The sequence below is a fragment of the Malus sylvestris genome, chromosome 2, assembly GCF_916048215.2.
Source record: "Malus sylvestris chromosome 2, drMalSylv7.2, whole genome shotgun sequence".
NCBI lineage: Eukaryota > Viridiplantae > Streptophyta > Magnoliopsida > Rosales > Rosaceae > Malus > Malus sylvestris.
Genome location: NC_062261.1, coordinates 25,160,862 through 25,232,950, shown reverse-complemented (window position 1 = coordinate 25,232,950; position 72,089 = coordinate 25,160,862).

Below are 72,089 nucleotides of genomic sequence, written 5' to 3'. Positions count from 1 at the left end.
AAAATAAATTTGAGATTTGCATGCTATTCAATAATAACGACGGGTCACTGTTTCTGGACTGTAAAAATAAACTGTTTCTGGATTTTAAGTAACACTGTTTTTGGAATCTAAGTCACTGTTTCTGAAATCTAAATTACTATTTCTGAAATCTAAGTCATTGTTTCTGGATTCAAATGAAATAGAGACATTGTTTCTTAAATTTAAGCTAGAAAAGAAATAGTGAAATTCACTGTATTTGGATTCAAAGCAAAATAAGCCCCTTGTTTCTTAAATATAATCAACTGATGCATGAAAGAAAAGAAACAGTCAAAGGTTAAAACATAGATTGTTTTTGGAATTTAAGTCACTGTTTCTGGAATCTAAGTCATTGTTTCTAGAATTTAAGTCATTGTTTTTGGATTTTGGTTCTTTCCAGATACAGTGTTTGTTTGTGCACAGACAAAGCAAACACTATATCTGATTTTTTTTTCAAGAAACAGTGTTATGTTTTAGGTTCTCCAGAAACAGTTTTATGCTTTGGTTTTTTTTTTTTGTTCCAGACACTTTTTTCGCAGATTTCTGCCATTAAACTTCTTTGAACTTATTTCGGCGGCTTTGTTCCGATGAATGCTTTCTTTTTCAACTTTGATTTGAACTTTGATTTGGTTGTTTTTGAAATGGGGGAATTCGATTTGATAGGAAGACAAGGAGTTATTATTTGGTTTCGTGCTGGGTTGAGGTTGGTGAAGAGTCAAGACAATATCAAATCATTTAGGGGTATTTACAGAAGTGTAGATTTGTAGCGGGTTGGGCTTGTAAGTTTGACCCGTGGACAATAGTTTTGGATGATTTTTTTATTAAACTTTTAGCCCTTTCGATTAAATAACATTTTGGGATGGTTTTTGGTTAAATATTTGTTGGCCCAAACCCTTTTCATTAAAGCTCCCAATTAAAACACCAATCTGCTCATGGTAACCACTGCACCCATTTCCTTAGTTGCCCTCCAACAAAACGCCTAAGGTAAGTTTCTAGGCACCTATTCATCACCTCAGTCTGTCCATCACTTTGAGCATAATAACCATGAAGGAAATATTTGTGAAAAGAAGTTCATTTGAGCAACATCTACAACACGCAATTAACAATTAAAGAAGGAATCATGCTTGTATGCACTAAAAAACAAAACTTTACCCATGAAATTCAAAGCCTAGTAGTTGGGTGAACCAAGACTCAACTTAAGAACAAATTCCTTACTTCTTAGCTCCACGGATTTCTTGGAAGAGCATGGTAGAATGGATTCTCCAAGTTCCCAAAATAGAGAACCTCTAAGTCTCCACACCAAGGAGAGCATTGATGAGGAGGTAAGTGACCTAGGAAGATTTAGATGCTAGTAAAACCTTCCTAGGGTGGCTGGCCTCTTAGAAAGAGAAAAAGGAGCCTGTGTTTGCATCTTTTCTCCAAAAGAAACCCTAAGGATGAAATGGCTATAAAGTTGCCTTTATACCACCTCACAATGGAGTGGCAAACTTGCAATTAAGCCAAGTTTACTACCCCTCTCTATATGGACGGCCATTAAGGGTTCATTGGGCTTTCAAGCCCTTTGTGTTTTCAAGTTGTCATACAACTTGAGTTAATGGGCTTGACATTCAAATCCCATTGGGCCTTGCAGCCCACAACTAACCCGAGGTCTATAACGAACATATTCATTTGATTAATTAACATATTAATTAATCCTAACCATAAATAATTAAACCATTTAATTATTCAACTTAATATTGGATGTTGGTTGAGGGATTTTAAGGTCTCATCATTTTATTTATTTAATCACATTATAATAAATTGTGTCCTATTACAACTACTAGTCCAAAGTAAATGAAATTAGTAGCATATGATATCTCCACTATTCGTTTTCGCAAAACAAATCAATATCAAAACAATTTTTCAAAATATTGGAGATATATATCACTACTATTGTGTTCATCTTAGTTTAGTAGCGTATGATACTCCCACTATTTGTTTTGAGAAAAACAAATCAATATCAAAAACCAAATTTTCAAATATTGGAAGTAACTACTACTACTAAGGTTTTTGCATTCCTTTAAATTTGGACTTTATAGTTATCTTAGGCTCTTTGGATGACTATGGACTTATTAGGTTGATTCAACAACGAGCCAACATTGTTGAATAAGATCTAGGGAAGAATGTTTCATTTTAATTACATGCTTTCAATCCAATTAAAACATTTTTTTCATTGAGCCATTAGAAACGAAAGACAATCATTCATTGCTAATTAGGGCGTTGAACCCATCAAATCTTTAATCTCATGAAAACCCCTTTTAATATGCCTCTTTACCAATAGTTAAAGAAACTTTAGTCTAGTACTAGAGGGAATCAACTAATTGAAAGAGATAAACAAGTAATAAGAATTACAAACCGATTTGTACAAATTCCTACAAATTACATATACTAAGAGGGAGAGAAAGATTAATGTCTAACATGTTGAGGTCCAATTGAAATAGCAATTAAAACACATTCCCAAGGTTCAAACCATTTGAATTTAGCGGCCTTTCTCATAGCTCAATTATCGTTTAAGGCACAAGTCCATAGTCAACCATTTTTCTAACTACTTAATCACATTAAGTAATTAAATTGGAATGCAACATAATCAATTAGATTTAGTACATATGGGCATAATTATATGATGAGTTTAAGCTACAAACAAAATTAAAATCATAATATTTTAATCTCATAAAGAGGTGGGGCCGAAATGCAATTATGAAAAGTTATGGGTCAAACCGTAAATACTAGAAAGTATAATCAACTTTTAAATTACAAAATAGCCCATAGAGGACCCATCAAATAGGGTGGCCGGTTATGTGATGGGGAGAGGGAGTGTGTCAAACTTGTCCCCTTAATTTCAAAGTAAAGTAAAAGCCCTAGCTTTTCCTTGTCACCACTTGTGCAAGTTGGCTTAAAAGGTATGATGGGTGTAAGGTCTCCTAGTCATGTCTAGGATGGAGTCAATCAATGGAAAGCTATTGATGACAAGTTTACCGTCCAAATTCAAACAACAAAGTATGAACACAAAAACAAAACCTTTTACACCAAAACCAAAACCATGAACACCAAGAACAAAACCATGAAAACAATTTCAAGATTTGTACTTTCTTGGTGATTTTTCAAACCAAAAAACAAAAGTGACAATGCCTCTACTTTTTAGCTTCAAAGTGTGTGTGTGTGACTTAAAAATAAAACACAAACACAAGCCAAAAAATCCCCAAAACCGTGCCCTCCCCTATGGTACATAAGCCCCAAATTTTGTTCAAAAACTCACTCTTCATTCATGCATCCAAAACACTTTTTGCATACATATCTTTTTCAACTCTTGAAACACATTTTTCAACATTTGAAAAACAAAAGATAAACATATTTTGAATGAAGAAATAATATGTCAAACATAAAATTAAAACCCATATGCATAAAATCCAAAAGGACACATCAAATATAAACCTTTGGCTCTGATACCACTTGAAGGGAAATAATGAGATTTATGTGGGATTTCTAGTGACTAGCATGCATATACAATTCAAAATTTATATACATTTGCAACGGAAGCATGTTATCACATAATATCAAAGCTATAGTCATGCAAATCCCCTTCAAGAAGCATAGGTTCATATATGATGCATCTAAGAAAATATTGAAGAACAAAGTGAAGGTATAGTTTTATACCTCTTGATCTAGACTTGAGACCAAGGATGGACCACCTCCAAGCTCTTTGTTCTTGAAACTCCTTGAGTCTAGCCTCCCTCCTAGCTTCCTCCACCTTGAAAGATTTAGAGCTCCTTTCTCCTTTAGTCTCCAAAGTAGAAGACCTCTAAAGATCCACACCCACTAGTGTAGTGAGATGGATAATGGAATAACCAAAGGGAGAGAAGATGATTAGCTAAAATCTCCTTTGGTGGCCGGCTATTTGTGTGTAGAGAGAGAGACTTGTTTTTCTCTTTTGTGAAAAAGAACACACAAAAACCCTAATGAAACTTTTTCACGAAACTTCCTTCATAAATGTCAAAGAAGTGAGTTAACCATTTGACTCCCTCTCTCTCCTATCACTAGTATTGGCCGGCCCTTTAGTGTGGGTTTGGACTTTGGGCTTTTATCATCTCAAGTCATTCTATGCTAGAATAAAAGGACCCAATTCGTTTGGGCCCAATGGGCCCGAATGAACCCCAAACTTTTCTTTAAGTCCTAAATGATCTTTTATCGTTTATATGATTTCTAATTAATCGTAACACTTAATTAATCGAATTAATTAATTCCATCATCCTTTAGTTGTCTCACCACAAGAGTGTTTTGGTGTACAATCATTTTAGGTTCTAATTAGCAAGGCAGTGAGGTGATTGGTATCAATCCAATTGATTATTATTTATCCAATCACTTAGTGAATTAAAACTTACTTTTAATTCTCCTTCTTCTTTGATGAATACTTACTTAATCATCTAGAAGAACTCACAAGCCATTAGTGACATCTAACCATATATCATGGCTACCCAAGCTAATGTAGAATTTGTTCGGAGAACCTATTCAGTTGGAATTACAATGTAATTTGATCATTCTCTAATACAGTACTCACAATCACATTACTAGGGTATGGATATTTAATGTCAAACCCCTAATGTGATTATATCAAGTTATATGATTCTATTGAGTCGTATAGGAACGCTTTCCATCATTACGCTCGATACTTTAGTCGAAGATTCCTGAATCATATCTTAGAGTATTCATCCTCTCATAACGAGGATTAGAGATCCTTTGTTGATCATTCACATGCCTCTAAGAATAAATCACTGACCCCAACAATGCATAGAACACATCCAAGATGAGATGTGGTCACGTCTCATTATCAAATGATCAGCAACGTATCCCCAAGACAACTATGATGTCTCAGGTCAAAGGATTACTTACATTATTCCAACCAGTAGAGTTACTTGCTTGACATGTGAGTAGACCTCCATACAAGTACTCTCGTTTGATTGTATTCAGTGAACTCATTCCTATAATGAGCACCTACATATTTGTCTTAGTGTCACTACACGAATGGCATGAGACTTTCAATCCTTCCCATTGGAAGGGGACATAGTATGTACTGGTCTATGTATTGTCAGTGTCCCTTTGACAATCCTATGACCAGGAACCTTTTTGGACATCATGGTTATGTGAAGAAGGTCTCTGCAGTCTAACATCATTAGATTACTTTTTCCATCGATCCATTGTCCATGGATTCACTCTTTAGGACGTATATCGTTTATTGAGATAGTCCTAATGAGTGACTTTGCCTTTTGATGTATTAGAGTTTTCCATACATATAGACATTGTCCTGAAAGGTTTCTTCCAAAGATTGACTTTCAGGGCATATCTCCAACATGACACCTAGCAGTATATCATGGCTACCCAAGCTAATCAGAAGAGGTGGAGAACCTATTCAATTTAGGATTACAATGCAATACAATCTTTCTCTAATACAATACTCTTGACCACATTGTTTGGTTTGATAATTTATTCATGTCTACTATCCAATGTGATTCTCTTACTTATATGATTACCTTGAATTTGATTTGGAATGACTTCCTAAATCTCATTCATACTCTGGCTAGAGATTCTTAATCATATGATAGAGTATTCTCCCTTAAACGGTTTGAAGGTTAGAGATCCCTTGTTGCGCATGAAGGATGATTTTGTGAAACCATGTTCATTTGAATAACATCTATAGCATGCATTTAACAATTAAAAGGCGGAATCATGCTTGCATGCATTCAAAAACAAAACATTACCCATGAAATTCAAAGCCTAGTAGATTGGTGAACCAAGACTCAACTCAAATCAAAGTGAGTTGAGAAATATATACCTTTGTAGATTCCTCTTTGCATAAGCAAAGGCTAATCACCCAAAGAGAGGGCCTTCATTCCTTGCATCTAAAATCTATGGATTTGGATGGAAGAATAGGTTTCTCCAAGTTCCCAAAATTGAGAACCTCTAAGTGTCTACACCAAGGTTAGATTGGAGAAGAAATGAGTGACCTTAGAGGAGTAGGATTGCTAGATACACCCTCCAACGGGGCCGGCCTCCTAGACAGAAAAGGAGAGACACGTTCTCTCCAATTTTCTCCAAAGAACCCTTAATGAATTTTAGGCTATAAAGTTCTTTATATACCTTAATTCATTGGAGTGACAAACTTGTAAATAAGTCCAAAACCCACTCCTTTAACTAAATGGCCGGCCATAGGGTTTCATTGGGCTTTTAAGGCCTTTGTGAATTATTTGTCATTAAGTTGTCATACAACTTAAGTCAATGGGCTTGACGTTCGAAGCCCATTGGGTCTTGAGGCCCAAAACTAACCCATGGTCTTTTAACGAACTTATTCGTTTGATTAATTAACATATTAATTAATCCTTGCCATAAATAATTAAACCATTTAATTATTCTTACTCATCTCCTTTGTTTCTTCAATCTTTACCTTACACGGTGTACGATCCATTAGGTTCCTTTTAGCGAGGCAGTGGGCGATTAGAACTCTTTCAAATCGATTGTGAATTGAAACTTACTTTCAATTCTCCCTTTAGTGTTTTTACACGTTTAGGGCTTCCACAAACCAAGAGTGAAACCTAGCAGCATATCATGGTTACCCAAGCTAATCAGAAGAGGTAGAGAACCTATTCAGTTTAGGATTACAAATGCAATACGGTCTTTCTCTAATACAATACTCTTGACCACATTGTTTGGTTTGATAGTTTATTCATGTCTACTATCCAATGTGATTCGTGTGCTTATATGATTACCTTGAATGTGATTTGGAATGACTTTCCTAAATCTCATTCATACTCTGGCCAGAGATTCTAAATCATATCATAGAGTATTCTCCCCCAAACGGTTTGAAGGTTAGAGATCCCTTGTTGCGCATTCACTTGCCTCCATAGCTAAGTGGCTTAACCCCAATGATGCCGTGGACACCCGCGGATGGGGTGACTTTGACATAATCAAAGATCAAGGACTTAACCACAAGACAAACGTGATGCCTCAGGTCAAAGGACTACTTTGCATTATCCCAACCATGAGTTCTCATGTGACATGAATATGAGAACTCTTCGTTGATCGTGTTCAGTAAACTCATTCTCTATTGAGCACCTACGTACTTGTCTTGATGTCACACACACCAATGACTCGAGACTAGTCACTTTCCCTGAGAGAATACACAGCACGTACTGATCTTAACAGACTGTCAATGCCCAATTGGCAATCCTATGATCAGGAACGTTTAGGATGTGTCTATAAAAGAATGGTCTCATGAATCTAACTTCTTTAGATCACATTCTCCCAATCACATATTCCTTGGACTTATCGTTTAAGCATATAACATTTATATGAGACTGCTCAAACAATAATCTTTGCCCTTGATATTAAACTAGATTAGTTTAACATGTGAAATGTCCGTAAAGTATCATCATATAATTGGTGTTAGGGCACATTTCCAACAGCGCATTCACTTGCCTCCATGGCTAAGTCGCTTAATCCCAACTATGCCCTGGACACCCTCTGATGGAGTGACTTTGACATAGTCAAGGATCAAGGACCTAACCACAAGACAACTATGATGCCTCAGGTTAAAAGACTACTTTGCATTATCCCAACCATGAGTTCTCATGTGACATGAGTATGAGAACTTCTAGTTGATCGTGTTTAGTGGACTCATTCTCTATTGAGCACCTACATGCTTGTCTTGGTGTCAGTCACACCAATGACTCGAGACCAGTCACTCTCTCAAAGAATAGACATAGCACGTACTGATCTTAACGGACTACAAATGCCCAATTGGAAATCTTATGATCAGGAATGTTTAGGATATGTATAAGAAAAAGAATGGTCTCTTGAATCTAACTTCTTTAGATCACATTCTCCCAATTACATATTCCTTGGACTTATCGTTTAAGCATATAACATTTATATGACACGGCTTAAAACAATAATCTTTGCCCTTTATATTAAACTAGATTAGTTTAACATATGAAGTGTCTGTAAAGTATCATCATATGATTGGTTTTAGGGCCCATTTCCAACAAACTAGAGCTCATACACAACTCATAGCCTTAAAGCTTGAAAAACTCCCTCCATAAAGCACATATAAACATTGGATCCTTATCACTCACAATTGAGCTTGGCATTCTATGTCGTTTAAACACATTCTCAATGAATGATTGAGCAACAATGGTAGCAGTATATGGATGTGAGAGTGGAATGAAATGTGCTTACTTAGAGAGTCTGTCAACTACCACCATAATGATTGGTCTTTCTTTGCAATTGGGTAAACCACTTTCATTTATTCAAGAGATCTCTCTACAGCACTTTCACAAGGAAATTTATAATTTCCATTTAGGGTTATTTTATACTCTGTGGAGAAACAGAAGCTTGAAGCAAGTAATCTCAATTCACAATAGCTGTAGGAATTGTAATACTTATTAGGGATTTGAGGAGATTCTTGTCTAACATCTAGGCCACCACTAGCTAGAGTCTATGATCATCACATTCACTTGCAACAACTTGAGATACAGAAGGTTATCCATGATGTGAAATAATCCAACACGCAAATTAAACCCTATTGAATATGTAATTGTAGTATTAAGCAAGTAGGGATCGTTCTAAACCGGGGATTAACTAGGGCTGCTAATCTACTTAAATTAAACTCTAAAACGCTAAACTAGACTTAAAAACACAAGACTAGACTCTATATACTCTAAATTGACCTAAAACACTCAAAACAGCAAAACTAACGTAAAGAGACTCAAAACAGGTTCTAAGGACTATTTGGATGAAATTAACACAAGTGAGACTCAAAACACTAATTTGGACAGATTAAAACACCTTTTTAACTAATTTAAGACACTTAATTGAAAGGGGGGTTGATTTGGACGAATTTGATTAAACTAAACAGATTGTAAACTAAAGCAAACTAGATATGAAATTGGGTGAATTGAATGGTGAAATATGCTAGTTAGAGGATCATTCTCCACACATAAACATATGCAACATAAATTGATTTCCAGTATTGTTTCTTTAAACCATGAATGACAATGCCCCAAATAAATCATGAATGCACAAATTAACTCTCAAATTTCCCTAAATTCATTGAATTAAATGGACAATGCATCGCAACCAAATTATTCTTCTCAAGTTCCCTATATGAACAGCATGATAGAGATACATTCAGAGATCATTAAGTTCCATGGAAATCATAAGCATTGACAAGGCAATTATAACTATGAACTGCATGATACTCTTGCCAAGAATCTACTTAACACAATTGTGACTAACAATCTCCACTACTTGTAATTATAAGTTCCTAACGATTAGGTGAAAGTCCCTTATAATTTAGCATCAGATTCATGTATGCAAACTAAGTATGCATCCTTAATCAACACACAAGAATAAGTTATCAATGAAATAGATAAGTAAATCACATCCATGTTTTACGAAACAATAACTGAAAGGAATCAATTCATATTAAACATAGGTCTGTGGCTTTGAATTCACCACTAACTAATAAGAACTTAGTTACACATGTTCACAGCAATTGAAAAGCAAAGTGAAATAAACATTGAAACTAAAATGAGGGAAGAAAAAACTCTTAGAACTCCCAAGGATACAGGTGGCATGTGCACAAGGTCTTCCTTCATCAATGGAATGCACGGCGAGACCCATTCTTTTCCAAAGTTGCAGAAAAAGGTTGTAGAATGGTGAATATGGTGCGGCATGTTGTGTTTCTGAATGGTGGGGGGTGGTGATCTTAATGAATGTTGTGCACTTGTATTTATAGGGAGAGAAAGGCATAATCCCTAAGGGTTAGGATAGGTTTCTGAAATCAAAGTGGGACAAGGTTTATGTAACCAAAATCCAAGTGGAATGGGTTAAAACAATCAAAAACCAAAGGGGATTAGGTTTACACATAAAAAACCATCAGGAATAAGGATATAGGGTGCGGCACAACTAGGAAAAGGGGTTCTATAAGGGGTTAGGGCGTCACTTTTGTAGGGAGAGGAGATAAGGCTTCTAGAATCTGAAATATGTATTTTAAATGCATAATTATCCCTTATAAATGGTTGGAATTAAGGCACAAACTGATTTGGATAAGATATGATTGGATAATGCTAGATTAGGAAAGGATAAGATAAGATAAGGTTAGCTTGGATAAGATAAGGTTGGATAAGGTTTTGGATAATGTTCCTTCTTTTGAGCTGATTCCTTATCTTCTTTGTCTTGGATTTATTTTCTTCATCTTTTCAGCACATTAATAGCCTCTTGAACTTCAAATTTGTCCATCCATCTTGCTCCATTCATAAGTGAAGGATGATTTTGTGAAAAACATGTTCATTTAAGCAACATCTATAGCATGCAATTAACAATTAAAAGGCGGAATCATGCTTGTATGCACTTAAAAACAAAACATTAACCATGAAATTCAAAGCCTAGTAGATTGGTGAACCAAGACTCAACTCAAAACAAAGTGAGTTGAGATATTTATACCTTTGTAGATACCTCTTTGCATAAGCAAAGGCTAATCACCCAAAGAGAGGGCCTTCATTCCTTGCATCTTAGATCCATGGATTTGGATGGAAGAATATGTTTCTCCAAGTTCTCAAAATAGAGAACCTCTAAGTCTCCACACCAAGGTAAGATGTGAAGAAGAGATGAGTGACCTTGGAGGAGAAAGATTACTAGCTAATCCCTCCAAGGGGGCCGACCTCTTAGAGAGAAAAGAGAGAGATATGTTCTCTCCAATTCTCTAAAAGAAACCCTTAATGAATTTAGGCTATAAAGTCCTTTATATAGTCCCTTCAAATAAGTGACCTAAAGAACCAAAAAGCCATTCTTTTAACATGGCCGGCCAATTGAGGGATTTGGGCTTTTGGGCCCTTGTGAATCTTTATTCATTAAGTTGTCATACAACTTAAGTCCATGGGCTTTGACGTTCGAAGCCCATTGGGCCTTAAGGTCCAAAACTATCCCGAGGTCTTCAACGAACTTATTCGTTTGATTAATTAACATATTAATTAATCCTTGCCATAAATAATTAAACCATTTAATTATTCTTACTCATCTCCATTGTTTCTTCAATCTCCACCTTACACGGTGTACGATCCATTAGGTTCCTTTTAGCGAGGCAGTGGGCAATTAAAACCATTTCAAATCGATTGTGAATTGAAACTTACTTTCAATTCTCCCTTTAGTGATTATACACGTTTAGGGCTTCCACAAACCATGAGTGACACCTAGCAGCATATCATGGTTACCCAAGCTAATCAGAAGAGGTGGAGAACCTATTCAGTTTAGGATTACAAATGCAATACGGTATTTCTCTAATACAATACTCTTGACCACATTGTTTGGTTTGATAGTTTATTCATGTCTACTATCCAATGTGATTCGCGTGCTTATATGATTACCTTGAATGTAATTTGGAACGACTTCCTAAATCTCATTCATACTCTGGCTAGAGATTCTTAATCATATCATAAAGTATTCTCCCTCAAACAGTTTGAAGGTTAGAGATCCCTTGTTGCGCATTCACTTGCCTCCATGGCTAAGTGGCTTAACCCCAACTATGCCGTGGACACCCTCGAATGGAGTGACTTTGACATAATCAAAGATCAAGGACTTAACTACAAGACAACTATGATGCCTCAGGTCAAAGGATTACTTTGCATTATCTCAACCATGAGTTCTCATGTGACATGAATATGAGAACTCTTCGTTGATCGTGTTCAGTGAACTCATTCTCTATTGAGCACCTACGTACTTGTCTTGATGTCACACACACCAATGACTCGAGACTAGTCACTCTCCTTGAGAGAAGACACAACACGTACTGATCTTAACGGATGGTCAATGCCCAATTGGCAATCTTATGATCAGGAACGTTTAGGATATGTATACAAAAGAATGGTCTCATGAATCTAACTTATTTAGATTGAATTCTCCCAATCACATATTCCTTGGACTTATCGTTTAAGCATATAACATGTATATGAGACGACTCAAACAATAACCTTTTGCCCTTTATATTTAAACTACATTAGTTTAACTTGTGAAATGTCCGTAAAGTATCATCATATGATTGGTTTTAGGGCACATTTCCAACAATCAGCTTGGTCATCGGTGATGATACCTCTTCTGTAGTCATTTCATAAATGGCTGAGTAGTAGGCCTAGACAATGGATATCTATATGTTATCCATAGAAGCAACCTTGAGAATAATGACGTCACCATTATACATGATTCTTAATCATGTGGTTCAGTATCTCATTTGAGTTCGGACCTTGATGAGACCTTGATTCCCTGGCTTGAGCTATCGCCCCATTAGTGTCATAGTGTCAGTACACTAGATACACTTTCTGGTTGGAACCGAATAGAGAGTTCATAAATGAACTTTCCCATCCAAACAACATTGTTGTAAACTTCTATATGGCAATATATTTTGCATTCATAATGGAACACACTAAAGTCATTACTTTAATGTTTCCATCCAAATATCTCTTTAGTCATAATAAAGAGATATCTGTTTATCTCTTCATTCATAATGAAGAAACATCCAATGATGGATTAGATTCATAATCTAATACATTTACGCTTCCATTACGTTACTCTAATTCTTCCTCGATCTTTGAGGAATTTATCCTTTAGTATTTCTTAAATACTTAAGGACTCACTTGACAGTTGCCATGGTTCTAATCCTGGGCTTGCACTGATATCGTCTTGTACCGTTCTAGGTACAACTCATATCAATGTTTTTCATACAATATGAAATACATAAATCACCTTTCTGCGTATGCATAAAGGATTCTATTTACGCATTATTTCTTTGGGAGTTAAAGAGTACGTTCTTTTTGAGAAGAGCAACTTCTTAGTCTCACTAGAGTTGTCCTTTTGATTGAAGTTCATCATCATATGAGAAACTTCCTATCATCTTTTGTCTATATTTAGGGCTTGATATAATCCAATTATATCCTAAAATCTATCAATATAGATTTCCATCCCATGTATATAGACTATGTCTCCCATATACATTCTATCTTCATATAATGTTTTAAAGTCATAACTTTAACGAAGAAGTATTCTTTTCATTTCCAAAATTAATATATCATATATTTAAATTTTAGGAACATGATTAACTCCCACTAATCTTTTGTAAACCTAGTAAACAAAAGATTCATTTACATCTTTATGAGAAATCAAACGATTTGATCATTTTCTCATAAGATGCTTATAGCTCCCACTAGCTTGCTAAGATTCATGATGGATAGATCTCTACAACTTACATGTCTTGTGATTTATAGTTTTAGACATATATTATCAAGACTATCTTAATAATGGTTTCGGAAACCCATATTATGTCCAAACATTGAATCACCATTTAGTTGTAGCTAGCAATCTTCGAATTAATTGAAACCACGACTATCTCAAAGATGGTTTCTTCAAAGTCAACTATTCTCTTTGATTGTAGTCACCTTAAGCTACTAATTAGCTATGAAGGTTTCATTATTTTGGGTCAAATGGTACTTTACCATTTCCTTGAGTATATATCGTATATACACTCAATGTAGTCATAAGGATTTTCATTCCTATTTCTTTCGAATTAAGAGGTGCAACTCTACGACATAATCATAAAGTTCAAACCATTCTACTGAGACGGTTTGTAAATCCTTCTCGACTACCTTAGAGCTTGTGGTATAGGAACTAGGTTGTTATATTTGTTGATTACTTTCTTGTCTCTCAAAGAACCCATTCTTTGAGTTCTATCTCTCGTTCATTTGCTCTTAGGCAAATCACATTGTAGGATTACAATGAACTACCCAACAAAACAACATTTGTTAGTTGGTTTATAGAAGCGATATTCAAAAGTTAATTTAAGGATATCCCACAAGATTGTTATCAAACAAATATTGCTTATTAGCACACAACCCCAAATCTTAACATGCTTGAGATTTGTCTTTCTTTCCAACTACATCTTATGGAGTCATGAAAATCTTGGAAGATCTTCTAATTGACAATCATATTGTCTTAGAAGTATATATCCTATATATGGGTAATAGATAACATCTAACGAACTAAATCTTATTCGAGTTCGTTCTTCTCCTAATGGAGAAATTCATTATCTTATGATGCTATTTTCCTTGATATCTTTCAAGGAAACTCATCTAAAGTGTTACTTTTCCTTGGATCAAATCTAAGGAGGTAAATACTTTAGATGTCTTACTCATCAACTTACATTTCTTGAATTCTTTGAAACATTTTACAAAGTATTCGGACTTGTGTTTATTCAAAAATAAACTATAGTCCAACCGAGAGTGATCTTCGGTGAATGTCATCCAACATGAGTAGTATTATGTTGTGGACAAGTGCCACTAACATCTAAGTGAATTAACCTCAACAACTTTGTGATTCTTTCTTCTTTCCAAAAGAATAAAGAATCGAACATTTCGCCTCTATACAATTTTAACAAGAAGGTATTGGATCCGGATCTAACGATGCAAAGCATCCATCTATGACCAACTCGTAATTTATGTTTTAGAGGTATCACAACTCAGTTGGGATTAGTCACTATCTTGCAACCTTTTGGGTTTTAAGCATCATTATATTCTAAACAGTTAACAATACCATATCATCTCTACTATAGAGACAATCAATTAGATTACTATAATCCAATCATTGATTAATAAAGAACAATGTTTTGTCAAACAAAACATTCATCCATCTCTACTATAGTGACGGAATTAAGTTCCTTAAAATTGGAATGTAAAGACAATCTTTGGTTTTTCCAATTTCTTTGGTAGTTCATATGAGGAAGTAAGTACTATCTGCTTTCGTAGAGATCTATATTTTATTCACATTCCGAATGTGAAGCACCTTTTCTTCTCTCATATATCTTCTACTTCTTATTAGTCACACTTTTACAACGATTGTAAAACATAGTTGCTAATACAGAATCAAGCATTCAAGTAGAAGAACCAACTGTTTTGAACTATTCAAGAACAATTTACAACACCTTCGAAAGGTGTGTTCTTGACACTTGCAAGACATTTCTTGCAAATACCCCTTCCAATGTCCATCATTTCATAAAGAAAGTTTGTTCCCTTGGAGTTAATTTTAACTTCTTCATTTGACTTCTCCTTTGACTACAATAGTCATGGTCCCTAAACTCCCACTATCTCTCTTGAAACTTATTTCAATTGTGTTTTACACATCAAACATTTTGGAGAGCATGTTTTTATTGTTCACTACATAGTTTACAATAAACTTAGTGAACCATTAGGATAGGGACATAAAGGTGAAGTCCTAGCCTAGTTTCCGTCTCGTTAAGTGGTTTATCACTTCAACACTCAATGATTCAAAATCATCATAAGTCCATGTTGATGGACTATTTTTATCAAACAACCATTATGTTCTAAACATAATTACAAACTTTCAAGAGTTGTTCAAGGCAACTCTCATTTCTTCATACAACAATTTGTAAGTGAAGAATCATGGCACATAAAGTGTCCATGCCCTTGTGCTTACTTCTAAAGTTCCTTGTTCATGTAACAAAGAAACAAGCACTAATGTTTGCATTTAACTAAGAGTTGTTCAAAGCAACTCTTATTTCTTCATACAACAAATTGTAATTGAAGAATTATGACATTAAAAGTGTTGTCCTCTTTATGATAGACGTTTTCTAACATATTCTTCTAATGATACATTATCAATAGGAAGATTGTGAGTATGAGACTACTTAGGTACATTTACAAGCCATTAAAGACAATCTATGGTTTTGTAGTACCAAGTCCGGAAACTAAAGCTTTCGGCTTTTATTTGTCAAGTGTTGGATAGCGTTTGCAAATATATTGGTAAATAAATACATAATGAATATAAATTGATTGATTTTAAGCCATTTGATCTGGGTCTTTAAATCAAATAGCACCACCCACTATTTTTGGCAAATTCCATATCCCTTATTGGAATTCGAGAGTTTTGGAGGAAACTCTTAGTAGGGTATGGGAGACTCACTACTACCAAGCCCACCTCACAATGATATGATGTTGGCTAGCATTAATAATAATGAGAGAGTATGCTTACTCATTTGCATCTCTTGCAAGTACCCATCTTATTTGGCCTCTAGAGAATGTTACCTCACAATGATATGATGTTGGCTCCATTGCACTTAGTTAAGTCATTCCCACCATGCAAGTTCGGGTAGGGGTTCAAGAACAACCTCACAATGATATGATGTTGATCATTCTCGTTGCCTACGTCTCACATCATCAAGTATGCATATAGACTCCTCCTGAGTGTAAGCATGCACTTTGTACTCCCCCATGATAGGGTGAAGTCGGTGTACGAGTCACAAACGATCGGAGCCTACCACGGTGGAAGGCCACGAAAGAGTGTTCAAAGCACTCTCACGCTTATCAACTTAATAATGGTTTGGTTGAGGGTTTTAGGTCTCATCACATATAAATATTCATTTTAATCTTTATTAAAACAATTACAACTATTGGTCCATTTGATTGAATTTAGTTGTATATAATACTCCCACTATGCTTATAAAACGGTTTTTAAAGCAAGAGTATTTGATACTACTAACATAAACTTTGCATTCATTTGATGGACTATATAGTTGCCTTAGGGCCTTAGGATGACTATGAACCTTTGTTTAGATTCAACACGAGCCTAGTGTTGAATCTCGGTCTAGGGATGGTGATTGATTTTAGTTACGCGTTTAATCACATTAAGGCGTGTTGTCTTAGGGGCGTTGGACCCAACTACTTCAATTTCATGCATATCAAATAAAGCAAGAAAGAAGTACTTCAAAGTAAAGATGAGCTTATGCTCTTTACAACATTTGAATGATTCAAATTACTTTAAAGTAAAGAAGAGCTTAAGCTCTTTTACAACATTTGATCAAATCAAATTACAACCAAAATCTAATCTACACATTCCCATGGTTCAAACAAATTTGAAACGGTCTTTCACATAGCTCAATTATCGTAGGCTTAGGTTCATAATCACCCTTTAATTAATTAATGCTTTAACTAATTAAATTGAATGCAACATTTTCATTTGGTTTTTGTATCCATAAAATTGATTTAAATGGAGCTAAATGAAATGAAAATCCAATTCTCATTTAAAGAGACAAAACAATTTTGTTCTCAACCTAATTTGGGCCAAAATGCAATTACCACAACGTTTTGGGCTATATTGCATAAACACAAACTTTTGGGGTCACTTTGTAAAAACACAAAAGTCCACTACTTCATGTAATTACAACTAGAACCCAAAAATTCAACAAATACAAAAACTTCATTAAAGGAACAAAACAATTTGTCCTTTAATGATTTTGGACCTTTACGTAAATACGTAAACTTTTGGGTCAAACTACAAATACACAAAAGTATCAAAACTTTATGTAATTGTATAAAAGCCCCAAAATAACCATATTTTAATAGGGTGGCCGGTTATAGGGAGAAAATAGAGAAGAGATAAGTCCACAAAAATTTGGAAATTTTTCAACAATGTCATAAAGCCTTGCAAGTGGAATTTGGTTGGTGTGAGTCATAAAACCATGCAAGTGGTGTGTAAGAAGTAAGAGAAGTACTTCTTACACACCCATCACCATTTCTATCACCTTTCAAAATAAATGTTTTGTTGATAGAAAATTCACATCAACCAACACAAAACAAAGACTTCATGAAATCAACCAAAACTTTGAATCAAAACACCAAACTTTTTGTTCTTGATAAGAACCTCAAGAACAATGAAGAATATCCATGAAAACCCATAAGAGTTCCATGAACATTTTCACTCATTAAAACCCAAATTTTCACTTCTGAAAAAGGGGTTAACATCCTAGGGTACTTAGGGGTTCCAAAAGTCACCTTAAAACACTTTTAACAAGTCAAACAAGAACCCAAAAAATCACCCTTTGGATTTGGCCGAAAATCCCCAAAAACTTGGCACCAAATTTTAGCTCCAATATTCATGCTCATATGAACTACATCTACAACATTTGAGATGGCAAATTTTCTAACAAAATTTACATTCAAAGAAACAAGAATAAAGCTTGTAACATATTACAACTTTTAAATCAAAACTATGAACTACAAAACCCAAAAGGATTCACCAACTACTAGACCTAGGCTCTGATACCACTTGAAGGATGATTTTGTGAAAAACATGTTCATTTAAGCAACATCTATAGCATGCAATTAACAATTAAAAGGCGGAATCATGCTTGTATGCACTTAAAAACAAAACATTAACCATGAAATTCAAAGCCTAGTAGATTGGTGAACCAAGACTCAACTCAAAACAAAGTGAGTTGAGATATTTATACCTTTGTAGATACCTCTTTGCATAAGCAAAGGCTAATCACCCAAAGAGAGGGCCTTCATTCCTTGCATCTTAGATCCATGGATTTGGATGGAAGAATATGTTCTCCAAGTTCTCAAAATAGAGAACCTCTAAGTCTCCACACCAAGGTAAGATGTGAAGAAGAGATGAGTGACCTTGGAGGACAAAGATTACTAGCTAATCCCTCCAAGGGGGCGGGCCTATTAGAGAGAAAAGAGAGAGATATGTTCTCTCCAATTCTCTAAAAGAAACCCTTAATGAATTTAGGCTATAAAGTCCTTTATATAGTCCCTTCAAATAAGTGACCTAAAGAACCAAAAAGCCATTCTTTTAACATGGCCGGCCAATTGAGGGATTTGGGCTTTTGGGCCCTTGTGAATCTTTATTCATTAAGTTGTCATACAACTTAAGTCCATGGGCTTTGACGTTCGAAGCCCATTGGGCCTTAAGGTCCAAAACTATCCCGAGGTCTTCAACGAACTTATTCGTTTGATTAATTAACATATTAATTAATCCTTGCCATAAATAATTAAACCATTTAATTATTCTTACTCATCTCCATTGTTTCTTCAATCTCCACCTTACACGGTGTACGATCCATTAGGTTCCTTTTAGCGAGGCAGTGGGCGATTAAAACCATTTCAAATCGATTGTGAATTGAAACTTACTTTCAATTCTCCCTTTAGTGATTATACACGTTTAGGGCTTCCACAAACCATGAGTGACACCTAGCAGCATATCATGGTTACCCAAGCTAATCAGAAGAGGTGGAGAACCTATTCAGTTTAGGATTACAAATGCAATACGGTATTTCTCTAATACAATACTCTTGACCACATTGTTTGGTTTGATAGTTTATTCATGTCTACTATCCAATGTGATTCGTGTGCTTATATGATTACCTTGAATGTGATTTAGAACGACTTCCTAAATCTCATTCATACTCTGGCCAGAGATTCTTAATCATATCATAGAGTATTCTCCCTCAAACGGTTTGAAGGTCAGAGATCCCTTGTTGCGCATTCACTTGCCTCCATAGCTAAGTGGCTTAACCCCAACTATGCCGTGGACACCCTCGAATGGAGTGACTTTGACATAATCAAAGATCAAGGACTTAACCACAAAACAACTATGATGCCTCAGGTCAAATGACTACTTTGCATTATCTCAACCATGAGTTCTCATGTGACATGAATATAAGAACTCTTTGTTGATCGTGTTCAGTGAACTCATTCTCTATTGAGCACCTACGTACTTGTCTTGATGTCACACACACCAATGACTCGAGACTAGTCACTCTCCCTGAGAGAAGACACAGCACGTACTGATCTGAACGGACTGTCAATGCCCAATTGGCAATCCTATGATCAGGAACGTTTAGGATATGTATACGAAAGAATGGTCTCATGAATATAACTTCTTTAGATTGCATTCTCCCAATCACATATTCCTTGGACTTATCGTTTAAGCATATAACATGTATATGAGACGACTCAAACAATAACCTTTTGCCCTTTATATTTAAACTACATTAGTTTAACTTGTGAAATGTCCGTAAAGTATCATCATATGATTGGTTTTAGGGCACATTTCCAACAATAAGCTATCCATTTGATGCCCAAAACTGCCTCAAAATGCTCCAAATTGCACTTTCTTGCCAACTTTGTCATTTGGACCTACAAACACACGAAAATAGCTTAAATCAGTATAATAAACACAAACTAACTACGAAAATGCAAGAAAACAAGCTAACTAAGTTGCATAAATATGCTCCTATCAAATTCCCCCACACTTAGCTTTTGCTAGTCCTTGAGCAAAACGAAACAAACAAAACATAACCTAAACTTTCCAACATTTGTCTCAGGGATTTTCAATGAAACATGAGACGTTAAAAATCACTACTGCCACATATTTTAGCCATCCCTACCCTCGAGCGCATACTTAATCATAGTCATTACTCACTAGCTCGCATTTAATCAATTTAAAACATGACTTTGAATGTAGTAACGTGCCTTAGAGAATTCCCTCAATTCCTCACTGGATATACTCTCTATTTTCGCACAGATTTTCTGACTACACTCCCTATACTAGGTATATGTGAGAAGATTGATGTGAACAAGTAGACTAGCCACTCACATATGTTACAATCAAAGAAAGCATTTTCTAGAATTATCAATGCATTTATATATATATGATCTCATGAATGGAATGCTACTACTTAGACGTGAGAACCAGGGATACCATATGCTCATACCAATCCCAAACTCCACATATTGAAACACACAACAACCAAGATTAAAGTCGAAGGGTTGTAACGGGGCTAAGGGTATTGGCTAACAAAGAAAGATAAGGATAAACAAAGGTTCTTAAAGCAATAGTAAGCAAATCAAGGAAATCAACTTATAATTCACTCTTGAATGCAGCAAATAACTTGAAACACTAAGGGGATTTCATACAACTTAGGGTCATATTCAAACTTTTTAGACCCTTTCTTCAACAACCAATACTTGTGAGCTTATTCTCACTTATTTCACAACTCTTTTTTTTTTCTTCCTTTTTTCTTCTTTTCACGTTTTCTCTCTTTTTTTTTCTTTTTTTGTTCTACCCATATACATATCTTTCCCCCACACTTGATTTCTGCAATATGTTTGATCAAAAGGAATTCCATCTAAATCATGCTCCACTATACTTTAAGAACAAGGGTATGGATAGTCCTATTCTAGGCTAGGTGGGAATAATGTGGCAAACAACGAAAATAGGCTAAATAAGGCTCAAAGGGGTTAAACCTACAAAACATATGCATGAGATGAAGGCTTTTGGCTCTGGTGGTAACTACTAAACAACTTCATCTTGTTATATGTTATGCACTCAATTTTAAGCTTTGAATGAAACGGGCGTGAGTTCTAGTACTTGGAACTAAAGTGATAAAACGCATTCTAAGCAGCAACCAAGCAAAGAATAATGAGATTATGCAACGACTTTAGAAAACAAAAAATCACAGATTAATAACTCTCCAAATAAAGTTTAGGCTCAAGTCTCTCAGGGTTGTAGCGTTAGTTTGAGTTCCTTCCTTCAAGAATGTTACAAAAATTGATTTTTTTTCCTTTGTAATCATGTGAATTCGTTAATGTCAACTACAACCAAGCATAAACCAAAGAGCATTTCAAACTTCCACCCATGTTTGTGGCTTTCTTTAACAGTCATGCAATTAAAAACCAAATCCTCATCATTGTGTTGGAAGGTACCCTAAGACACAAACACACAAAAATGACTCTAAAACGACTCTTTTTGGGTTTTTCAAAACTTTTTCTATTTTTTTTTCAAATTTTCGTATTATTCTTTCAAGACACACTAAAACACTTCAAAACACACTAAAAATACTTAAAAACAGTGAAAAACAACTCTAGTGGTGCTAGGTGATAAAACCATCGAAATTTTCAATAAAAACACTTGTTTACCCCCCCCCCCACACTTAAACCAAACATTGTCCTCAATGTTTCAAACATAGACTCACATATAAGCTAGGAAACAACACAACTAACAAACATGACAAGCATGGCAAAGTAAATGCAATAAAGAGTAGAGTTTAAGAACGCAAATCTGGTTATGATGCCAAAGCTTCCTAGTTCTTCTTTATTCCCATGGGTTGCCTCACAAGAAACGCTTGGTTTAACATCTTCTAGCCGGACGATACTTCCATTCAAACTCCCCAAAGTCCCACAGCATGGAATTGATCTTTGAATGGTAGGTGGTACTTGAAATGATCCGGTAATGGTTTAAATTCTCAAGTGGGTGCTTGAATCATTAACAACATATTAGTATAAAACAAAATTGAAATTCGGGGCGGTGGCTTACCTGTGTGCTCCGACATAAACTCAAGAATAAACACCCCTTCGAAAGTTGTAGGACTAGAAAATTCAACCAGATTTGGTGTTGTGAGAGATATGACTTGTCCAGTGTCATAAAATCCTACTTCTTTGGGAATTGTCGTCTCAAGTATATCCTCTTTGATGAATTCTAGACATTCCCCAGCCACTTTTTTCTCTTGAATCATTCTTCTTGTTGTACAAAGTTCTTTGAACAATTCAACACATTCTGGAACTTGATTCGTTGTACCACAAATCGAGATATTACTTTGCACATTTGGAAGGGCTTCCAATATGTCTTTTTCACTCTCTTCGCTCCTAGCTTGCATAAACCTGCAAGGAAAAGGTACATTTGGTTGAATAGGGTTAGAAAGAATTGAATTTGGAACAACCTCACCTGAATTGGATGGTGGTGGAGCTTCGGGAGGCTGCGGCAAGGGTTGTTCTTCCCTTGCCGTGGCATTGTGATCCTCCACTTCTTCGAGCAGCAGCTGTTCATCTATGTTTTGGCTTGGTTTGGACGTCTTGGGTTCATCTCCAACCTCCATGCCACTTTCCAAGGTGATAGCTTCAACAATTTCAACAGTTAAGTCAGATAGTTCACTTTGTTATTGCATTTGCCCCATGACTTCCACGATCTCTCGCATTTGATTCTTCAATCCGCTGATCACTTGGGCTTGATTTGCTATTTGATTATTTTGATTTTGTAATCCCTGCGATACAAAAGTTAGTAATTGAATAGCTTGATCATTATCAAATAGCAAACCTGAATTTGGTTGGGCATATTGTTGTGGGGAAGGCTGTGGTGGTGCATATGGCTTTCTATAGAGCCCTTCATATGGCTGCCAATATTCTCCTTGTTGTGCCTCCTTGCCTTGATTTTGTGAGCCATGCACCAAAGAAATTAATTCATCAAGAATTTGATCATAATATATTGACGAACCTGAGTTTGGTTGGGCATATTGTATATGAGGTTGTGGTGGCTGCGTAGGACTTGAATAGAACTCCTCATATGGCTGCCAATATCCTTCGTGTTGAACTTGTTAAGAGTCCCACCACATAGAGTTTGAATGATCACTTCAACCTGGATTGTACATGTTTTAAAACAAATTGTTCCCTGATTGATTACGATCTTAATAACCCCAGGTATTGACATTCTCCCAACCTCTTTGTGGACGTTGATTTGCTTGATATTCTTGCCTATAAGACGCACCAAATGTAGGGACACTTTGCCTTGTGGTCTTTTCAGCATACTGTGACAATTGAGAAGTAAGATTCGCTATTTGAGCTTGAATGTTAGCAATTGCCATATCTTGCTTCTCTAGTACCTAAAATCAAAGAAAGAAAACTAAATCAAATATCAAAAGTAAAAGAAACGAACAGAAACAAAGGGAGATTAGCAATTTTGCTAATCCCCGGCAACGGCGCCAAAGTTTGATGTGAAATAATCCAACACGCAAATTAAACCCTATTGAATTATCCCGAAGTGGACTCCTAATCCAAGGTTTTAACCAAGGAGGACAAATAGCGATTGGTATGATCCAAGTGGAGATGACCATTGGCGAACTCAAGTCAAGCACGCTATTCCATGTGATTGATGCAAGAACTTCCTACAGCTTGCTCTTAGGAAGGCCTTGGATCCATAAGAATGGAGTAGTGTCGTCTACTTTTCATCAATGCTTAAAATTCTACTGAGAAGGAGTAAAGGTGATACAAGGCGACACCAAACAATTAACCAAAGCCGAATCACACTTTGCGGATGCCAAGTTCTACATGGACGAAGACCTAGTGTCCAAAGCCCTTCCAAAAGAAATCAAACCCATAGGCAAAGCCGCACCTAAGAAATATGAGTGGTAAGCCATGCCCAAGAAGCAAGAAGGGGAAGCCGTAACATCTTCAAACAAAGACGATGATGAGCCTGCCAAACCCACAACAAGCAAAGGGAGTGTGACGCCCTTAAAAGGACCAAACACACCCATCTTCTGATACATCTCGATGTAGAAAAGAAAGAATGGGCAATCCCCTGTAGACATGTAAATTTCGTTGCATATAAATGATGCATCATAAAGCTCTACATGGCAAATGACTCGTCACAAATGGACAAGTCATCAATGACATGTGGCACAAATCAAGCAAAGGAAGAATAAAATTGGCAAGGGGCCCAAATTACTCCCAAAACTGGAAAAAATGCTAAAGCATCTTCATAAAACAAGCAAGAATTGAAGATTGCTCACAAAATAGGCAAGAAAGCCCTATAATTCGCCCAAGCACGGGAAAATGGCTGAAAACAAGATACAAAACATGCCTAAAGTCTCCCATGGATGAATCAAGACACAAATAAAAGCCAAATCCATCCAAAGGCAAGCTTTGAGAAGTCTATAAATACAAGGTCAAGAAACAAGCATAAGGTCGACAATTTCTACATTGAAAGGCCGAAAATTCTACATTTAGCAGAACCTCTGCACAAATCTTTGAAGACTCATACGTTGCCAAAGCTCTCTTCAAAGAACTCACAACAAAAGCCAAAGCTTTCTTTCGACCAAAGACGAAGCATTCCCTTGAAGAATTAACAAGCACTTGTGCCGATTCCTTCAAGACTTTGTTGCAAGCTCAAAACTTGTAACGACGTTTGATTCAAGATCAAGTCGTCAAGACCCTTGAATAAAAAAAATCTTACATCAACACTACCTTTGCCGCAACCCTAAACTTGAGGTAAAGATCATCCACGCATTGTTTCAAGTTCAAAACTTGAAGCAATCGTTCAATCTTTCAATCGAGATCAAGTCATCGCGACCCTTGGAACAACAATCTACGTATCTACATCAAATTTGAAGACTGAATCAGAGGAAAATTGTAAACAGAGATTGTAACCTACAAATTCAAATCAATACAAATCTACTTTGTACACGTGTTCTCGTTTCATTCGTTACAAAATTTTCATGTTTACAATTTGGTACGCCCGGTGGGATATCTCTGCCTTTCATCTCGGTCTTCTAATCGACAAGAAAAACACATGACATCAAGAAAGGATTAAGCTGTGAAGGAAATATTTGTGAAAACTAGTTTATTTGAGCAACATTTATGCATGTTATTAACAATTAAAATGCGGAATCATGCTTGTATGCACTCAAAAACAAAACTTAACCCATGAAATTCAAAGCCTAGTAGTTATGGTGGACCAAGACTCAACTTAAGAACAAAGTGAGTTGAGAAATATTATACCTAATCACCCAAGAGAGAGGGCCTTCATTCCTTACTTCTTGCTCCATGGATTTCTTGGAGGAGGATGGATGAATGGATTCTCCAAGTTCCCAAAATAGAGAACCTCTAAATCTCCGCACAAGGAGAGCATTGATGAATGGATGAGTGACCTAGAGGAAGGAAGATTGCTAGCTATGTTCCTCTAGGGTGGTCGGCCTCATAGAGAGAAATGAGAGCTTTGTGTTCTCATCTTTTCTCCAAAAGAAACCTTAATGACGAAATGTTATAAAGTTCAATATATAGTCCCTTCAATTAAGTGACAAAAGAACCAAAATCCTTCATCATCTAAAGTGGCTAGCCTTAAGGGTTATTGGGCTTTCAAGCCTTTTGTGTTTTCAAGTTGTCATACAACTTGAGTTAATGGGCTTGGCATTCAAATCCTTTTGGGCCTTGCGGCCCAAAACTAACCCGAGGTCTATAACGAATATATTCGTTTGATTAATTAACATATTAATTAATCCTGGCAATAAATAATTAAACCATTTAATTATCTTTACTCATCTTCGTTGTTTCTTCAATCTCTACCTTACTCAGTGTACGATCCATTAGGTTCCTTTTAGCGAGGTAGTCGGTGATTATAACTCTTCATATCAATTGTGAATTGAAACTTACTTTCAATTCTCCCTTTAGTGATTACTCACCTTTAGGGCTTCCACAAACCATGAGTGACACTTAGCATTATGTCATGGCTACCCAAGCTAATCAGAACAGGTGGAAAACCTATTCAGTTTAGGATTACAATGCAATACGGTCTTTCTTTAATATAATACTCTTGACCACATTGTTTGGTTTGATAGTTTATTCTTGTCTACTATCCAATGTGATTCTTTTACTTATATGATTACATTGAATGTGATTTGGAATGACTTCCTAAATCTCATTCATACTCTGGCCAGAGATTCTTAATCATATGATAGAATATTCTCCCTCAAACGGTTTGAAGGTTAGAGATCCCTTGTTGCACATTCACTTGCCTCTATGGCTAAGTGGCTTAACCCCAACTATGCCGTGGACATCGTCTGACGGAGTGACTTTGATATAGTCAAAGATCAAGGACCTAACCATAAGACAACTATGATGCCTCAGGTTAAAGGACTACTTTGCATTATCTTAACCATGAGTTCTCATGTGACATGAATACGAGAACTCCTTGTTGATCGCGTTCAGCGGACTCATTCTCTATTAAGCACCTACATGCTTGTCTTGGTGTCAATCACACCAATGACTTGAGACTAGTCACTCTCTCTAAGAGAAGACATAGGACATATTGATATTAACGAACTGTCAATGCCCAATTGGCAATCCTATGATTAGGAACGTTTAGGATATGTATACGAAAGAGAACGGCCTCATGAATCTAACTTCTTTATATCACATTCTTCCAATTACATATTCCTTGGACTTATCGTTTAAGCATATAACATTTATATGAGGCGACTGTAAACAATAATCTTTTCCTTTTATATTGAACTAGATTAGTTTAACATGTGAAATGTCCGTAAAGTATCATTATATGATTGGCTTTTGGGCACATTTCCAACAAGCTGTTCCTACAATCAACGCGAAGAACAAGAACATCCTTGCTGCAAGTGGTGGCACTTTGGGCATCACAACCCGAAGCAAGGCAATAGCTCTTTCTATCATGCCTTCCACCCCTACATCAACTTTGCAGAAGGAGCAAGAACACTCTAGGCTTGAGCCCATGATCACCCTGGCCTATCTAAGAGCGCTAAAGGAAGAAAGCCCAATTAGGTACTCCGAGTCGTTAACTTCCGATGCCGACTCAAGCTGCAACTCATATCCTATAGCCATGCAAATCATGACTACTGGTGTGACGTCCATCGAGGAGCAGACAAATGAGTGAAGTAATCGTAAGGCTGACAAGGAATGTGGAGGAAAAGGACTTGCAAATTGCTGCACTCCTCAACTGACTGGAGGCGCAGTATGATGAAAAAGCTAACAATGACCCAAAGGTTGACTACAAAAGAAGGAAACTGACGAAGATGAAGAGCCTATAATAGAAAAAGCCGAGGAGAATATGGACCAAGCAACGACGCTCATTGGATATCTCTTTTACAAGCAGTTGCAAGAGATGATCACTAGCACCATTACGGCACAGTACGAAGGGAACTCACAGGACTTCATGCTGTATTGAAGGCCTTACTCCAAGAAGATTGACACCTTGAGGAGGCCAAGGGGTTATCAGTCGCCACAATTGATGCAATTCCATGGAAAAGGCAATCCCAAACAACATATTGCCTATTTCATTGAAACTTGCAACAATGTTGGGACGGAGGGAGACTACCTCGTCAAGCAATTCGTGCGCTTGCTAAAAGGTAACACTTTTGACTAGTACACCGACCTCGAGCTCGACTCTATCAATAGGTAGGATCAGCTTGAAAGGGAATTCCTCAACCACTTCTATAGTATTTGCCACACAGTAAACATGCTGTAACTGAGGAGTACGAAGCAGTGGAAGGACTAACCTATCGTTGACTACATCAATAGATGGTGTTCATTAAGTCTGGATTGCAAAGATCGGCTTTCTGAAACCTCTGCCATTAAGATGTGCATTCAAGGCATGCACTGGGGATTACATTACATCCTTTAAGGTATAAAACCGAGAATATTTGAGGAGTTGGCAACTAGATCCCAAGACATGGAACTGAGTATCGCCAACCATGGGAAAAATGAACCAATCACAGACTTCAAGAAGGACAAGATGTTTGCTCCGAAGGTGGACAAGAATGGGAAGAAGCCCACCAAGGAAAATTTTACCATCAACGCTACCCCTATCAAGACCTCATCCACGCGCGTGAAGACCTTCTTTAAGAATAAAGTGAATAAGATGAAGAGAGGTGAGCCTTCTCGCACAAAAACACATTGAAGGAACAGGAGCAGAAGACGTACCCTTTTCCGGACTCTGACGTGGTCAAAATGCTAGACGACCTGTTGGAGAAGAAAGTAATCGAGTTGCCTGAATGCAAGCGCTTCATCCTAAAGGAGCTCATCATGAAGCTGGCACAGCAAGGGGAAATTGAGCTTGACCTTGAAGACACGACCGCAACACATACTACTACGATCGGGTTTGGATCCTTTGATCCCATGCCTCTTCAAATGACGCAAGCCCATTCTCATCCATGCTCAAGCTACACGGTACTTTCTGCTTAACCATCGCTGGGGGCAAGCGACCAAGATGCACCTATCGATGAGGAAGAAAGATGGACCTTGGTGACCTACAAAAAGACAAAAGCCAAGACTACAATCCACATAGGCAAAGGTGGAACAAGGGAGAAAGCATTGCTGCCGCAATAATAGGAAGCCTAAAAGGAGTGTAAGAGCTGCCAAGCCAACATATGTTGGGGAACCTATGAAGCAAAAGCCACGCATTCCCATTTCCTTGTACGAGTACTTCTTGAAAGACTTCTTCCTACAGTGCACTACCTTTGCCTGCCACATGGTTGAAATAGAGATAGAAAAAGCCTTAAAAATGCAAAGCTATCACCATCGAGGAAGCAAAAACTCCCACTTCCAAAGAAAGCCTGCCGGCACACTTTAACATCAAGGAGGTACTACAATTGCCTAAGGAGATGTGAAAAGCACTAGTAACAGTCTTGGTGAGTCCCAATGACCATGAAGTGAAAAAAAACAAGGACGAAGGTTTGAAGCTTTAGCCACATGAATATGCCACATGTTGTGTTACCCATGACGCAATCAACTTCACTAACAAAGACTTGCTGCTGTGATCAAAACCTCATAACCTTCATCTCTTCGTCTCTGGGTACTTGTGAGAGCACAAAATCAACTGCATGCTTGTGGATGGTGGATCGGCCATAAACATCATGCCAAAGTCAACAATGATCGCAATCAGTATCAAGTAGATGAGCTATCCCATAGTCGCCTCATAATCCAAGATTTTAACCAAGGAGGACAAAGATTGATGGGCATGATTTGCGTGGAGATGACCATTGGTGAACTCAAATCAAGCACGTTATTTCATGTGATTGATGCAAAAACTTCCTATAGCTTGCTCTTAGGAAGGCATTGGATCCACAAAAATGGAGTGGTGCCATTAACCTTCCACCAATGCTTAAAATTCTACTGAGAAAGAGTAAAGGTGATACAAGGCGATAAGCCATTCATCAAAGTCAAATCACACTTTGCAGATGCCAAGTTCCACATGGATGAAGACATGGTACTTGAAGCTCTTCCAAAAGAGATCAAATCCATAGGCAAAACCACACCTAAGAAACAGAAGTAGCAAGCTGTGCCCAAGAAGCAAGAAGGGGAAGCCATGCCATCTTCAAAAAAAGATGATGATGAGCCTGCCAAACCCACAACAACCAAAAGGAGTGTGACGTCCTCAAAAGGACCAAACACACCTGTCTTCCGATACATCCCAATGTCGAGAAGAAAGAATTGGTAATCCGCATTCAAAACTGGAATAGGTAAAGCCGACACACAGCTGCACAATTCCCATTTCATTCAAGATCAAGCCTCTATGGCCCTTGAAGAAATGTTTCGTCCAAGAAATACGCCTCAACGGCCCTTGACGGAGTTCATCATCTAAATTCAAGAAATACGCCTCAATGGCCCTTGAAGAAATGTTTCATCCAAGAAATACGCCTTAACGACCCTTGACGAAATTCATCATTTCAATTCAAGAAATACACCTCCATGGCCCTTGAAGAAATGTTTCGTTCAAGAAATACACCTCTCCCACCCTTAAAGAAGCAAACTAATTCAAGATCAAGTCTTAATGACCCTTGAGTGAATATTAACATTGCAGGACTTTAAAACATGTTTCCTACATGTGACAAGCACATGCCTACAACGCGCCTCGAAGTAGGGGCATTTGTAGACATGTAAATTTCGTTGCATACAAATGATGCATCACAAAGCTCCATGTGGCATATGACTCATCACAAATGGAGAAGTCATCAATGACATGTGGCACAAATCAAGCAAAGGAAGCTCAAAAGCATTCCTAAAATTCGGCAAAGGGGCCGTTCGTAGAGACTGAATGGGTTGAAGACCTAGGTGTAGGTTATTTATTAACCAAGCATTCTTCTTACAAGTAGATCCAATCTCCTAGCCCCAGCGGAGAGAGAGAGAGAGAGAGAGAGAGAGAGAGAGAGAGAGAGAGAGAGAGAGAGAGAGGTTTGATGGTGTAGGTGAATATTGCGTTTTCTCGGTCCAAGTAAGGAGTATGATCTTAGGCTTTCCAATCTCCATCCACATTTGAAATCTGATTCTTAGCTTGGAAGTTTGGAACCAACCGCTACCTTAGGGACATGCATCTAAAGTTGTACCCACTACAAAGTTATCTTGCAGTTTCCAATAATATTCCTTCTTTCTTGCTTAATAAGCGAGCGGTTTGATCAACGAGCTTACAAAAACAATATGGAAGTCTCTGCTCTTACTTGTATGTTTTACTGTATAAATTGACAAACATAACCTCTCTGTATACATGATAGATCTACTCTATGCCATAGTTACTGTACAATAAGAAGGGAATGATCTCAGTCTACAAATGTTAAGAATTTTTCCGTGCTGAATGATTAATAACAATCTTAACCCGCCAAGTTGCAAAAGCCCCCTGTGAACAAACAACTTTCCCAATTACCATTAGAAAAGTTCTTTAGGTTACTTGAAAGTCTTTCTGAAATTATCAAACTAAGACGATGAAAGAAGAGCACTGGCATGGCACTAGTTAGCAGTGGTATTAGTATATGCGTGTTCTTTTCTCCATACTCATAGCAATTCACCTCGTTTCTATATAAACCTTCGCCAATCATATGCTTCAAACTTTACAACAATGTTAAAGGCATAGCTTCTGAGTGCTTAAGCACCCTGCCAAGCCACAAACTCCTCGATTCTACCATCAACCTCTATGACACTACAACCAGTCTCCTTAATTATTTGCTTGATTCTTCCTCATCAACCTCTTAGTTTCCACAACATCATTCCCACCTTCTCTTTCTGGCTTACAAATTTCTCAACATTACATAGTTTCCATCATTCCATGGCTCCAATTCGACCATGTTCTTTATTAAAACTTTGTTGTCTTTCATGACATCCCATAATGGCCGCATACAAAAGGAAAAAAGGAAAAATTATTCCATTAGCATCATAAGGCATGTTCTCATTTAATTTCTCAACTTCCTCCAAGCATCCCGCCCTTCCCAAAATATCTACCATACAACCATAATGCTCAATCTGTGGGATAATCGCAAAGCCCTCTATTGCTTTAAACCACCTACTTCCTTCCTCTGACACGCCACAATTGTTACAAGTGGACAAAACCCCGATCAATGGAATGTATTTCAAAATCTATGTTGGATTCTCCATGTTGCTTTACATCTTTTTAGGTGCCACATTTGTAGTCTTTCGAAGTGATTTGCTGCCATTTCAAGATGAAAAAGAATTGAAGTTAGATAACGAGACCTTGCTGCCATCTCAAACAAAGGAAGAGGATATGGTCTCGCATTTTATTCACAAGGAGAGACAAAAACGCCAGCACAATCAAGTCTTTGTGGAAATTCAACGCACCATATTCAAAGTCCCTCAAAAGAAACCACTTCTTCTGACCAAGTTTCTGAGGTACCTTGACTTCCTACCACCCTAGGCGTTCATCCATCATACGCACCACATCTTGCCTAGACGTTAAATAAAGCGCTTTCTAGGAGGCAACCTAGTTGGGTTTGTGTTCTTTCCTTTTATTTGTGTCTGTTAGTTTTATTTTATTTTCATTCCACATGCTTTGCCTATTTACACTGCATGCATTGCATTCACTTTTAAGCATCGAGGACAATGCTTAGTTTAGGTTTGGGGTGTGGGATTGAAAATTTTCGTTTGTTTTTAGTTTTGGTTAAGTTTGCTTTTGCTTACTAATGTGAATGTATATGAGGGCTATGTTTACAAATAAAACTACAATGTTGTCATGTAAAAGTTTTGTATCTTATTTTCTTTTACAAAGTTGTTACTCTTGGAATTATGATAGATAAAGTACCACGCACAAATTCTGGAAGAAGAATAGTGGAGACTACCCTAGTGAGCTATTTTGAGCCTATTTGCTTCTTTGAGAGGGTTTAAAGGGTTTCTATTCCTATCTTTTTCTTTCAGACTGATGCGAAATATGTAAGCACACAAATTAAACCCTCTTATTGACAATTGTAGTATATATGTAAGTAGGGATCGTTCTAGGCTGGGGATTAGGAGGGATTGCTAAAACACTTGAAACTGACTTGAAAACGTAAGATTGCTAAAACACTTGAAACTGACTTGAAAACGTAAAACTAAGTTTGGAACACTAAACTAGACTCAAAGAATGCAAAACTAGACTCTATTACACTAAAACAACTCAATGACTCAAAACAGCACAAAACAAGCTAAATGACTCAAAATAGACACTAAGAGTGAATTTGGACGAAAATTGGTTTTACCTTGACTCAAAACACTTAAAAACACAAACTAAAATAGTTTCTAACTAATATGACTCAAAGTAAAGGGGGATTTGGTTTTGACGAATTTGAAAGTAAAACAAACAGATTGTAAACTAAAACAAAGTTTGGATGAAATTGGGTAAATTCGATGGATGATGGGCTAGCTAGAGGGTTCTTCTCCACACATGACACACTTGCATACAAATCGATTTCCAGTTGTTTCTTTCAATAAACCATAAATCTCAACACCCCAGATTAATTAGGTACGCTTAAATTAAGCCTCAGATTTTCCTTATGTCATTGAATTGGACGGAAATAGCGCATCGCAATTAAATTATTCTTCAAAAGTTCCCTACATGAAAGCGCATAATAGAGATACAATCAAAGATCATTAAGTTCTATGAAAATCGTAAGTATTGACAAGGCATTCGTAACTATGAAAGCGCATGATACTTATGCCATGAATTTACTTAACACGATTGTGACTAGCAACCTCCACCACTTATGAATATAAGTTCATAACGATTAGGTGAAACTCCCTTATATCCTAGCATCAGATTTATGCATGCAAATTAAGAGTGCACTCTCAACCCACATACACAAACAAGTTTTAATTTAAACAGATAAGTAAATTGAATTCACAATTTATGAAATTACAACTGGATGTAATCAAATCATATTGCAAGTATAGTCATGGTTTCGAAATTCCCCCTAGCTAAGAGGGGTTTAGTTCCTCATACTTGCAAAACAAATATTATTAAACTTAAACATTGAAAACAAAGAAAGATTACACCTAAAAAAGTTCCAGCAACTCTAACTTGAATGGCAAGCACGTCCAAGGGCCCTCCTTCTTCTTCTTTGCTACGGCACAAGGTATGGTTGATGATTTTGTGGTGAATTGTGGTGGTGGATGAGTGATGGGTGATGAGAGTGTATGGGTGCGGCTGTATGTGTGTATTGGAGAATGGATGGGAAGAATAATGTATTTTTGTGCAGTAAAAGGAAATATTTAAGGTTTTAGGAAATCAAAACCCTAACTTGTTTAGGTTAACAGAAATAAAGTAAAACTACCAGAAAAAGGAAAAAAAATCAGAAATCAAAGGAAAGAGTAAGGAGATATGTGGCAAGGCTTTTAATTAAAAAGGGAATGTGATTTGGTGCAGGAAATAGGAAAGAAAGGCTCTCCCTTGCACGGCAAGGAAGAGAAAGGGACAAGGATGGTGCGGCAAGGGGTTTAGGACTTCTAGAAGTTCTTATTTAGTGTCTTAATATGATCAGGAGTCTTCTTTGTTGCTGGAACTTAGGGACTTTTAGGATTAGGAAAGGTTAAAACCAAAGTAGGAAACCTTGGCTTAACATTCCTTCTTCTTGTAGGAATCCTTGTGTAAGTAGGAATCTTCATTCTTCTAGGAATCCATTTTCAATTAGGAATCCTAGTATCTTTAGGTCTTCAATTTCGTCCATCTCCATTGCTCCAAGCATGTGATATCCATTCCAAGCCCAAAACTGCTCCAAAATGCTCTAAAATGCACTTTCTTGACTCATTTAGCCCTTTGGACCTACAAACACACAAAAATAGGTTAAAATACTAGAATAACTAAGAACTAACAACATAAATGCAAGAAAACAAGCTAACTAAGTCGCCTAAATATGCTCCTATCAAATTCCCCCACACTTAGCTTTTGCTAGTCCTTAAGCAAAACGAAACAAACAAAAGAAACAAAACACAATCTAGACCTTCCAACAATTACCTCAGGGATTTCCGATGAACATGACATGCTAAAAATCTTTACTTACACAGACTTTGGCCATCCCTACCCTCAAGCACATACTTAATCATAGTTACCATCCACTAGCTCGCATTTAATTAAAACAACGTTTTGAATGTAGTAACATGCCTTAAAGAGTTCACTCAATTCCTCACTAAGTACACTCTTATTTTCACACAAGAATTTCTTACTACAGTCCCTACACTAGGTATATGTGAGAAGATTGATGTAAACATGAAGACTAGTACTCACATATGTTATAGCAAAGAAAGCACTTTTTTGGAATTATTAATGCATGTATATATATATGATCTCATGAATGGAATGCCACTACTTAGATGCTAGAACCAGTGATATCATATGCTCATACCAATTCCAAACTCCACATATTGAAACACATAACACTCAAGATGGAAGTCAAGGGTTGTAACGGGGTTAAGGGTGTGAAGGATGATTTTGTGAAAACATGTTCATTTGAATAACATCTATAGCATGCATTTAACAATTAAAAGGCGGAATCATGCTAGCATGCATTCAAAAACAAAACATTACCTATGAAATTCAAAGCCTAGTAGATTGGTGAACCAAGACTCAACTCAAATCAAAGTGAGTTGAGAAATTATACCTTTGTAGATTCCTCTTTGCATAAGCAAAGGCTAATCACCCAAAGAGAGGGCCTTCATTCCTTGCATCTTAGATCTATGGATTTTGGATGGATGAAATGGTTCTCCAAGTTCTCAAAATAGAGAACCTCTAAGTCTCCACACCAAGGTTAGATTTAAGTAGAAATGAGTGACCTTGGAGTAGTAGGATTGCTAGCTAATCCCTCCAAGGGGGCCGGCCACTTTAGAGAGAAGGGAGAGCTTTGTGTTCTCTCCAATTTCCTAAAAGAAACCCTTAATGAATTTTGGACTATAAAGTTCCTTATATAGTCACTTCTTTAAATGACCTAAAGAACCAAAAACCCTAATTCAACACACATGGCCGGCCACATAAGGGATTTGGGCTTTTGGGCCTTTGTGAATCTTTATTCATTAAAATGTCATACAATTTAAGTCAATGGGCTTGACGTTCGAAGCCCATTGGGCCTTAAGGTCCAAAACTATCCCGAGCTCTTTAACGAACTTATTCGTTTGATTAATTAACATATTAATTAATCCTTGCCATAGATAATAAACCATTTAATTATTCTTACTCATCTCCATTGTTTCTTCAATCTCCACCTTACACGGTGTACGATCCATTAGGTTCCTTTTAGCGAGGCAGTGGGCGATTAAAACTCTTTCAAATCGATTGTGAATTGAAACTTACTTTCAAATCTCCCTTTAGTGTTTATATACGTTTAGGGCTTCCATAAACCAAGAGTGACACCTAGCAGCATATCATGGTTACCCAAGCTAATTAGAAGAGGTAGAGAACCTATTCAGTTTAGGATTACAAATGCAAGACGGTCTTTCTCTAGTACAATACTCTTGACCACATTGTTTGGTTTGATAGTTTATTCATGTCTACTATCCAATGTGATTCATGTGCTTATATGATTACCTTGAATGTGATTTGGAACGACTTTCCTAAATCTCATTCATACTCTGGCCAGAGATTCTAAATCATATCATAGAGTATTCTCCCTCAAACAGTTTGAAGGTTAGAGATCCCTTGTTGCGCATTCACTTGCCTCCATGGCTAAGTGGCTTAACCCCAACTATGCCGTGGACACCCTCCTTTTGGAGTGACTTTTGACATAATCAAAGATCAAGGACTTAACCACAAGACAACTATGATGCCTCAGGTCAAAGGACTACTTTGCATTATCCCAACCATGAGTTCTCATGTGACATGAATATGAGAACTCTTCGTTGATCGTGTTCTGTGAACTCATTCTCTATTGAGCACCTACGTACTTGTCTTGATGTCACACACACCAATGACTCGAGACTAGTCACTCTCCCTGAGAGAAGACACAGCACGGACTGTCAATGCCCAATTGGCAATCCTATGATCAAGAACGTTTAGGATGTGTCTACAAAAGAATGGTCTCATGAATCTAACTTCTTTAGATTGCATTCTCCCAATCACATATTCCTTGGACTTATCGTTTAAGCATATAACATTTATACGAGACGGCTCAAACAATAATCTTTGCCCTTGATATTAAACTAGATTAGTTTAACATGTGAAATGTCCGTAAAGTATCATCATATGATTGGCTTTAGGGCACATTTCCAACAATCTCCCACTTGCACTAGAGCCAATCAACTTGGTCATCAGTGATGATACCTCTTCTGTAGTCATTTCATAAATGGCTGAATAGTAGGCCTAGACAATGGATATCTATATGTTATCCATAGAAGCAACCTTGAGAATAACGACGTCACCATTATACATGATTCTCAATCATGTGGTTCAGTCTCTCATTTGAGTTCGGACCTTGATGAGACCTTGATTCCCTGGCTTGAGCTATCGCCTCATTAGTGTCATAGTGTCAGTACACTAGATACACTTTCTAGTTGGAACCGAATAGAGAGTTCATAAATGAACTTTCCCATCCAAACAACATTGTTGTAAGCTTCTATATGGCAATATATTTTGCATTCATAATGGAACACACTAAAGTCATTACTTTTAATGTTTCCATCCAAATATCTCTTTAGTCATAATAAAGAGATATCTGATTATCTCTTCATACATAATGAAGAAACATCCAATGATGGATTAGATTCATAATCTAATACATTTACGCTTCCTTTACGTTACTCTAATTCTTCCTCATTCTTTGAGGAATCTATCCTTTAGTATTTCTTAAATACTTAAGGACTCACTTGACAGTTGCCATGGTTCTGATCCTGGGCTTGCACTGATATCGTCTTGTACCGTTCTAGGTACAACTCATATCAATGTTTTTCATACAATATGAAATACATAAATCCCCTTTATGCGTATGCATAAAGGATTCTATTTACGCATTATTGCTTTGGGAGTCAAAGAGTACGTTGGCTTGCACTGATATCGTCTTGTACCGTTCTAGGTACAACTCATATCAATGTTTTTCATACAATATGAAATACATAAATCCCCTTTATGCATATGCATAAAGGATTCTATTTACGCATTATTTCTTTGGGAGTCAAAGAGTACGTTCTCTTTGAGAAGAGCAGCTTCTTAGTCTCACTAGAGTTGTCCTTCTAATTGAAGTTTATCATCATATGAGAAACTTCCTAGCATCTATTGTCTATTATTAGGGATTGATATGATTAAGAATCTCTGGCCAGAGTATGAATGAGATTTAGGAATGTTGGAAATGTGCCCTAAAACCAATCATATGATGATACTTTATGGACATTTCACATGTTAAACTAATCTAGTTTAATATGAAGGGCAAAGATTATTGTTTTAAGCCATCTCATATAAATGTTATATGCTTAAACGATAAGTCCAAGGAATATGTAATTAGGAGAATGTAATTTAAACAAGTTAGATTTATGAGACCATTCTCTTTCGTATACATATCCTAAACGTTCCTGATCATAGGATTGCCAATTGGGCATTGACAGTCCGTTAAGATCAATACGTGTTGTGTCTTCTCTCATGGAGAGTGACCGGTCTCAAGTCATTGGTGTGATTGACACCAAGACAAGCATGTAGGTGCTCAATAGCGAATGAGTCTACTGAACACGATCAACGAGGAGTTCTCATACTCATGTCACATGAGAACTTATGGTTGGGATAATGCAAAATAGTCCTTTGACCTGAGGCATCATAGTTGTCTTGTGGTTAAGTCCTTGATCTTTGACTATGTCAAAGTCACTCCATCAGAGGGTGTCCAAAGCATAGTTGGGGTTAAGCCACTTAGCCATGGAGGCAAGTGAGTGCGCAACAAGGGATCTCTAACCTTCAAACCGTTTGAGGGAGAATACTCTATAATATGATTAAGAATCTCTGGCCAGAGTATGAATGAGATTTAGGAAGTCATTCCAAATCACATTCAAGGTAATCATATAAGTAAATGAATCACATTGGATAGTAGACATGAATAAACTATCAATCCAAACAATGTGGTCAAGAGTATTGTATTAGAGAAAGACCGTATTGTATTGTAATCCTAAACTGAATAGGTTCTCCACCTCTTCTGATTAGCTTGGGTAACCATGACATACTACTAGGTGTCACTCATGGTTTGTGGAAGCCCTAAACGTGTATAATCACTAAAGGGAGAATTGAAAGTAAGTTTCAATTCACAATCGATTTGAAAGAGTTCTAATTGCCCATTGCCTCGGTAAAAGGAACCTAATGGATCGTACACCGTGTAAGGTAAAGATTGAAGAAACAACGGAGATGAGTAAGAATAATTAAATGGTTTAATTATTTATGGCAAGGATTAATTAATATGTTAATTAATCAAACGAATAATTAAATGGGCTTTGAATGTCAAGCCCATTGACTTAAGTTGTATGACAACTTAATGACTAAATATTCACAAAGGCCCAAACAACCCAATAATACCCTATGGCCGGCCATATTGACAATGGAGTGGGTTTTGGACTTATTACAAGTTTGCCACTTCAATGAAGGTTGGTATAAATATGACTTTATAGCCTTTTCTTCATAAGGGTTTCTTTTGGGAGAAAAGATGAGAACAAAAGCTCTCTTTGCTCTCTAAGAGGCCGGCCACCCTAGAGGAACATAGCTAGCAATCTTACTTCCTCTAGGTCACTCATTTCTTCATCAATCCTTCCTTGGTGTGGAGACTTAGAGGTTCTCAACTTTGAGAACTTGGAGAAACCAATTCTTCCATCCAAATCCATGGAGCTAAGAAGCCAGGAATGAAGGCCCTATCTCTTGGGCGATTATCCTTTGCTTATGCAAAGAGGAATCAACAAAGGTATAAATTTCTCAACTTAATTTTTTTTTTGAGTTGAGTCTTGGTTCACCTAACTACTAGGCTTTGAATTTCATGGGTAATGTTTTGTTTTGATTGCATGCAAGCATGATTCCGCCTTTAATTGTTAATTGCATGCTATAGATGTTGCTCAAATGAACTTGTTTTTCACAAAATTTCCTTCAAGTGGTATCAGAGCCTAGGTACTGTTGGTGAATCCTTTTGGGTTTTGTAGTTCATAGTTTTTTTATTTGAATGTTGTAATTGTTACAAGCTTTATTCTTGCTTCTTTGAATGTAAATTTTGTTAGAAAATTTTCCATCTCAAATGTTGTAGATGTAGTTCATATGAGCATGAATTTTGGAGCTAAAAATTTGGTGCCATGGTTTTGGGAAATTCGGCCAAATCCAAAGGGTGGATTTTTGGGTTCATGTTTGTCTTGTTAAAAGTGTTTTCAAGTGACTTTTGGAACCCCTATGTACCCTAGTATGGTTATATATTATTTCCCTTAAGTTTGAGTGTTTTTGGGATGTCTTTGGGTGAAAAATGTTCATGGAGCTTTTATGGGTTTTTCATGAATGTTCTTCATTGTTCTTGGTGTTTTAGCCAAGAACAAAAAGTTTGGTGTTTTAATTCAAAGTTTTGATTTATTTCATAAAGTCTTTGTTTTGTGCTTTTTCAAATGTTTAAATGTGATTGAAATTTTGAAAGGTGAAAGAAATGGTGATGGGTGTGTAAGAAGTACTTCTCTTACACACACACCACTTGCATGAATTTATGTCATGCACCACTTGCATGACTTTATGTCAAACCTACAAATCAACACACACATCACTCCATACACTCTCTAAAACCGGCCACCCTATTAAAATAGGGTTCTTTTGGGGCTTTTATGCAATTACATAAAGTTTTGATACTTTTGTGTATTTGCAGTTTGACCCAAAAGTTTACGTATTTACGTAAAGGCCCAAAATCACTAAAGGACAAATTGTTTTGTTCCTTTAATGAAGTTTTTGAATTTATTGAAATTTTTGGGTTCTAGTTGTAATTACATGAAGTAGTGGACTTTTGTGTTTTTACGAAGTGACCTCAAAAGTTTAAGTTTTGCAACATAGCCCAAAAAGTTGAGGTTATTGCCTTTTGGCCCAAATTAGGTTGAGAACAAAATGGTTTTGTCTATTTAAATGAGAATTGGATTTTCATTTCATTTAGCTCCATTTAAATCAATTCAATGGATACAAAAACCAAATGACAATGTTGCATTCAAAGTTTAATTAGTTAAAGCATTAATTAATTAAAGGGTGATTATGAACCTAAGCCTACGATAATTGAGCTATGTGAAAGGCCGTCTCAAATTTGTTTGAACCATGGGAATGTGTAGATTAGATTTTGGTTGTAATTTGATATGATCAAATGTTGTAAAAGAGCATAAGCTGACTTTAAAGTAATTTGTTTTGATAAAATGTTGTAAAAGAGCATAAGCTCTTCTTTACTTTGAAGTACTCCTTTTCTTGTTTTATTTGATATGCATGAAATTGGAGTAGTTGGGTCCAACGCCCAATAGGAAAAACACGCCTTAATATGATTAAACGCGTAACTAAAATCAATCACCATCCCTAGACCAAGATTCAACACTAGGCTCATGTTGGATCTAATCAAAGGTTCATAGTCATCCTAAGGCCCTAAGGCAACTTTATAGTGCATCAATGAATGCACACCTTATGTTAGTAGTACCATATAGTCTTGCTTTAAAAACCGTTTTACAAGCTTAGTGGGAGTATTATATACTACTAAATCAATCACATGGACCAATAGTTGTAATAGGACCAAATTGTTTTAATAAGATTAAAATGTATGTTTATATGTGATGAGACCTAAAACCCTCAACCAAACCATTATTAAGTTGATAAGCATGAGAGTGCTTCGAACACTCTTTCGTGGCCTTCCACCGTGGTAGGCTACGATCATTTGTGACTCGTACACCGACTTCACCCTATCATGGGGGAGTACAAAGTGCGTGCTTACACTCAGGAGGAGTACTATATGCATACATGATGTTGTGAAGGTAGGCAACGAGAATAGCCAACATCATATCATTGTGAGGTTGTTCTTGAACCCCTACTCGAACTTGCATGGTGGGAATGACTTAAGTAAGTGCAATGGAGCCAACATCATATCATTGTGAGGCTTCATTCTCTAGAGACCAAATAAGATAGGTACTTGCAAGAGATGCAAATGAGTAAGTGTACTCTCTCATTATTATTGATGCTAGCCAACATCATATCATTGTGAGGTGGGCTTGGTAATGATGAGTCTCCCATACCCTACTAAGAGTTTCCTCCAAAATTCTCGAATTCCGATGAGGGATATGGAATTTGCCAAAAATAGTGGGTGGTGCTATTTGATTTAAAGACCCGAATCAAATGGCTTAAAATCAATCAATTTATATTCTTATGTATTTGTTTACCAATATATTTGCAAACGCTATCCAAAACTTGACAAAGAAAAGCCGAATGCTTTAGTTTCCGGACTTGGTACCACAATCCCAAAGATTGTCTTAAATGGATTGTATATATACCTAAGTAGTCTAATCCTCACAATCTTCCTATTGATAATGTATCATTGGAAGAACATGTTAGATAAGTCTATCATAAAGAGGACAACACTTTTAATGTCATAGTTCTTCACTTACAAATCGTGGTATGAAGAAATAAGAGTTGCTTTGAACAACCCTTAGCTAATGCAAACACTAGTGCTTGTTTCTTTGTTAAATGAACAAAGAACTTGAGAAGAAAGCACAAGGCCATGGACACTTCATGTGCCATGATTCTTCACTTACAAATTGTTGTATGAAGAAATGAGAGTTGTCTTGAACAACTCTTGAAAGTTTGTAATTATGTTTAGAACATAATGGTTGGTTGACAAAAATAGTCTATCAACATGGACTTATGATGATTTTGAATCATTGAGTGTTGAAGTGTTAAACCACTTCTAGAAACGGAAACTAGGCAAGGACTTCACCTTTGTGTCCCTATCCAAATGGTTCACTAAGTTTATTGTAAACTATATAGTGAACAATAACCACACACTCTCCAAATCGTTTGATGTGTATAACACAATAGAAATAAATTCCAAGAGAGATAGTGGGAGTTTAGGGACCATGACTATTGTAGTCAAAGGAGAAGTCAAATGAAGAAAGCGAAATAAACTCCAAGGGAACAAACTTTCTTTATGAAAGGATGGACATTGGAAGGGGTATTTGCAAGAAATGTCTTGCAAGTGTCAAGAACACACATTTCGAAGGTGTTGTAAATTGTTCTTGAAAAGTTCAAAACAGTTGGTTCTTCTACTTGAATGCTTGATTCCGTATTAGTAACTATGTTTTACAATCGTTGTAAAAGTGTGGCTAATAAAAAGTAGAAGATTAATGAGAGGAGAAAGTACTTCACATTCGGAACGTGAATCAAATGTAGATCTCTGCGAAAGCAGATGGTACTTACTTCCTCATATGAACTACCAAAGAAATTGGAAAAACCAAAGATTGTCTTTACATTCCAATTTTAAGGAACTTAATTCCATCACTATAAGGGATGGATGAATGTTTTGTTTGACAAAACATTGTTCTTTATTAATGAATGATTAGCTTAAAACCCAAAAGGTTGCAAGGTAGTGACTAATCCCAACTGAGTTGTGATACCTCTAAAACATAAATTACGAGTTGGTCATAGATGGATGCTTTGGATCGTTAGATCCGGATCCAATACCTTCTTATTAAAATTGTATAGAGGCGAAATGTTCGAATCTTTATTCTTTTGGAAAGGAAGAAAGAATCACAAAGTTGTTGAGGTTAATTCACTAAGATGTTAGTGGCACTTGTCCACAACATAATACTACTCATGTTGTATGACATTCACCGAAGATCGCTCTCGGTTGAACTATCATTTATTTTGAACAAACACAAGTCCGAATACTTTGCAAAAGGTTTCAAAGAATTCAAGAAATGTAAGTTGATGAGTAAGATGTCTAAAGTATTTACCTCCTTAGATTTGATCCAAGGAAAGGTAACACTTTAGAATAGTTTCCTTGAAAGATATCAAGGAAAGAAGCATCATATGATAATGGATTTCTCCATTAAGAGAAGAACGAACTCGAAATAAGATTTAGTTCGTTGGATGTTATCAATTACCCATATATAGGATATATACTTCTAAAACAATATGATTGTCAATTAGAAGATCTTCCAAAATTTTCATGACTCCATAGGATATAGTTGGAAAGAAAGACAAATCTTAACCATGTTAAGATTTGGGGTTGTGTGCTAATAAGCAATATTTGTTTAAAGAATTATCTTGTGGGTATCCTTAAATTAACATCTGGATATCACTTCTATAAACCAACTAACAAATGTTGTTTGTTGGGTAGTTCATTGTAATCCTACAATATGATTTGCCTAACGCAAATGAACGAGAGATAGAACTCAAAGAATGGGTTCTTTGAGAGACAAGATGATAATCAACAAATATAACAACCTAGTTCATACGACACAAGCTCCAAGGTAGTCGAGAAGGATTTATAAACTGTCTCAGTTGAATGGTTTGAACTTTATGACTATGTCATAGAGTTACACCTCTTAATTCGAAAGAAATAAGAATGAAAATCCTTATGACTACATTAAGTGTATATACGACATATACTCAAGGAAATGGTAAAGTACCATTTGACCCGAAATAATGAAACCTTTATAGCTAATTGGTAGCTTAAGGTGACTACAATTATAAAGATTGGTTGACCTGGAAGAAACCATCTTTGACGTAGTCTTGGTTTCAATTAATTCGAAGATTGCTAGCTACAACTAAATGGTGATTCAATGTTTGGACATAATATGGGTTTCCGAAACCATTATTAGGATAGTCTTGATAATATATGTCTAAAACTATGAATCACAAGACATGTAAGTTGTAGAGATCCATCCATCATGGATCTTAGCAAGCTAGTGGGAGCTATAAACATCTTATGAGAGAAAGATCAAATCGTTTGATTTCTCATAAAGATGTAAATGAATCCTTTGTTTACTAGGTTTACAAAAGATTAGTGGGAGTTAATCATGTTCCTAAAATTGAATATATATATATATACAAATATATGATATATTAATTTTGGAAATGAAAAAGAATACTTCTTCGTTAAAGTTATGACTTTAAACATTCTATAACGATAGAATGTATATGGGAGACATAGTCTATAAACATGGGATGTAAATCTATAATGATAGATTTCAGGATATAATTGGATTATATCAAGCCCTAATGATAAACAAAAGATTCTAGGAAGTTTCTCATATGATGATAAACTTCAATCAGAACAACAACTCTAGTAAAACTAGGAGGTAGCTCTTCTCAAAGGGAACGTACCCTTTGACTCCCATAGAAATAATGCGTAAATAGAATCATTTATGTATACACAGAAAAGTGATTTACGTATATCATATTGTATGAAAAACATTGATATGAGTTGTACCTAGAACGATACAAGACGATTTCAGTGCAAGCCCAGGATCAGAACCATGGCAACTGTCAAGTGAGTCCTTAAATATTTAAGAAATACTAAAGGATAGATTCCTCAAAGAATGAGGAAGAATTAGAGTAACGTAATGGAAGCGTAAATGTATTAGATTATGAATCTAATTCATCATTGGATGTTTCTTTATTATGAATGAAGAGGTAATCATATATCTCTTTATTATGACTAAAGATATATTTGGATGGAAACATTAAAAGTAATGACTTTAGTGTGTTCCATTATGAATGCAAAATATATCGCCATATAGAAGCTTACAACAATGTTGTTTGGATGGGAAAGTTCATTTATGAACTCTCTATTCGGTTCCAACCAGAAAATGTCTCTAGTGTACCGACACTATGACACTAATGGGGCGATAGCTCAAGCCAGGGAATCAAGGTCTCATCAAGATCCGAACTCAAATGAGAGACTGAACCACATGATTGAGAATCATGTATAATGGTGACGTCGTTATTCTCAAGGTTGCTTCTATGGATAACATATAGATATCCATTGTCTAGGCCTACTACTTAGCCATTTTTGAAATGACTAAAGAAGAGGTATCATCATTGATGACCAAGCTGATTGGCTCTAATGCAAGTGGGAGATTGTTGGAAATGTGCCCTAGAACCAATCATATGAAGATACTTTACGGACATTTCACATGTTAAACTAATCTAGTTTAATATCAAGGGCAAAGATTATTGTTTTAAGCCGTCTCATATAAATGTTATATGCTTAAACGATAAGTCCAAGGAATATGTAATTAGGAGAATGTAATTTAAACAAGTTAGATTTATGAGACCATTCTCTTTCGTATACATATCCTAAACGTTCCTGATCATAGGATTGCCAATTGGGCATTGACAGTCCGTTAAGATCAGTACGTGTTGTGTCTTCTCTCATGGAGAGTGACTGGTCTTGAGTCATTGGTGTGATTGACGCCAAGACAAGCATGTAGGTGCTCAATAGCGAATGAGTCCACTGAACACGATCAACGAGGAGTTCTCATACTCATGTCACATGAGAACTCATGGTTGGGATAATGCAAAGTAGTCCTTTGACCTGAGGCATCATAGTTGTCTTGTGGTTAAGTCCTTGATCTTTGACTATGTCAAAGTTACTCCATCAGAGGGTGTCCACGGCATAGTTGGGGTTAAGCCACTTAGCCATGGAGGCAAGTGAGTGCGTAACAAGGGATCTCTAACCTTCAAACCGTTTGAGGGAGAATACTCTATGATATGATTAAGAATCTCTGGCCAGAGTATGAATGAGATTTAGAAAGTCATTCCAAATCACATTCAAGGTAATCATATAAGTAAATGAATCACATTGGATAGTAGACATGAATAAACTATCAATCGAAACAATGTGGTCAAGAGTATTGTATTAGAGAAATACCGTATTGCATTGTAATCCTAAACTGAATAGGTTCTCCACCTCTTCTGATTAGCTTGGGTAACCCTAACATACTGCTAGGTGTCACTCATGGTTTGTGGAAGCCCTAAACGTGTATAATCACTAAAGGGAGAATTGAAAGTAAGTTTCAATTCACAATCGATTTGAAAGCGTTTTAATCGCCCACTGCCTCGGTAAAAGGAACCTAATGGATCGTACACCGTGTAAGGTAAAGATTGAAGAAACAACAGAGATGAGTAAGAATAATTAAATGGTTTAATTATTTATGGCAATGATTAATTAATATGTTAATTAATCAAACGAATAAAGTTCGTTAAAAGACCTAGGGTTAGTTTTGGGCCTTAAGGCCCAATGGGCTTCGAACGTTAAGCCCATTGACTTAAGTTGTATGACAACTTAATGACTAAATATTCACAAAGTCCCAAACAACCCAATAATACCCTATGGCTGGCCATATTGATAATGGAGTGGGTTTTGGACTTATTACAAGTTTGCCACTCCAATGAAGGTAGGTATAAATATGACTTTATAGCCTTTTCTTCATAAGGGTTTCTTTTGGGAGAAAAGATGATAACAAAAGCTCTCTTTGCTCTCTAAGAGGCCGGCCACCCTAGAGGAATATATCTAGCAATCTTACTTCCTCTAGGTCACTCATTTCTTTATCAATCCTTCCTTGGTGTGGAGACTTAGAGGTTCTCAACTTTGAGAACTTGGAGAAACCAATTCTTCCATCCAAATCCATGGAGCTAAGAAGCAAGGAATGAAGGCCTTATCTCTTGGGTGATTATCCTTTGCTTATGCAAAGAGGAATCAACAAAGGTATAAATTTCTCAATTCACTTTGTTGTGAGTTGAGTCTTGGTTCACCTAACTACTAGGCTTTGAATTTCATGGGTAATGTTTTGTTTTGAGTGCATGCAAGCATGATTCCGCCTTTAATTGTTAATTGCATGCTATAGAGGTTGCTCAAATGAACATGTTTTTCACAAAATTTCCTTCAAGGAAGTCGTTCCAAATCACATTCAAGGTAATCATATAAGTAAATGAATCACATTGGATATTAGACATGAATAAACTATCAATCCAAACAATGTGGTCAAGAGTATTGTATTATAGAAATACCGTATTGCATTGTAATCCTAAACTGAATAGGTTCTCCACCTCCTCTGATTAGCTTAGGTAACCATGACATACTGCTAGGTGTCACTCATGGTTTATGGAAGCCCTAAACATGTATAATCACTAAAGGGAGAATTGAAAGTAAGTTTCAATTCACAATCGATTTGAAAGAGTTCTAGTCGTCCACTGCCTCGCTAAAAGGAACCTAATGGATCGCACACCGTGTAAGGTAATGCTTGAATGATTTGACGAAGATGAGTAAGGACAATTAAATGGTTTAATTTTTTATGGCAAGAATTAATTAATATGTTAATTAATCAAACGAATAAGTTCGTTTTAAAACTTGAGTTAGTTTTGGGCCTTAAAGCCCAAATTGGGCTTCGAATCGTGAAGCCCATTAGCTTAAGTTGTATGACAACTTAACAAACAAAATTCAAGAAGCCCAAAACAGCCCAAAGGCTTGGGAAAACCAGCCATAGAGAGAGGTAGGGCCTTTTGCTCCATCCTCATTAGGGTTTTCTAAGGATGAAAAGTGAGAAAAACTCTCTCTCTTTTCTCTCTAGAATATCCGGCCACCATGGGGGAGTTTACTAGCATCTAACTCTTCCATGGCCACTCATCTTCTTCCTCAACCATCCTTGGTGTCGGAACTTAGAGGTCTCCAACTTTGGGGACTTTTGGAGAAACCAATTCGTCCATCCATATCCAAAAAGGCATGGAGCCAAGAAGCAAAGTTCCTCCATCCACATCCATGGAGCCAAAGAGTAAGGTGACAAAGGAAAGAAGGCCCTCACATGGGTGATTAACCTTTGCTAAGCAAACAGGTGCTTCAAAGGTATAAAGTTTCTCAACTCACTTTGTTTTGAGTTGAGTCTTAGTTCACCCTTCTACTAGGCTTTGAATTTCATGGGTAATGTTTTGTTTTTGAGTGCATACAAACATGATTCCGCCTTTAAATGTTAATTGCATGCCATAGATGTTGCTCAAATGAACATGTGTTTCACAAAACCTCCTTCAAGTGGTATCAAGAGCCTAGGTCTAGTAGTTGGTGAATCCTTTTGGGTTTTGTATTTTCATAGTTTATGATTTGAATGTTGTAATTGTTACAAGCTTTATTCTTGCTTCTTTGAATGTAAATTTTGTCAGAAAATTTTCCATCTCAAATGTTGTAGATGTAGTTCATATGAGCATGAATTTTGGAGCTAAAATTTGGTGTCATGTTTTTGGGGAAATTCGGCCAAATCCAAAGGGTGGATTTTTGGGTTCATGTTTGTCTTGTTAAAAGAGTTTGAAAGTGACTTTTGGAACCCCTAAGTGCCCTAGGATGTTAACCCTCTTTTGTGTAGTGAAAATTTGAGTTTTATTGAGTGAAAACATTCATGGAGCTCTTACGAGATTTCATGTGTGTTCTTCAAAGTTCTTGAAGTTCTTACCAAGAACAAAAATGTTTGGTGTTTTGATTCAAAGTGTTTGATGTTTTGCGTAAAGTTTTGTTTATGGTGGTTATTGATGTTTTGCGTAAAGTTTTTTTTATGGTGGTTAATGTGACTTTATTGTAATAAATGGTATGACATGATTTGTCCTTTTTCAATCAACACCCATACCATCTCATCCCTTTCACCTTTTTCAACACTCCTTAAATTTTTGAATTTTCACCAAAACCTACTTCCCCCTTTTTTTCACTACCCAAACCGGCCACCCTATAAAGTAGGGTACTTTTGGGGTTTTTACGCAATTACATAAAGTTTTGATACTTTTGTGTATTTGTACTTTGACCCAAAAGTTTACGTATTTATGTAAAGGCCCAAAATCACTAACGGACAAAATGTTTTGCTCCTTTAATGAAGTTTTTGTATTTGATGAAATTTTTGGGTTCTAGTTTTACTTACATGAAGTAGTGGACTTTTGTGTTTTTACAAAGTGACCTCAAAAGTTTGTGTTTTGCAATATAGCCCAATGGTTGAGGTTATTGTTTTTCGGCCCAAATTAGTTGAGAACAAAATAGTTTTGTATCTTTAAATGAGAATTGGATTTTCATTTCATTTAGCTCCATTTAAATCAATTCTATGGATAAAAAAACTAAAAGAAAATGTTGCATTCAAGTTTAATTAGTTAAAGCGTTAATTAATTAAAGAAAGGGTGATTATGAACCTAAGCCTACGATAATTGAGCTATGTGAAAGGCCGTCTCAAATTTGTTTGAACCATGGGAATGTGTAAAAGAGCATAAGCTCTTCTTTACTTTAAAGCTATTTGTTTTGATCAAATGTTGTAAAAGAGCATAAGCTCTTCTTTACTTTGAAGTACTTCTTCCTTACTTTATTTGATATGCATGAAAATGAAGTAGAGGGTCCAACGCCCAATAAGAAAACACGCCTTAATGTGATTAAACGAGTAACTAAAATCAATCACCATCCCTAGACCAAGATTAAACACTAGGCTCGTGTTGGATCGAATCAAAGGTTCATAGTCATCCTAAGGCCCTAAAGCAACTACATAGTCCATCAAGAATGCAAACCTTATGTTAGTAGTACCATATACTCTTGCTTTAAAAACCGTTTTACAAGCATAGTGGGAGTATCATATACAACTAAATCAATCACATGGACCAATAGTTGTAATAGGACCAAATTATTTTAATAAGATTAAAATGCATGCTTATATGTGATGAGACCTAAAACCCTCAACCAAACCATTATTAAGTTGATAAGCGTGAGAGTGCTTTGAACACTCTTTCGTGGCCTTCCACTGTGGTAGGCTCCGATCGTTTGTGACTCGTACACCGACTTCACCCTATCATGGGGGAGTACAAAGTGCGTGCTTACACTTAGGACGAGTTCTATATGCATACATGATGTTGTGAAGGTCGGCAACGAGAATGATCAACATCATATCATTGTGAGGTTGTTCTTGAACCCCTACTCGAACTTGCATGGTGGGAATGACTTAAGTAAGTGCAATGGAGCCAACATCATATCATTGTGAGGCTTCATTCTCTAGAGGCCAAATAAGATGGGTAATTGCAAGAGATGCAAATGAGTAAGCGTACTCTCTCATTATTATTGATGCTAGCCAACATCATATCATTGTGAGGTGGGCTTGGTAATGATGAGTCTCCCATACCCTACTAATAGTTTCCTCCAAAACTCTCGAATTCCGATGAGAGATATGGAATTTGCCAAAAATAGTGGGTGGTGCTATTTGATTTAAAGATCCGGATCAAATGGCTTAAAATCAATCATTTTATATTCATTATGTATTTATTTACCAATATATTTGCAAACGCTATCCAAAACTTGACAAAGAAAAAGACGAAAGCTTTAGTTTCCGGACTTGGTACTACAATCTCATAGATTGTCTTTAATGGCTTGTGTATGTACCTAAGTAGTCTTATCCTCGTAATCTTCCTATTGATAATGTATCATTGGAAGAACATGTTAGATAAGTCTATTATAAAGAGGACAACACTTTTAATGTCATAATTCTTCAATTACAAATTGTTGTATGAAGAAGTAAGAGTTGCTTTGAACAACCCTTAGTTAACACAAACATTAGTGCTCGTTTCGTTGTTACATGAACAAGGAACTTGAGAATTAAGCACAAGGGCATGGACACTTTATGTGCCATGATTCTTCACTTACAAATTATTGGATGAAGAAACAAGAGTTGCCTTGAACAACTCTTGAAAGTTTGCAATTGTGTTTAGAACATAATGGTTGGTTGACAAAAATAGTCCATCAACATGGACCTATGATGATTTTGAATCATTGAGTGTTGAAGTGTTAAACCTCTTCTAGAGACGGAAACTAGGGAAGGACTTCACTTTCGTGTCCCTATCCAAATGGTTCACTAAGTTTATTGTAAACTATATAGTGAAAAATAACCACACAATCTCCAAATTGTTTGATGTATATAACACAATTGAAATAAGTTTCAAGAGAGATAGTGGGAGTTTAGGGACCATGACTATTGTAGTCAAAGGAGAAATCAAATGAAGAAGGCGAAATAACTCCAAGGGAACAAACTTTCTTTATGAAAGGATGGACATTGGAAGGGGTATTTGCAAGAAATGTCTTGCAAGTGTCTAGAACACACCTTTCGAAGGTGTTGTAAATTGTTCTTGAATAGTTCAAAACAGTTGGTTCTTCTACTTGAATGCTTGAATCCGTATTAGTAACTATGTTTTACAATCGTTGTAAAAGTGCGGCTAATAAGAAGTAGAAGATTAATGAGAGAAGGGAAAGTACTTCACATTCGGAACGTGAATCAAATGTAGATTTCTGCGAAAGCAGGTAGTACTTACTTCCTCATATGAACTACCAAAGAAAATGGAAACAAAAAGATTGTCTTTACATTCCAATTTGAATAAAGGAACTTAATTCCGTATGAGAAATGGATGAATGTTTTGTTTTTGACAAAACATTGTTCTTTATTAATGAATGATTAGATTATTGTAATCTAATTGATTATCTCTATAGTAGAGATGATATGGTAGTGTTCACTGTTTAGAATATAACGATGCTTAAAACCCAAAAGGTTGCAAGGTAGTGACTACTCCCAACTGAGTTGTGATACCTCTAGAACATAAATTATGAGTTGGTCATAGATGGATGCTTTGGATCGTTAGATCCGGATCCAATGCCTTCTTGTTAAAATTGTATAAAGGCAAAATGTTTGAATCTTTATTCTTTTGGAAAGGAAGAAAGAATCACAAAGTTGTTGAGGTTAATTCACTTAGATGTTAGTGGCACTTGTCTACAACATAATACTACTCATGTTGTATGACATTCACCGAAGATCGCTCTCGGTTGGACTATCGTTTATTTTGAATAAACACAAGTCCGAATACTTTGCAAAAGGTTTCAAAGAATTCTAGAATGTAAGTTGATGAGTAAAACGTCTAAAGTATTTACCTCCTTAGATTTGATCCAAGGAAAGGTAACACTTTAGAACAGTTTCCTTGAAAGATATCAAGGAAAGAAGCATCATAAGATAATGGATTTCTCCATTAGGAGAAGAACGAACTTGAATAAGATTTAGTTTGTTTGTTGGATATTATCAATTACCCATATATAGGATATATACTTCTAAGACAATATGATTGTCAATTAGAAGATCTTCTAAAATTTTCATGACTCCATAGGATGTAGTTGGAAAGAAAGATAAATCTTAATCATGTTAAGATTTGGGGTTGTGTGATAATAAGCAATATTTGTTTGAGAATTATCTTGTGGATATCCTTAAATTAATCTTTGGATATCACTTCTATAAACCAACAAACAAATGTTGTTTTGTTGGGTAGTTCATTGTAATCCTACAATATGATTTTCCTAAGACAAATGAACGAGAGATAGATCTCAAAGAATGGGTTCTTTGAGAGACATGATAATCAACAAATATAACAACCTAGTTCTTACACCACAAGCTCCACGATAGTCGAGAAGGATTTATAAACGGTCTCAGTTGAATGGTTTGAACTTTATGACTATGTCATAGAGTTACACCTCTTAATTCGAAAGAAATAAGAATGAAAATCCTTATGACTACATTGAGTGTACATACGACATATACTCAAGGAAATGGTAAAGTACCATTTGACCCGAAATAGTGAAACCTTTAATAGCTAATTGGTAGCTTAAGATGACTGCAATCAAAGATATTGGTTGACTTGGAAGAAACCATCTTTGACGTAGTCTTGGTTTCAATTAATTCAAAGATTGCTAGCTACAACTAAATGGTGAGTCAATGTTTGGACATAATATGGGTTTCCGAAATCATTATTAAGATAGTCTTGATAATATATGTCTAAAACTATGAATCACAAGACATGTAAGCTATAGTGATCCATCCATCATGAATCTTAGCAAGCTAGTGGGAGCTACAAGCATCTTATGAGAGAAAGATCAAATCGTTTGATTTCCCATAAAGATGTAAATGAATCTTTTGTTTACTAGGTTTACAAAAAATTAGTGGGAGTCAATCATGTTCCTAAATTTGAATATATACATATATGATATATTAATTCTGGAAATGAAAAGAATACTTCTTCGTTAGAGTTATGACTTTAAACATTCTATAACGATAGAATGTATATGGGAAACATAGTCTATAAACATGGGATGGAAATCTATAATGATAGATTTCAGGATATAATTGGATTATATCAAGCCCTAATCATAGACAAAAGATGCTAGGAAGTTTCTCATATGATGATAAACTTCAATCAGAAGAACAACTCTAATGAGACTATGAAGCAGCGCTTCTCAAAGGGAACGCACCCTTTGACTCCCAAAGAAATAATGCGTAAATATAATCCTTTATGTATATGCAGAAAGGTGATTTATGTATTTCATATTGTATGAAAAACTTTGATATGAGTTGTACCAAGATCGGTACAAGACGATATCAATGCAAGCCCAGGATCAGAACCATGGCAACTGTTAAGTGAATCCTTAAGTATTTGAGAAATAATAAAGGATGGATTCCTTAAGAATGAGGAAGAATTAGAGTAACGTAATGGAAGAGTAAATGTATTAGATTATGAATCTAATCCATCATTGGATGTTTCTTCATTATGAATGAAGAGATAATCAGATATCTCTTTATTATGACTAAAAAGATATTTGGATGGAAACGTTAAAAGTAATGACTTTAGTGTGTTCCATTGTGAATGCAAAATATATTGCCATATAGAAGCTTACAACAATGTTGTTTGGATGAGAAAGTTCATTCATGAACTCTTTATTCGGTTCCAACCAAAAAGTGTCTCTAGTGTACCGACACTACGACACTAATGGGGCGATAGCTCAAGCCAGGGAATCAAGGTCTCATCATGATCCGAACTCAAATGAAAGACTAAACCACATGACTAATAATCATGTATATTGGTGACGTTGTTATTCTCAAGTTTGCTTCTATGGATAACATATAGATATCCATTGTCTAGGCCTACTACTCATCCATTTTTGAAATGACTACAGAAGAGGTATCATTAATGATGACCAAGCTGATTGGCTCTAGTGCAAGTGGGAGATTGTTGGAAATGTGCCCTAAAACCAATCATATGATGATACTTTACGGACATTTCACATGTTAAACTAATATAGTTTAATTTAAAGGGCAAAGATTATTGTTTGAAGCCGTCTCATATAAATGTTATACGCTTAAACGATAAGTCCAAGGAATATGTAATAGGGAGAATGCAATCTAAAGAAGTTAGATTCATGAGACCATTCTCTTTCGTATACATATCCTAAACGTTCATGATCATAGGATTGCCAATTGGGCACTGACATTCTGTTAAGATCAGTACGTGCTATGTCTTCTCTTAGGGAGATTGACTGGTCTTGAGTCATTGGTGTGACCGACAACAAGACAAGTACATAAGTGCTCAATAGAGAATGAGTTCATTGAACGCGTTCAACACGGAGTTCTCATACTCATGTCACATGAGAACTCATGGTTGGGATAATGCAAAGTAGTCATTTGACCTGAGGCATCATAGTTGTCTTGTGGTTAGGTCCTTGATCTTTGACTATGTCAAAGTCACTCCATCCGAGGGTGTCCACGACATAATTGGGGTTAAGCCTCTTAGCCATGGAGGCAAGTGAATGCACAACAAGGGATCTCTAACCTTCAAACCGTTTGAGGGAGAATACTCTATGGTATGATTAAGAATCTCTGGCTAGAGTATGAATGAGATTTAAGAATCACATTGGATAGTAGACTTGAATAAACTATCAATCGAAACAATGTGGTCAAGAGTATTGTATTAAAGAAAGACCGTATTACATTATAATCCAAAACTAAATAGGTTCTCCACCTCTTCTTATTAGCTTGGGTAACCATGACACATACTGCTAGGTGTCGCTCATGGTTTGTGGAAGCCTTAAACGTGTATAATCAATAAAGGAAGAATTGAAAGTAAGTTTGAATGCACAATTGATTTGAAAGAGTTCTAATCGCCCACTGCCTCGCTAAAAAGAACCTAATGGATCGCACATCGTGTAAGGTAATGCTTGAAGGATTTGACAGAGATGAGTAAGGACAATTAAATGGTTTAATTGTTTATGGCAATAATTAATTAATATGTTAATTAATCAAACGAATAAGCTCATTTTAAACCTTGAGTTAGTTTTGGGCCTTAAAGCCCAAATTGGGCTTCGAATCGTCAAGCCCATTAGCTTAAGTTGTATGACAACTTAACAAAAAAAATTCAATAAGCCCAAAACAGCCCAAAGGCTTGGGAGAACCGGCCATAGAGAGAGGAAGGGCCTTTTTGTCCAAAATGAATACAAAAGTTGAAAGCATAGAAGGGGTATCTTTGCTCCATCCTCATTAGGGTTTTCTAAGGATGAAAAGTGAGAAAAACTCTCTCTCTTTTCCCTCTAGAATAGCCGACCACCATGGGAGAGTTTACTAGCATTTAACTCTTCCATGGCCACTCATCTTCTTCCTCATCCATCCTTGGTGTCGGAACTTAGAGGTCTCCAACTTTGGTGACTTTTGGAGAAACCAATTCTTTAACCTTTGCTAAGCAAAGATGTTCTTCAAAGGTATAAAGTTTCTTAACTCACTTTGTTTTGAGTTGAGTCTTGGTTCACCCTTCTACTAGGCTTTGAATTTCATGGGTAATGTTTTGTTTTTGAGTGCATACAAACATGACTCCGCCTTTAAATTTTAATTGCATGCCATAGATGTTGCTCAAATGAACATGTTTTTCACAAAATTTCCTTCAACATGAAAGCGCACAATAAAGATACAATCAAAGATCATTAAGTTCTATGGAAATCATAAGTATTGACAAGGCATTCATAACTATGAAAGCGCATGATACTTATGCCAGGAATTTACTTAACATGATTGTGACTAGCGACCTCCACTACTTATGAATATAAGTTCATAACGATTAGGTGAAACTCCCTTATATCCTAGCATCAGATTTATGCATGCAAATTAAGTGTGCACTCTCTGTTGGAAGTAAGCCCACAAAGCCACTCATTTGATGTAATAGCTTTTGGAATACTTATTGTATTAAACTTTTATATGTTTAATGAAGGGCAAAGCTTATTGTTAATCACTATTTATTGTATCATGTGTTTAAGCAATAAGGGAATCCAAGGAATGTATTTGTTCTAAGAGATAAGTGATCTAATGAGTTAGATTATCGAGACCTTTCTCTTATGTTCATTCCTAAAACGTTCCTAGCCATAGGATTGCCAATTGGGCATTGACAATCCGCTAAGGTTAGTATGTGTTATGTTGACTCAAACGTGAGTATGAACTAGTCTCAAGTCATTTGGTGTTGGACACTGAGACAAACACATAGGTGCTCGAAAAGGTAATCGAGTACACTGAACGTCGATCAAAAGAGAGTTCGAACATACATGTCATGTATGAACTCTAAAGTTGCAATATGCAAAGTAGTCCTTTGACCTGAGGCATTATAGATGTCTAATGGTTAGGTCCTTGATCTTTGATCATGTCAACGGCATTCCTTCGGATTGTCCACGGCATTGTTGGGGTCAAACTATCTAGTCATGTAGGCATATGAATGCACAACAAGGGATCTCTAACCTTCCATGGTGGAAGGAGAATACTCTAAGATATGATTCTAAAGTCTTTGGCCAAAGCATATGAATATGACTTAGGAAGTTTGTTCCAAATCATATTCAAAGGAATCATATAGGAAAGTATCACATTGGATAGTAGACATGAAACAAACTATCACTTAAACAATGTGATTAAGAGTATTGTATTAGAGAAGGACCGTATTGCATTGTAGTTGTAACTGGATAGGTTCTCCAACCAATTCTACTTAGCTTGGGTAACCATGATATGCTGCTAGGTGTCACTCAAGGTTTGTGGAAGCCCTGAAGATTAGCAAACACTAATCTTAAGGGAGAATTGAAATGTGGTTTCAATTCACAATCGATCGTTAAGAGTAACATCGCCCATTGCCTCGCTAATTGGAACCTAATGGATCGCACACCACATAAGGATGTTAGTGAAGAAATTATATGAAATGGATAAGCAATTAAATGGTTTAATTGAAGAATGGTCAAGATTAATTAATTAGTTAATTAATTATACGAAAGGTTCGTATTGGGCTTATATGTTGGTTTTGGGTTTCGGGGCCCAAAAGTGTTTTGGTCCACAAGGCCCATTATGTTTAAGTTGTATGACAACTAAAACAAAATGGGCAAATTAGCCCAATAACAAGGAGAGGCCGGCCATTAGGGTGAATGGGCAAGCTTGCTTAATTACAAGTTTGCCACTCACCAAAGAAAATGTTATAAAAGCAACTTTATAGCAATTTTCTCATTAGGGTTTTTCTAATAGAAATTGGGTGAAACATTTTTTTCTCTTTTTCTACATAGAGGCCGGCCACTTAGAGGATTTTTACTAGCATCTAAAATCTCTCTAACTCATCCATATCATCTTCACAATATACAACCTTGGTGAAGAGACTTAGAGACATCAAGCTTTTGATGTTTTTGGAGAACAAATCCTTATTTCCTCAAATCATCAAAGGAGCACTAAAGGGAGGAAAACACAAGGAGGATTCAAGGAGCTTGGAGGTGACTTGAAGGCCCTCCACTTGGGTGAATCCCTTGTGTAATCAAGGATGAGCTTCAAGGGTAAAGAATCACTAAATCTTTACTTCTCTTTAATGTAGTTAAAGAGTTTATTTTGGTTCACCATATACTAGGCTTTGAAAGTCATGGGTTTTATGAATTGTTTTTGGATGCATGTCTACTTTAAAGTGTTAATAGCTTGCATATGTATTCAAATGTTCATACTTGTTCTTAGTTAGGACAAAATGTTTCCTTCACTCTCAACCCACATACACAAACAAGTTTTAATTCAAACAGATAAGTAAATTGAATTCACAATTTATGAAATTACAACTGGATGTAATCAAATCATATTGCAAGTATAGTCATGGTTTTGAAATTCCCCCTAGCTAAGAGGGGTTTAGTTCCTCATACTTGCAAAAAGAAAGATTATTAAACTTAAACATTGAAAACAAAAGAAAGATTACACCTAAAAACGTTCCAGCAACTCTAACTTGAATGGCAAGCACGTCCAAGGGCTCTCTTTCTTTTTCTTTGCTACGGCACAAGGTATGGTTTTGTGGTGAATTGCGGTGGTGGATGAGTGATGGGTGATGAGAGTGTATGGGTGCGGCTGGATGTGTGTATTGGAGAATGGATGGGAAGTATAATGTATTTTTGTGCGGCAAAGGGAAATATTTAAGGTTTTAGGAAATCAAAACCCTAACTTATTTAGGTTAACAGAAATTAAGTCAAAACTATTAGAAAAAGGAAAACAAAATCAGAAATCATAGGAAAGAGTAAGGAGATATGATGCAAGGCTTTTAATTGAAAATGGAATGTGATTTGGTGTAGGAAATAGGAAGGAAAGGCTCTCCCTTGCATGGCAAGGAAGAGAAAAGGACAAGAGAGGTGCGGCAAGGGGTTTAGGACTTCTAGAAGTTCTTATTTAGTGTCTTAATATGATTAGGAGTCTTCTTTATTGCTGGAACTTAGGGACTTTTAGGATGAGGAAAGGTTAAAACCAAAGTAGGAATCCTTGTGTAAGTAGGAATCCTCATTCTTCTAGGAATCCATCTTCAATTAGGAATCCTAGCATCTTTAGGTCTTTAATTTCGTCCATCTCCCTTGCTCCAAGCATGTGATATCCATTCCAAGCCCAAAATTGCTCCAAAATGCTCTAAAATGCACTTTCTGAAGGATTATTTTGTGAAAACATGTTCATTTAAGCAACATCAATAAGCATGCAATTAACAATTAAAGGCGGAATCATGCTTGCATGCACTTAAAAACAAAACATTAACCATGAAATTCAAAGCCTAGTAGATTGGTGAACCAAAACTCAACTCAAATCAAAGTGAGTTGAAATTTATACCTTTGTAGATTCCTCTTTGCATAAGCAAAGGCTAATCACCCAAAGAGAGGGCTTGCATTCCTTGCATCTTAAATCTATGGATTTGGATGGAAGAATAGGTTTCTCCAAGTTCCCAAAATTGAGAACCTCTAAGTCTCTTCACCAAGGAGAGATTGGAGAAGAAATGAGTGACCTTGGAGTAGTGGGATTGCTAGATGCACCCTCCAAGGGGCCGGCCTCTTTAGAGAGAAATGGAGAGACATGTTCTCTCCAATTTTCTCCAAAACAAAACCTAAATGAATTTTGGCTATAAAGTCATATTTATACCTTTATTCATTTGAGTGGCAAACTTGTAAATAAGTCCAAGTTCACTACCCTTAACCATATGGCCGGCCTTAGGGTGTTGTTTGGGCTTTTGGGCTTTTGTGAATTAAGTTGTCATACAACTTAAGTCAATGGGCTTGACGTTCGAAGCCCATTGGGCCTAAACGTCCAAAACTATCCCGAGGTCTTTAACGAACTTATTCGTTTGATTAATTAACATATTAATTAATCCTTGCCATAAATAATTAAACCATTTAATTATTCTTACTCATCTCCATTATTTCTTCAATCTCCACCTTACACGGTGTACGATCCATTAGGTTCCTTTTAGCGAGGCAGTGGGCGATTCAAACTCTTTCAAATCGATTGTGAATTGAAACTTACTTTCAATTCTCCCTTTAGTGATTATACACGTTTAGGGCTTCCACAAACCAAGAGTGACACCTAGCAGCATATCATGGTTACCCAAGCTAATCAGAAGAAGTGGAGAACCTATTCAGTTTAGGATTACAAATGCAATACGGTCTTTCTCTAATACAATACTCTTGACCACATTGTTTGGTTTGATAGTTTATTTATTCATGTCTACTATCCAATGTGATTCGTGTGCTTATATGATTACCTTGAATGTGATTTGGAACGCATTCCTAAATCTCATTCATACTCTGGCCAGAGATTCTAAATCATATCATAGAGTATTCTCCCTCAAACAGTTTGAAGGTTAGAGATCCCTTGTTGCGCATTCACTTGCCTCCATGGCTAAGTGGCATAACCCCAACAATGCCGTGGACACTCCAATGGAATGACGTTTGACATAATCAAAGATCAAGTACTTAACCACAAGACAACTGTGATGCCTCAGGTCAAAGCACTACTTTGCATTATCCCAACCATGAGTTCTCATGTGACATGAATATGAGAACTCTTCGTTTATCGTGTTCAGTGAACTCATTCTCTATTGAGCACCTACGTACTTGTCTTGATGTCACACACACCAATGACTCGAGACTAGTCACTCTCCCTGAGAGAAGACATAGCACGTACTGATCTTAACGGACTGTCAATGCCCAATTGGCAATCCTATGATTAGGAACATTTAGGAGGTGTCTACGAAAGAATGGTCTCATGAATCTAACTTCATTAGATCGCATTCTCCCAATCACATATTCCTTGGACTTTATCGTTTAAGCATATAACATTTATATGAGACGGCTCAAACAATAATCTTTGCCCTTTATATTAAACTAGATTAGTTTAACATGTGAAATATCCGTAAAGTATCATCATATGATTGGCTTTAGGGCACATTTCCAACACTTTCTTACCTCCTTAGCCCTTTGGACCTACAAACACACGAAAATAGCTTAAAATACTAAAATAACTAAGAACTAACAACATAAATGCAAGAAAACAAGCTAACTAAGTCGCCTAAATATGCTCCTATCACATACTCACTTCAAATGATCTCATTATGTCTCTTTGATTGAATGCTAAGAATAATCCTAAATTGTAGATACCATGTGTTTATTATCACCTATGAATGAACTCATTGAGACGATGTTAGGCTATGCATGTTTTAACCACTAAAAGGTCTAATTCCCATCCTTTTGTGTGTTCCATTCACTCTTGTTGTAGCCAAACACTTTTAGCCTAGTTCTTTCATCACCCATACCAAACTCTATCAATTTTAACCCATTACAGTCATACCTTATAGTTTGGGGAATACCAAAGTGATGAAGACAAAGATAGATTGAGCTCTAGATCAAGAATGTGGCGTGTACCGATGTAACATGTGTTGAAATTGCAAAACAAGAAAAAAAAAAGTTTAAAAAAAAAAAAAAAAGACAAAAAGAAAAGGAAAAAAAATTGAATAAAGAAGATGCAATTTCCAAATCCTTCACTATCACACGCATGGTCCTGGACGCCAAGAACAAATAACAAAGACCAATTCAGTGAAGAGCCTGCTTATTTCATAACAAAGACACTTTGGTATGTCCCAAGCTCTCGTATTTCCTATCCTTTCTTTCATAGCCCATAGCCTAAGCCTTACATTACAACCTTGTGAAAGACCTAGCTAATCTTTGATGATGCATTCATAGGTACTGGTAAGTACGTGTGCTATCCATATTCTTAGTATTTGATTCATTTCATGAGATATGTTAAAAAATTATGCTTTTATTTCATATTTCATATGTGAGAATTTTTTAATCCCTTTTACATAATTTCACTCACATGTGTCTGTGGAGAGACTGCACCTTAGGAATTGAGTGAAAATTTGAGTGATATCTATGAAGACTAGAGTTGAAGGGAATTCTATCTTTGGCATTTGAGTATAGTGTCTTTGAAGTCATGAGTCATGGAGTAATATTTTTATATTTTACACATGATATGATTCTTTGAAATGGCAAACTTTTGGTTTGGATGTATGACTAAGCTTTCATTGGTTCTCATTAGTTTGTTTCAAGTATGTTTTAGCCAATTTGTTTGCAGAGTCTGTAGATGTTTTGGGGTGTCATCACTGTAAACCCTCAGGAGACACAACTCCTCCGACTAGGGACACCTAGAGGTTTAAAGGCTTGTAGCACATGCCCAATGCAATCGTTTAGCCAGCTAAAGTGGTATAATTAGATTTTATTGTTTTTGTGTGTTTTAGCTATAGTTTTTCTCGAGGACTAGTGAAAACCAGGTTTGGGGGTATTTGATAACCCATATATTTCATGCATTTATACCATCCATTTCTAGTCTCTTTGTGATGTTTTTGAGTTAAACGGGTTGTATTTTACCTTATTTTGTGCTAGTGTGCAGTTACATGTACTTGAGGATCAATTTGAAGGCAAAAGAAGTGAAAACATGCCATTTTTGGGGTTGACCTTTATTTAAACGTAGAAAGAAGTTTAGTGGCCTGTTTTGAAGCCTAAATAAAGAATTCAAGATGAATCTGGCTCGTTAGAAGACCAAGAACTAAATGGGAAAGGAATTGCGATATCTAACCTGATTTGGAGGTGCCGAATAAGGCAAAAACGTGCAAAATAAAGGCTAAGTTGTTGGGATCACTTTGGAATATTTTGCAGCCCCATTTACCATATAAATACTAGGGTTTCATATCACTTTTACGCAAGCCCCCCTTGGGGTCACCCAGAGTTCTCTCCCTTCTCTTTCTTTGGCTTTCTTCCAGAAACAAAACCATATTTCCCTTCACCATCTGCTGCCACCGAAGAAACCACACAATCGTAATGTTTTTGAAGGATTTCCATATCAGAATTGCTTCAAGGGGTTTCTTCTATGAATTTTAATTTCACTCATGTTGTTCTTGATATTTATATATTATGTAATCATGTTGTGTAATTAAGTTCGTAGCTGGGGATTTCGATGTAACCTTGCAAAAGTATTCTATGTTATTAAGTTAAAGTATTCGATTCATCAATCTGTTTTCTTGTTTCATGCACTAATTTTATAGTTTAATTTGTTTGTTTATCTTAATATTTGATCACCATTAGGGTTTCTTACAGATTATTTGATCAAGGTTATAGTACACATCATGCTTAATCTTCGTAGGGTTTGTTGTTTTGACTATAACCTCCAATCATTACATTTCATGAAATAAGATTCTTCTCAGGCATGGCATCAAAGAGTGATCTAACGATGTACGTCACCACGATTGGTAGTAACCAGAAATCATACTAGTCCAAGACACCACATTCATATCCATCACCTTATCAAACAAACTGCGAGCTGAGCCCATATCTCCCAGTTTTGGCATAACCTGTTGAAATGGTACCAGGCATGTAGTTTGTAGGTTGATTAACAGATAAAGATCAAAACTTTGTGACAAAAAAATGGTGAAAATTTGATGAAAACAAAGAGGGGAGAATTCTTCTTATATTGCTTAATTGAAATCGAAGAACAACACTACAAAGGTTATAACCCTAAGATAGTCAAATGCTTAAATCCTACATTGGACTCATTTTCAGCCATTCAGGCCATCAGAGGCTACGATCCTTCCACTTGGGAGAGGATTGAAAGACACGGTACAATCCAAAAGGATAAGAATAACAGCTATACTACTTACTAAAGATAGAAAGAAAAACTAGCCGTTGCAAATTTAACTCTAACGACTATCTCTAAAAGTAGCAAGTTCGTCACTGCCTTTGATTTCAACATTCTCTTCAATTTTACTTGCAGGATAGTCATCTGCAAGGTTGATTTCAAGCTAGTATGTAGCTTAAATCTCAACAGCCTCTCCTAAGCTGCTTACCGGCTTTACTCCAAGTTTCAACCTCAAATAATTGAATCTTTCTTTTGGCAAGGCCTTTGTAAATATGTTTGCAATTTGTTCTTTACTTTTGCAATACTTCACATCAATTAATCCGTCCTGCAGTGCTTCCCTTAGGAAATGGTATTTCCTGTTGACGTGCCTTGTTTTTTGACGAAACACATGGTTCTTGACCATGGATAATGCAGACATATTGTCACAAAATAATGAAGTGCATTGGTTTGCATCTCACCAAAACCATCTAGGACAAATCTTAGCCAAATGTCTTGAGTTATTGCTTTTGTTGCTGAGACTTACTCATCTTCAACATTTGATAAACACAGAGGCCCATGAAAATACTCCACTTCCAATGCTAAATACATACCTTAAAGTGTTGGAAGTATGCCCACAAAGCCACTCAATTGATGTAATAGCTTTTGGAATACTTATTGTATTAAACTATTATATGTTTAATAAAGGGCAAAGCTTATTGTTAATCACTATTTATTGTATCATGTGTTTAAGCAATAAGGGAATCCAAGGAATGTATTTGATCTAAGAGATAAGTGATTTAAGTAAGTTAGACTAACGAGACCTTTCTCTTATGTTCATTCCTAAAACGTTCCTAGCCATAGGATTGCCAATTGGCCATTGACAATCCGCTAAGGTTAGTATGTGTTATGTCAACTCAAGCGTGAGTATGACTAGTCTCAAGTCATTTAGTGTTGGACACTAAGACAAACACATAGGTGCTCGAAAGAGTAATCGAGTACACTGAACAACGATCAAAAGAGAGTTCGAACATACATGTCATGTAAGAACTCGTTAGTTGCAATATGCAAAGTAGTCCTTTGACTTGAGGCATCATAGATGTCTAATGGTTAGGTCCTTGATCTTTGATCATGTCAAAGGCATTCCATCGAGAGTGTCCACGACATTATTGGGGTCAAGCTATCTAGTCATGTAGGCATATGAATGCACAACAAGGGATCTCTAACCTTCTATGGTGGAAGGAGAATACTCTAAGATATGATTCGGGAGTCTTTGGCCAAAGCATACGAATATGACTTAGGAAGTATGTTCCAAATCATATTCAACTGAATCATATAGAAAAGTATTACATTAGATAGTAGACATGAAACAAACTATCACTCAAACAATGTGATTAAGAGTATTGTATTAGAGAAGGACCGTATTGCATTGTAATTGTAACTGGATAAGTTCTCCAACCAATTCTATTTAGCTTGGGTAGCCATGACATGCTACTAGGTGTCACTCATGGTTTGTGGAAGCCCTGAAGATTAGCAAACACTAATCTTAATCAAAGGGAGAATTGAAATGAAGTTTCAATTCACAATCGATTGTTAAGAGTAACAATCGCCCACTGCCTCGCTAATTGGAACCTAATGGATCATATGCCGAGTAAGGATGAAAGTGAAGAAATATAAATGAAATGGATAAGCAATTAAATGGTTTAATTGAAAACGGTCAAGGTTATTTAATTAGTTGATTAATTATACGAAAGGTTCGTATTGGGCTTTTAAGTTAGTTTTGGGCTTCGGGGTCTAAAAGGGTTTGGTCCACTAGGTCCATTATGTTTAAGTTGTATGACAACTAAAACAAATATGGGCAAATAGCCCAATCACTTAAGATGGCCGGCCATAGTGAGGGAAGTGGAAAGTTTTGCTTAATTGCAAGTTTGCCACTCACCTAAGAAAAGAGATATAAAAGCATCTTTATAGCTTTTACCTCATTAGGGTTTTCTTGAGACAAAGATGAGAAACACTTTCTCTCCTTTTCTCTAAAAGAGGCCGGCCACTTAGGGAAGAGATAGCTAGCAATCTTTTCTTCTCTAAGTCATCCATTTCATCTTCACACCTCATCCTTGGTGTGTGATGCGAAATATATAAGCACACAAATTAAACCCTCTTTTTGTCAATTGTAGTAAAGAATGTAAGTAGGGATCCTTCTAGGCCGGGGATTAGGAGGGATTGCTAAATCACTTGGAAACTGACTTGAAAACGTAAAAACAAAGTTTAAAACACTAAACTAGACTCAAAGAATGCAAAACTATACTTTAAAATACTAAGATAAACAAAAAGATTCAAAATAGCAAATAAACACTCAAAACTGCCTTAAAAACACTTTCTGGGTAGTTTTGAACACCTAACACTAAATTGGACGAAATTGGGTTATGACTTGACTGAAGACACTTAAAAACACAAACTAAAGTGATTACTAACTAATCTAACACTTTGAAATAAATGGGAGATTGGTTCTTGACGAATTTGAAAACAAAACAAACTTTGTAAAACAAAACAGATTGTAAATGAATTTGGATGAAACTTATGGATGGAAGGCTAGCTAGGAGGTTCTTCTCCACACATGTCACACTTGCATACAAAATGATTTCCAGTTGCCTTTCGATAAACTATGAATACTCAACGCCCCAAATTAACCGTGAATTGCACTAATTAACCCTCAGTTTTTCCACAAGTTCTTAGGTTGGATGATTGCATACGACAACCCAAAACATTCCCTACAAGTTCCCTACATGAATTGCATAATAGAGATACACGCAAGAATCATTAAGTTCTATGAAAAACATAAGTATTGACGAGGCACTCGTTACTATGAATTGCATGAAACTTATGCCAAGAATTTACTTAACACGATTGTGATCAACAACCTTTACTACTTATGAATATAAGTTCATAACGATTAGGTGAAACTTCCTTATATCCTAGCATCAAACTTATGCATGAAAATTAAGCGTGCACTCTCAACCAACATACACAAATTAGTTTTAATTCATAGAGATAAGTAAATTAAATTCACAATTCATGAAACGCAATTGGAAGTAATCAAATCATATAGCAAGCATAATCATGGTTTTGAATCCCCCCCTAGCCAAGGGGGGTTTAGTTCCTCATACTCGCAATTACACAAAGATAACTTAATTTAAACATTGAAATCAAAGATAGAAAACACCTAGAAACGCTCCAACACTCCCAAGGCTTAGGCATAGGCACGGCACAAGATGTTCCTTCTCTTTCCTTCCTTGCAAGCAGCGGCACTAGAGGTTTTGGACGGTTTTGGGTGGTTTTTATGGTGTAGAATGGATGGAGAATGGTATGGAAAGGTTTAGGATTGATGGGTGGTGTGGCTAGGGGTGGTTTTTGGCTGAAATTAGAGAGAATGGTGGTGGGAATTTTCGGCCAAAGCAAGGAGAAAATCTGTTGTGTTCTTTGATGAATATGGAAGGTGGTATTTATAGGCTTGAGAGAGGACCACTCCAATTCCTTTGCATGTGCAGCTTGTGTGGGTGTGTGTTGGCATGCTTCCTCTTTACATTTACACACACATGCTTCATCATTTCAACCACAACACACACACATTTTCTGCCATGTTTTCCTTTACATTTACACACACATGCTTCATCATTTCAACCACCAAACATCCACAATTCCTACCCATGTGTGTGTGTTTCCTTTGCCCATGTGTGTGTGTTTTTCCTTTGCATTTGCAGACACATGTTCTTCATTATTTCAGCCAACAATCCACCCATTTTCTGCCCATGTGTGTGTGTTTCCTTTGCCCTTGTGTTTCCTTTCTCTTTTTATTAGCCAAATCTGCTTAGCCCTTTTTCTGACCTTTCAGTGTTACAATGCCCATAACTTCTTCTAGAAAAATGAGATTAACAATCCATAAATTGCTCCAGAAAATAGACATCCGTAGCTTTCCACGTATATAAGGCTCATTCTCCCATTCATTCTGAGCTATTCGTAACATGCTTTCAAAGTCAGCTAATCTGCACAGGCAGTTTTGACGAATTTGTTACTTAATAATTCACTTGTGCTACTTTTCTTTTCTTTGCTTGATGAATCACACAAAACACAAAAACATAGTAAATAGCTCAAAAATATAAGGAACTAACTAAGAAAGGACAAGTGAATTTTATGTAAAATATATATAAATATGAGCTTATCAAATACCCCCACACTTAGCTTTTGCTAGTCCTCGAGCAAAATAAAGAAAACAAAACACAACCTAAACCTTCCAACGTTTGCCTTAGGGATTTCCAACGCACATGACATGTTAAAAATCATTATCCCCACAGATTTGAGTCATCTTCACACTTAAGCACATACTTAATCATAGTCACCACGTACTAGTTCACATTTAACCAATTAAAATATGATTTTGAATGTAGTAACATGCCTTAGAGAATTTGCTTAAGTCCTTACAAGATATTCACTCAATTTTCACTCAGATTTTCTAACTACACACCCTATACTAGTTATATGTGAGAAGATTGATGTAAACATGAAAACGAACGCTCACATATATGTATTACAAAGAAAGCGATTTCTGGAGTTATTAAGCATGTTTAGATATGATCTCATGAATGGAATGCTACTACTTAGATGTGAGAACCAGTGACACCATATGCTCATACCAAATTCAAACTCCACAAATTGAAACACATAACACTCAAGATTGAAGTCAAAGGTTGTAACGGGGCTTGGGGTGTTGGCTAACAAATGAAGGTAAGGGAAAACAAACGTTCTTAAAGCAATAGCAAATAAAGTAACGAACTTGAAACTTAGAATTCACTTAGATTGTAGAAATCAACTTTTAGACATAAGGGAAAGATTTAAACAACTCTTAGGGTCAAATTCAACTTTTTTTTTTTTTGGATGAATTTTTCTTTTCTTTTCTTTCCACCCATGCCTATGGCACACTACTTACATGAGAAACACTTCCCCCACACTTATTTTCTGCCATACATAATCAAAAGGAATTCAATTTGAATCATGCTTTACTATGCTTTAAGAACAAGGGTATGAATGTCCTAATCTAGGCTAGGTGGAGATGATGTGATTAACAAAGAAAAACAGGCTAAACAAGGCTCAACGGGGTTAACTTAAACATATAATGAAGTAGGATACACGGCAATTTGGCTTTGGTAGTGGTAACTACACAACTTCATCTTGAATATGTGTTATGCAAATCAATATCATGCTTTGAATGAAATGGGCATGAGTTCTAGCATTTGGAACTAAATGATGAAACGCCTTCTAAGTAGTAACCAAGCAAAGAATAATGAGATCATGCAACGACTTAGAAAACAATAATGCACAGATTATCAACTCTCCAAATAACATTTAGGCTCAAGTCTCACAAGGTTGTAGCGTTTGTTTGAGTTCCTTCCTTCAAGCATGTTACAAAAACTAATTTTTCCTTTATGATTGCATGTGAATTCATAAATTATAACCACAACCAAGCATACACCAAAGAGTAAATCAAATGTTCATCCATGTTTATAACTCTCTTTAACAGTCATGTAATTAAAAACCAAATCCTCATCATTGTGTTGGAAGGTACCCTAAGACACAAATAAACATACAAAAACAACTCTTTTTAGGTTTTTCAAAACAATTTTTCAAATTTTTATGAGATTTTCGGATTTTTATATCAAAACAAACTAAAACACTTCAAAACAGCTTAAAAACACTTAAAAGAGCAAGAAACAACATTAGAAGTAATGGGTGATAAACTCCTACGACTTTCATGCAAAACAATGGTTACCCCTCCACACTTAAATCAAACATTGTCCTCAATGTTTCAAGTATAAACTCACACAAAAACAAGCAAATAAACAAATAACGAATAAACATGACAAGTATAGCAAGGTAAAAACAAGAAAGAGTAGAGTTTAGGAACGCAAATCTGGTTATAGAGGTAGATGATCTTGTTGCCTTTCCACAGCTTTGATCTTGAACTGGATTGGAATTGTACGGCGAAGCTTTGCTCTTTGGCGATGTTGTTGAAGCTTCTTGAGTTCTTCAACTCAGACTCCTTCTGCTCTCGAGTTGATTGTGCAGGCTCAATTCCTTATTTGTTCTCCAAGCAGATGTGGCAGCTTCTCTAGTTCTTCAACTCAGACTCCTTATGCTGGGTTGATTGTGCAAGCTGCATTCTTCTCTGCTTGTTTCTTCTGCACGTTGTCTCCACATGCTGCTGGTATCATTTTCGCTTGCCTTATCTGTTCTTCAGGTAGATGTGACAGCTTCTTTGGAAGTACATCAGCAGTGGAAGATGAGTACTCGAGAGCAATTTCTCCATGTCCTGCAGGATAGAATAAAGACAAGGAAAAGGACATGGAGAATGCATGATATGAGATACTCTTGCTTTCAACCTTCATGATATGAAATACTTTTGCTTTGGATAGGTTGTTTGCAGAGGTACCCCAAGGAATAAGGAACACTGAGTGACTCGAGAGGGTTTGTTGGAAAGGCATTCTCGGAGATGAAGGAAGGTTATGTATGTCTGCCTTGCCATGGAGGGTAAAGGTCGACATTTATAGGAAATAATAACCGGTACTGTCCTTTCACTCCTGTCGGCAACCGTTTGATGATTGAACAGTAAACTTCACGTGTTTTCTACTTCAACAGAAATCGTCGACAGATTGCCCGTGATTTCCTCAAAGCTGACGAGGCTGAGAAAGACAGATGGTTGGAATCGGTGCTTCGACAAACTACCCGTGATTTCCGTAAAGCTTTCTCTGCATGTGACAAGTGCTGACGAGGCTGAGAGAGACAGATGGTTGGAATCGGTGCTTCGACAAATTGCCCATGATTTTCGCAAAGCTGAGTTTACGTGTGACGGGTGCTGACGAGGCTGAGAAAGCTGACACTCTTCGATATCTGGAATCGGTGGTTTGTGAGTAAGCCCAACTTTTGAGAAAGCTGGCGCTTCTTCGATTTCTGAATTGGCTTCTTCGATTTCTGAGCTCGCCCCTTCGATCTCTGAAATCCCATCGCGTGCTGATTTTTATAGAGGTATGCAGGACGTTCAAAGCACACTTGAATTTCTGCTTGTAAAAACTCCCGTGTTGCACTTCTACGATCTTGACTTGTCCGATCTCCTCTTTCTTTAACACCTCTGAAAAATATCTGGCCCTTCCGACCGTCGTTTTGACTTGAACCTTGGTGAAGAGGCAGCCCCGCCTTCTCCAGACAACATATGGCGTCCATCCTTCATATCCCCTACTGGTCCCCTTACCGTTGGGGATTCGGTGATGAAGAATGATATGACAGCTGCGGTGGTGGCCAGGAACCTTGTCACTCCTAAAGATAACAGACTACTTGCCAAACGGTTTGATGAGTTGGCTGTTAAGGAATCTCTGGCTCTCAGTGTGCAGTGCGTAGGTTCCGTGTCCAATATAGCCCAACACCTATTTGCCCGAACCCGTCAAGTTGAATCATTGGCGGCTGAAGTGATGAGTCTTAAGCAGGAGATTAGAGGGCTTAAGCATGAAAATAAACAATTGCACAAGCTCGCACACAACTATGCCACAAATATGAAGAGGAAAATTGACCAGATGCAGGAATCTGATGGTCAGATCTTACTTGATCATCAGAGGTTTGTGGGCTTGTTCCAACAGCATTTGCCTTCGTCTTCTAGGACTGTACCGCGTACTGAAGCTCCAAATGATCAACCTCCGCTGCCTCCTCCTTCTGGGGCTCCGCCAACTGCTGAGGCTCCGCCTACTACTGAGACTTCTCCTAAGCAGCCTTTGTGAAGGCTCCCTCTTGTAATTTTTTGCTTAATGTTTATTTGTGTCTTGTTTTTTTTTTTCATGAAAAAGAATGTAAGAATATCTTGCATATCTATCAATGTTTCAAAAATAAACCCACACCCAAAAATAATTAAATAAACAACAAAAATAAAAAATGACAATCATGGCAAAATAGAAATGCAGAAAAGTGAAGGTTTTTAGAAACGCAAAACTGATTGTAGAGCGATTCATAGATCTTCCTTTTTTGAATACATGGGTTGCCTCCCAAGAAGCGCTTTCTTTAACGTCTTCCAGCCGG